At 42.6% G+C, this 72,089-nt stretch overlaps 2 protein-coding genes across 3 annotated transcripts; both read left to right on the plus strand.

The window, feature by feature from the left end:
• Positions 1 to 4,908: 4,908 nt before the first annotated feature.
• On the plus strand, positions 4,909 to 35,865 carry LOC106577049 (serine protease HTRA1A). The gene is made up of 9 exons (XM_014154743.3): positions 4,909 to 5,595; positions 13,066 to 13,165; positions 13,804 to 14,008; positions 30,125 to 30,319; positions 30,412 to 30,444; positions 30,673 to 30,787; positions 31,041 to 31,098; positions 31,361 to 31,456; positions 35,226 to 35,865. The coding sequence occupies exons 1-9, from the start codon at positions 5,136 to 5,138 to the stop codon at positions 35,392 to 35,394; spliced, it is 1,431 nt and encodes a 476-aa protein (XP_014010218.2). The 5' UTR covers positions 4,909 to 5,135; the 3' UTR covers positions 35,395 to 35,865.
• A 2,400-nt stretch (positions 35,866 to 38,265) lies between these two features.
• LOC106577050 (wings apart-like protein homolog) lies at positions 38,266 to 62,819 on the plus strand. Of its 2 annotated transcripts, XM_082964795.1 has the most exons (21): positions 38,266 to 38,454; positions 38,643 to 38,705; positions 39,469 to 39,854; positions 40,429 to 41,149; positions 42,648 to 42,952; positions 43,949 to 44,070; positions 50,379 to 50,474; positions 50,792 to 50,956; positions 51,609 to 51,745; positions 54,320 to 54,431; positions 54,684 to 54,917; positions 54,999 to 55,110; positions 55,501 to 55,598; positions 55,773 to 55,849; positions 55,995 to 56,167; positions 56,370 to 56,485; positions 56,763 to 57,404; positions 59,060 to 59,273; positions 59,364 to 59,452; positions 60,675 to 60,770; positions 60,876 to 62,819. In XM_082964795.1, exons 3-21 carry the CDS (start codon positions 39,491 to 39,493, stop codon positions 60,939 to 60,941), a joined length of 3,939 nt encoding a protein of 1,312 aa, XP_082820921.1. In that variant the 5' UTR covers positions 38,266 to 38,454; positions 38,643 to 38,705; positions 39,469 to 39,490; the 3' UTR covers positions 60,942 to 62,819. The 2 variants fall into 2 exon arrangements, with proteins under 2 accessions (XP_082820921.1, XP_082820922.1); XM_082964796.1 differs by lacking the exons at positions 38,266 to 38,454; positions 38,643 to 38,705 and adding an exon at positions 38,732 to 39,379.
• Positions 62,820 to 72,089: the final 9,270 nt, after the last annotated feature.

Genomic DNA, 72,089 nt, shown 5'->3' on the forward strand with positions numbered 1-72,089 from the left:
ATGTCACAGGAAGGCCACAAAGATTATCAAGGACATCAACCACCCGAGCCACGGCCTGTTCACCCCGCTATCATCCAAAAGGTGAGGTCAGTACAAGTGCATCAAAGCGGGTCCTGAGTGACTGAAAAACAGCTTCTATCTCAAGGCCATCAGACTATTAAATAACCATCACTAGCCGGCTACCACCCGGTTACGTAACCCTGCACTTTAGAGGCTGCTGCTCTATATACATAGACATGGAATCACTGGCCACTTTAATAATGGAACACTAGTCACTTTAATAATGTTTACACACTGCTTTACTCATCTCATATGTATACACTATTCTATTCTACTGTATTTTAGTCAATTCCCCTCCGACATTGTTCGTCCTAATATTTATATATTTATATTAATTTTAGATTATAACATCTGCTAAATATGTGCATGTGACCAATAAAATTTGATTTGACTAATATAGTGGCAGTTTGGCCCTGGAGAGACCTCTGCATTTGCTCATTCGGAATCATACAGATCACATCAACAATGGGTCCAAGTTAACAAGACAAATCTCGTCTTCTTTAACTTATTAGGGTGTAACCTAAAGCAGGTTGTTTTCATCTGAATATGTTTTAATGGGTTGATGTTGACCTTAAAGGTTGCCATGTCATTTTCCCAACATGCCATTGTCCTCCAAAGCTTTACATTCAAATGGGAAGAGTGTTTACAACACCAAACCTCATGAACTCCAGTGTCACTTTTGTTCCACATACCCTCACCCTTTCAATGCAAGACAAAGTGAAAACCATTATGAAAATAGGACCCTCTCCATCCCTGTGCTTTCCTCACTAAGTACCCCTTTGGTTATGGGAGGAGCATGTTAGACAAACCCCATAGCACCACAAGGGACCTCAGACAACCTCCATCTCAATGCCTGGACCCTGAGTATTGGTCCAACCAACTCATTAAACCATAGTCATTAAAATATCCCTGGCCCATAACCAATCATAGTTTATGGCAGTGATTCATTGGTCCACTGTTTACTGGATCTTTTACAGCCCACCACAGGCATCCAACTTGACAGAGATTTGTTGTTCGCTACACTACAGTATATAAGCCACTAGCTATAACATTGGAATTCATGCTTTTCATGCTAGAAATTGGCCTATATTTCGTCTAATAAGAGCAATATGTTTAGTCTTTAATTTGTACAACTTCAGAAACCAGCTTAAGCTTTCTGTTAGAATACCACAAAAAGCAGTTTGCTAATGATCTTATGAACAATGTTGGTTGAATGAAAAAGCTTTGAATGTTAGCTTTGCTTACAAAATTGGTAATGATTCATCCTCACCCAAGTTCCCCTCAAATATTGGTTTCTTTTGATTTAGTTTCTGACCGCACATTAAATTATTCATGAATGGGCAAATTGTGTACTTTTTTAAATAAGATTGAGTTAACTAATTATTTTATAAATGGCTTATAACCCACAGCAATCCTAGAACGCCTCACACCCTCCCTCTCTGTTGTTTTTGTTGCCCGATTATATGAGTTGAGTAAGTTGCCAAGAGTGACTAAGTCATATAGGGAACAGTAAAAAACAGCATGTTTAGGGCTGAAAATCCAGAATCCAGAATTATTCATGCTTCATGACCGCCTGTGATTTGTTCTGCTGTAGGCGGTCTATATGTATAGCTTCCTATTTGTTGGGGAATTATCATATTAGTTCATCCTGAGCAATGTTATGATGGCACACACATACGTGAATGGATTATCTAAACAGCTACATTTAAATGTTTAGAGAGATAGTATAAAGGCAAACATGTTTTAGGGACCACATTTGTAGTTGTTCTTTTTTGTTGTGGGGGGGGGGGTTTACAGGTACATTATCCACTTCAAATGACACGTTTATAAAATATGGACCCGTAGGCTGCCACTTTAAAATTTAAATAAAAACATTTAAGAAATATATACGAGTTTAACAGGTGACATCAATAAGGGATCATAGCCTTCACCTGGATTCACCTGGTGAGTCTATGCCATGGAAAGAGCAGGTGTTCATAATGTTTTGTACACTCAGTGTATACTTTATATGTTTTGTATGTAATGTATGTGTTGGGCTTTAGCTGAGATTATTCTTTACAGAGTCAAGTATATTTGTCCAGGCCTCAATTGTTCCTTGACTAGCACAATTCATTCTTGCTGTTGATAATTCTAACGTTATAACTTCTAACAGTACCTGTATTCACTGGCGAATTGGGAGAGAGTGAGGTGATTTCCATCTAAGAGCCAACATCATTTTTGTGGCTGTGCTGCCTGCCAGCAGTAATCATCTCTGATTGTTTGAGATATTTAAAGTGTTACAGTATCATTGTTAAGTAAATAATAGATGCAAAGCATTGAATATTTACTTTGTAATTTTCCCCAGGAGCATTTAAATGCAGGGCACTCCCGCATCATATGGAGGAATGTGCCTACCTGATTTAGGAGACACTGTGAATAGTTGGAAGTTGGGGCCAATTTCATCGTAAAGCGTTTCCTTCGTATAAATACAGTCTGTGAACAAACTTTAAATGTTTATGTTGATGGTTCGGACTACGGGATGCCAAGGTCATATTATTCCATATTCTGTTCAATACTTTTTTCATGGCTTGCTCAGAATATCAGCTTTCCAAAAGTATAAACGCAACATGTAACATGTGGAGGCCCTGGACTGGTGTGGTTACATGTTGTCTGTGGTTGTAATGCCAACTGGACGTATTGCCAAATTCTCTAAAACAACATTGGAGGCGGCTTATGGTAGAGAAATTAACATTCAATTATCTGGCAACAGCTCTGGTGGACATTCCTGCAGTCAGTATGCCAATGGCACACTCCCTCAAAACTTGAGACATCTGTGGAATTGTGTTGTGTGACAAAACTTAACATTTTAGAGTGGCCTTTATTTGTCACCAGCACAGGGTGCATCTGTGTCATGATCATGCTGTTTAATCAGCTTCTTGATATGCCACACCTGTCAGGTGCATAGATTATCTTGGTAAAGGATGAATGCTCACTAACAGGGATGTAAACAAATGTGTGCACAAAATATGATAAGAAAAATAAGCCTTTGTGCATATGGAACATTTCTGGGATATTTTATTTCAGCTCATGAAACATGGGACCAACACTTTAAATGTTGTGTTTATATTTTTGTTCGGTGTATTATAGAGATCAGTCCTTTCGGGAGCACAGATCATTTATTTCTAAATCTCATCATTGGATGGTTCGGTAGTTGGATTTCCCAAGGTGCTCCATAGGCCAGCATAGCTGACCTAAGTTGTAAATAAGTGTAAGTGTCTTTCAAATCTTGGATAGTTCTGAAACCATTACTGTCCATAATATTGGCAAGAGAAAGATTCAACATTTCGACCATTGGGTTGATGCAAAAGGTCGCCCCCAGATCGCAACGCGTTATAGTGACATTTTGGAGTATGGGCATGCCATTTTGATTCCCAGTTACCTGTACATTGCTTTTAAATTTTGAGCCAAATAGAAATTGTGTGAGCAATAATAGGACCAAAGTGTAGTTTACATTGTTTAAGGTATATCAGTGAAGACCACCTCTTCCAGGGCAATAGGAGACACCATATGTATCTCTATACTCAGCCAGGGGGCGGACTAAATCCTAGTGCCTAGAAATACAATTTTTTGTTTGGTATGAATAGTCCTATGTCTTGCCCTCTTTGCAAGTTTGTTAATTTTATCTGGAATAACTTACTTTGCCATATCCATTTTGAAACTGCACTATGGTTTTTATCCCAATAGCCAGAAGGGGGAGACAAGGGAAGCATTGAGCTACAGAAATTCAGCCGTGGCAGTATATTCATTTTTACAATAGATATTCTGCCAGTTAAAGCAACTGGGATATTGAATTGATTTCAGTGTTCTGTTAAAGTTTCTGCCAATGGTTTTAGGAAGGAAGGAAATACTGTATATCTATTCCCAGATATTTAAAATGGGAAACGATTGGGATTTCATTAGTAGAGATGGAGTCCTCATCGGGGTCTTGAGAGGCAGTAGGGCAGATTTGGTTAGATTTATTTTATAACTTGAGATGGAGCTGAATTTGTACATGATCTTTAAAGCTTTAAGGAGGGATTGCAGTACATTGTCTAGATAAAGTAAGATATTGTCGGTGTATAATAAGTTGACGTGATCCGTAGAATTGAGAGATATTGGTCTAATTTCTTTTGATTTGTCTATGCCAGGGGCTCCATAGACAACAAAAGTAGCGAAGGTGAGATGAGATCACGTTACCTGCTACTTAGAATGATTCTCAAAGGAACAGAGCAGGTATTGCCTGTTATTACTATGGCGAGGTATTGGCATATAGTATTTTAATAATGTGAATGAAATTGGAGTCAAGTCCCATACGTCCCATAGGTTGCAAATTCGAATCTAATTCGTAAACATATAATACGAAATGGGTGATGGACATCCTCAAATTAATGCATATCATACGAAACGTAACATATCATACTAAATGGAGGGTCTCGGATTTACGTACAGAATAATACGAAATGCTTTCAGACTAGGTTGAAAAGAGTAGTCACTACCTGGTCTGAAGAAAGTGTTTGCTTTTTGTGTCATTAACAACTTTTTCAATTCAGATATCTTTTTTAATTGTGATTTATTCAGCTCAAATGCAAAAGGCAGTTGCATTGTTTTTAATAAAGCATGTAATGGCTTCCCATAAAATCACATTTTGATCCATGATAGGTCTATTCCAAATGTGTAGCATATTCTAAATTTCGTATATTTCAAAATATAATTCATTCAAATAGGCCCAATGAAAAAATGTATGAATACGTACCAAAGCGCTTCCCTTTAGCACGTGACACACACACCAACCATATAAATGGGTATTGTTATTGCCTAGAAAGTGTGCCGGGTCATGTGGAATTGAGTAGGCTTTTATATAAATGCAGTGCCAGCTAAAAAACGCAGTTGCTTATTGGTGCACAGTGGAAGTGGAGCTTCTCTTAATCCCTTACATCAACTGCTCTGCTCTACACTCCTCAGCTCACATGTACCAAAGTACTGCAAGTTTAGAGAAGCCCGGACACTTTTTGTTTACTTTCCCATATTTTGACAACTGTGTTTCACAGTAAACCACCATGTTTTGGTCAATATTGTGCGTAACCGTTTGCTTGGCATCCCTACTTGCTGAAGCACAGATCTCCAATAGGTACGTTATCAGCTGTCCCAGTCGTTGTCACAAGGCGATGTGTCCCCGTATGCCAGCGGAGTGCTTAGCAGGACAAGTCCTGGACCACTGCAACTGCTGCCCCGTGTGTGCCTCTGGAGAGGGTGAGGCGTGCGGCGGCAATGGAAAGCTTGGAGACCCGGTGTGCGGAGAGGGGTTGGAGTGTTCGGTGTCCGGCGGAGTGGGGTACTCTGCCACCGTCAGAAGAAGAGGGAAGAGCGGCGTTTGCGCCTGCAAAACTACGGACCCTGTATGTGGTAGCGACGGTGTATCCTACCGTAACATCTGCGAGCTCAAGAGAGTCAGCAACCGGGCACTGAAACTTCAGCAGCCACCTGTTATGTTCATTCAACGGGGAGCTTGTGGGAAAGGTAAAGGCTTTGAAGAATATTATACATACAATTCCCATTTCACCGTCTTGAATGTGCCTTTTGTGTGTATTTCATATTCATTATTTCTGGTGGCTTCCTAACTTTAAATCAGTGAGCATAACTCGATTACGCATCATTTTTCCATTCAATGGAAGCTTTACGCGAAAATCCAATCTATATCAAATAAGATTCAGCCTTGCTGATACTTAGAGTCATGAATTCTCACCAGAAAGGAATCAGTGTGTGACAGTCTGGTGGGCAACAACATCCAGATGTGGCAGCTGGTTATGTATCCCACGGGCACAAACATCAAGTGTCCTTTGACAGTAAAACAAAGGCTACCATTGAAATGTGCTGGTTTTTGTTTTTGTTCATTCACTCATGAAAAGCAGTAATCCTTGCTTAGTTTTGCTTGTTTGAACTAAGTCACTAATTCTATTAACTTGTTATTAACGGTATGGATTAGCTCTGGTATGCGTACAGTCACATGGGAATAACCCTCCAAATTAATTTATCTAAAGTAGCATAATTAATGCAATAGGTCATTGTTGCTGACTTCACCATGGATAATGTATTATTTATTTCTTTGGACTCCACTCTGAGACCTCGGTTTCAGCCAGTGCAGCTGGCCTGCAAACTGAGACACTTGTTATCAGAGTCAGTGGGACACAACATAAACCAGACCATCTATCCATCCCAGACATTTTTTCCGTTATGAATTATCATAACATTAATAGATTTGTGGCAGTCTTTTAAGCGGTTTCTATTTCCCTCAACTTTCTAATTGCAAGTGCATTGTGTCATAGCATAGTGAATTCTGTTCTGAAATGTGAATGACGCTGAGGATGGTACAAAGACAGCCTTCACACTCACAAAGAGTAGAGAGATGAGCCAGTGATCTTTAACTGTGTTTGTGTGTTTGATGTGCTCCAAGGGCCCGATTCCGACCCGAAATGGAATGGAATTCCCTTTATAGTGTGCTATTCACCTGCTATTCATTGTGGGTAGAGATACTTTTATATATTTAATGTATGTGGACACCTCTTCAAATTAGTGGATTCGGCTATTTCAGCCACACCCATTGCTGACAGGTGTATAAAATCGAACACACAGCCATGCAATCTCCATAGACAAACATTGACAGAAGAATGGCCTTACTGAAGAACTCAGTGATTTTCAAATTTGCACAGTCATAGGATACCACCTTTCCAACAAGTCAGTTCGTCAAATTTCTGGCCTTCTAGAACTGCCCCGGTCAACTGTAAGTGCTGTTATTGTAAAGTGAAAACATCTAGGAGCATCAACAGCTCAGCTGCGAAGTGACAGGCCACACAAGCTCACAGAACGGGACAGCCGAGTGCTGAAGCGTGTGGCGTGAAAAAAATTGTCTGTCCTCGGTTGCAACACTCACTAACGAGTTCCAAACTGTCTCTGGAAGCAACATCGGCACAAGAACTGTTCGTCAGGACCTTCATGAAATGGGTTTCCGTGGCCAAGCAGCCGCACACACACCTAAGATCACCATGCGTATTGCCGAGTGTCGGCTGGAGTGGTGTAAAGCTCACCGCCATTGGATTCTAGAGCAGTGGAAACGTGTTCTCTGGAGTGATGCGTCACACTTCACTATCTGGCAGTGCAACAGACAAATCTAGGTTTGGCGGATGCAAGGTGAACGTTACCTGCCCCAATGTATAGTGCCAACTGTAAAGTTTGGTGGAGGAGGAATAATGGTCTGGGGCTGTTTTTCATGGTTCGGGCTAGGCTCCTTAGTGCCAGTGAAGGGAAATCTTAATGCTACATCATACAATGACATTCTAGACGATGCTGTGCTTCCAACTTTGTGGCAACAGTTTTTGGAAGGGCCTTTCCTGTTTCAACATGACAATGCCCCCGTGCCGGAAGCGAGGTCCATACAGAAATGGTTTGTCAAGATCGGTGTGGAAGAACTTGACTTGCCTGCACAGAGCCCTGACCTCAACCCCATAGAACACCTTTGGTATGAATTGGAACACCAACCACGAGCCAGCCCTAATCATGCCTAACCTCACTAATGTTCTTTTGGCTGAATGGAAGCAAGTCCCTGCAGCAATGTTCCAACATCTAGTGGAAGGCCTTCCCAGAAGAGGAAGGCTGTTATAGCAGCAAAGGGGGGGACCAACTCCATATTAATGCCCATGATTTTGGAATGAGATGTTTGACAAGCAGGTGTCCACATACTTTTGGTCATGTGGTTTAGACTAAATGAAGGTGAGGCGGAGGTATGTCTACAAATATGCTGTATTCTGACCTTGACTTAATTCCACCACCTTTAAACTCGAGGAAACCATGAATAAGGTCTCGCGAACCTACCGGTTCCAAGTGAAAAAAGCATCTACTTTCTTTTTTTCCCTGATAGAAGTAATAACATTCTCCATGCAACTTGATAAGAGCTATTGATAAGAGCTAGGTCAATGACTAATCTGATTGACACTTGTTTCAGATAAATTTGACCTTTTTTATGAAATGCTGTGCCATTATGCAGAATTTAAATTGTACAACCTTTTAACTTGCAGGGATGGGCACTCTCAAATCTTTTAATTATGAGTTACTCCGACTTTCTCTATTTCCTATTTCTATCATGTTAAATATTAGCCACTATCAGTATCGTCCATCAGTAGGCAACACATATTCAACTGCCAATGTACTTTTAGTTCCCTTCAGTTGGTATAGCTTACATTATCATTCCATATAATTCCATTGTTTAGTTTACCTTAATTTGCTTCCTCTGTGCAGTATTCTCCCTATTATAATTCTATGTACTGTCACGCCCTGACCTTAGAGATCCTTTTTATTCTCTATTTGGTTAGGTCAGGGTGTGACTAGGGGGGGGGCAATCTATGTTTTATTTTTCTTTGTTGGCCAGGTATGGTTCCCAATCAGAGGCAGCTGTCTATCATTGTCTCTGATTGGGGATCATACTTAGGCAGCTTTTTCCTACCTGTAGTTTGTGGGATCTTGTTTTGGTGCTGTTTAGCCCTACTATACGTTACATTTGTATTTTTTTTTCAGTGTTCATTTAATAAAGTAAGATGTACGCCTACCACGCTGCACCTTGGTCCACTCCTTCAAACAACGATCGTTACATGTACACCAATCTTCCAACACTACCGTGGGTTAAAGAACTGAATGTGGCAATTTTCAGAATGGATCAAAACACAGTTTTTTTCTTTCATGCTAAAGGCTCTCCAAACCTGTTTTTTTTTATGATTCATAAATACTTTCCTAACCCTAAATAATCTACAAGATCAGAGTATTTTTAAAGCTACCAATTGGTGATGAAACAAAGACTCATGCATATACTGTAGATGGCTTTATTTCATTGATTGCTAATATTCTGAACCTGTTCTCTCGATATATTCTATTAAATCTGTCAACGAAATTCTAATTAAAAGGTACACTGTATTTAAAGGGATGGCTTAAGATAAATGTACTGAAAACCGTATTGAATGAAAATCTGTTGTCCAGCGAGTGGGAGGGTTTTCAGTGGTTGAATTACATTTATTCAGCGCACAGAATGGAATCACGCCTGCAAAGCCCTTTACACACCTTCATGTTAGTCTGAATTCCAACTACTGAGAAGTGAGTAGGAAAGGAGTGCGTAGGAAAGGCGTAATTTCCTAAGTCAGAATCAGGGCCCATGTGTTTAGTTCTTAGTTGGACCACAAGGGTTCAAAAGGGTTCTTCGGCTGTCCCCATAGGAGAACCCTTTTTGGTTCCAAGTAGAACCCTCTGTGGAAAAGGTTCTACTCGGAACCCAAATAGGGTTATTCAAAGGGTTCTCCTATAGGGACAGCTGAAGAACCCTTTTGGGTTCTAGATGATTCATTGTCAGACAGTTAATGTACGTGTGCAGGCACATAATGTACAGTATGTGTATGACAGTAGACGATCTATTTTTAATGTCTCCATATGTTTACCTTTTCCAACACAAGGACGCACAAGGCATGCCAAAGTTATATCAGAGAGTGTCTCCTCAGTGATTTTGCAAACATTTGGGATGCAAACACTTGATCCAGCTCCTCTCCAGCTCCAGACAGCCTAAGAAAACAGAGTGCAGCTCTGTGCCAAGCTACATGAAGCCCCCTGGCCAAGTAAAGAGAGGCTCCGGACAACTGGCCTCAATGGCCTCTCTTAAAGCAAACACATTAAATCACATTGGTACATGATGTCATTTGAATCTGTTTTCTGAAGTTGTCGATTATGCAAGTTGTTTGAGCTGGCACACGATTTAGGTCAAATGTTGCTGTCCCGTGTGCCCGTTGTTTGTTTTCTTAAATAACTCATTTAGTCACAGAATGGCATATATGGCCTGCAGAAACACGTTTGAGATGTATTGATATTTTACAAGAGGTAAGAGAATAAACATGTTGACTTTAGGATGTTGAGAACAACCTTTTCATGCATTTAATTTCAATTCACACCCAAAGGAACAGCAACATAATGCATAGCTCTAGTGAGTGATTGGGGCTTGCTAGCTTTACATTGGCAAGCTGTGTTGGTGTACAGTTAGAGAATGAAAATTGTCTGTGATTATGCTTGGTGGATCATGTACAGTATGCTGATCGTACACATATTTTCTCCCAGCCTTCTCGTCTCTGCCTCCCTCTTGCCACTCTTCCTTTCAGCGCTCTGTTTTCTTTCTTTCCTTCTTTCTTTCTTTCTCTCTCCCTCTCCCCTCACACTTTCTCTCTTGGCAATTTAAGTTCATCAGCAGGGTTATCACGAAACAATGGACTAGGGATTGAATTGGGATTGTGCTTTTCCGTGTATGTTCACACAGCTCAGGGAATATGTTTCATGTGACTTAGGGACCCTTTCAAAGACTTAGTGAGTGTGTATTCAGTGGAGCCAATGCATTTGCTGCACCACAGCCTTGCAGCAAGGGACCTGGACTACAGTGATACCGCAGAGGGAATACAACCCCACTGACACTGCAACCCAATCCCTCTGCCCGTAGGATGGGGGAAAGGAAGAGCAGCTTCCTTATGGAAAAACTCATAAAGCAGCAACAGTGTGGACAGGCAGACAGGTGTGTGTTGGGGAGTGCTTGATACAAGAATCAGGTTTCTTTTCTTGGAGAGGTCAGTGAGTTTGTATAGCAGACATATGGGAATTATAGGGAGATGGACACAGTGTGTCTAATAGAGGGATGAAATCCCAGGGGTGGAATGTCTCTTTGACAGGAGGTTACTGAGCTGGCCCATGGACAGCATGATAAGCTAAACAAGTGCATTGTTTCATTATATTTTTACATTTGAGTCATTTATCAGACACTCTTATCCAGAGTGACATACAGGAGCAATTAGGGTTAAGTGCCTTGCTCAAGGGCACATTGACATATTTTTCACCTAGTCAGCTCAGGGAGTCGACCCAGTGACCTTACGGTTAGCCTACAGTCCCAAAGCTCTTAACCGCTGAGCTACCTGCCACATGAGTTTATGAGTGGTTTTGTGTGTTGCTACATGTTGCATAGACGTAACGAGACAAGACGAGAGAAAGTGTGGCACTACAGAACCATTTGGGATAACTATACTACCCCCATTCTCCTCCACTCTTTCGTCTGGTTCCCCCACCTCTGAGGAGGTGAAGTTGAGGGCTACAGGAGCACAGCCAGACAGCCAGACAGCCAGGCCAGAGGAAGGTAACTGATAGGACAACAAGGACTACCTTTCAGGGAGCCACAATAGACAGGCTCCATCTACACCCTGAGAGGATAGGCTTTGCTTTGCCTATGTAGAATTGAAGTTTTGATTTATTTCATCAATATGACATTGTTCAATTAAAAATGAGACCTGAAGCCTGATGCTTGAATACTCTAAACCTATGTATAGCTTGTATAGCTGTTTAAGAGCGTCTCCCCTGGTTCCCCTCTCTCTCCTCTCTCTCAGTCTGTAGTGAAGCATGCCTGCCTGGGGTCAGAACACTTCAATCAAAAAGCCATTATCTCGGTTTAACTGTGTGTGTGTGCGTGTGCGCGCGTGCGTGCGTGCGTGCGTGCGTAGGGTATCTTTAAGTATTTTTTATTTTACTCTGTCAATTTCTGGCAGACAGTAAATGTGGGTCGACTCAACATACTGTATGTATATAATTCTGTAAGGCTTATGCATATGTCCTCCATCATTTCAGAACAATAAAAACTGATAGTTATTAAAACTCCTTTTCAAAGGCATTCCAATGATATTCAGGATTTTGGAGGGAGTTGAGGTTCAAGTAGATGCTCTCATCCTTGGTCCATATGCTTTTCTATTTGTCTAGCGGTCGACTTCATTCCAGCAGTCGTTGACCTGATCTGAGCCCCAGCTCCTCAGACAGAGTGTCTCATTAAGAAATATCCTGTCACGGTCTACAGACGAGGCAACACTGGCAACAGTAACCTGCACTGCTATGGAAGGAGCACACACTTGACTACATCTGGTTTGTGATTTTCCCAAATCATCAAGAAAGGTTTCGTCATCAACTGGCCAAAACCCATTCTCCTTCATTTCCAATGCAATGATGTGTCTGTGGAAACAAATCAGTCTGTCTGTGTCAAGAGGACGGGCCAAGTATCATCATAACATTGAACAATGAAGAGGTCAAATGGTAAAGATGACCTCTTTAGATACTTCAGATTGATCTCAGGTCTAGATACCGGAGCAGGCCCGCGGACTGATGCACTCATATCTTAAACATTTGAACCAGGGACATATGCCATCATACTATCCCCATATCTTGGGGCAAATTACAGCTATCCTGAGGATATGGATGCCATCATGGAATTTCCCTTCTTACACAGGAAAGAAATGGGGAATTCTCAACATATAATTAAGTAGGATATAGTACGCCAAGACTGTGCACATTCTACTCTTGTGTTGGTTTAACTGTGCCTCAAGCAGGAAGTATTTTTTCACAACCCATCTTCTAGGCTTATGGACGCCTCTTTGCCACGTAATATTATTGAACTAAACAACCTTTACAAACTACAGCAAGCTTTAGGATTGTATGACAAAACCTCTATGTGCTTTCTTTATTTTAAACATAATTACTTGAGGGGTGTGGAAAGATAAAGGAGATGAAACATGATTATCTTGTCTTTAAAAAGCAAAACGTCTATGATAATCTTCAGAGAAGACTTACAGTAATTCACAGCCTGGAAAAATACTTGTATGCCTTCTCAGTATGATGTAATTACGTGGTCAGTCATCAACATTTTCTGACTTATCTTCTTATGGAAGAATCAAAAGCACTTACAGACAGAGACAGAAGCACGGGGAAGACTCCGTCTATGCCACAAACGGACTGTCATCTTTTTTCCATTTCTCTTTGAGACCAGTTTCATATACTGGGCTTATTCTTGCATTGCTGTTGCATCATTTCGTTGTATTTGTGTTTGTGGTTGTTTTTGAGTTAATTTTTTATCCCAACGTCCTGTCTCTGTTGATGTATTTCTAGCCCAGGACAACCCAAACAGTCTGAGACACAAATACAACTTTATCGCTGACGTGGTGGAGAGGATCGCCCCGGCCGTGGTTCACATTGAACTCTACCGCAAGTAAGAGTGGCACGTGTGTGTACGTGTGTGTGTACGTGTGTGTGTACGTGTGTGTGTGTGTGTGTGTGTGTGTGTGTGTGTGTGTGTGTGTGTGTGTGTGTGTGTGTGTACTTGTATTCCTACATAATCAGGACCCCAATGTCCTAACACTTCACCTTAATATCCTGAAAAGGTAGGAAAACAATAACTTTTTTCAGGCCCGGAATATGTTCAAATGCTATTTTAAATTTAAAGGTTAAAGGTTTTGGGGTTAGGGTTAGGTTTAGGGAAAATATCATTTTTAATGGTGAAACATTTTACACTCCAAAAAGTCCAGAAATTTCACGAAAACACAGCTATGTGTGTGTGTATGTGTTCGTCCTTGAATATCTGTAGACATACCAGAGTTTACTTTACAGCCCACCTGGATGTGAGACCACACTAGTTGGTAAAACATTTAAGTTAAAACCCTCCCTTTTAACGTACTTATCTTTCTCCTTCTGCCTTGCATCCTCTTTCCCTGTCTTCATCTCTCCATCCCCCTTCTCCTCCCTATTTCTATTAATCACTCCCTTTCTCTCTATAAATGTATCTCTCTCTTTCTCTCCTTTTCTGCACATCTATCTCTTTCTCTCCCTCTCTCCCTCCCTCTCTCTCAGAATGACCTATTCTAAGCGGGAGGTGGCAGTGTCCAGTGGCTCAGGGTTCATGGTGTCAGAGGATGGACAGATTGTGACCAACGCCCATGTTGTGGCCAATAAACATCGAGTAAAGGTGGAGCTGAAGAGTGGCGCCACCTACGACGCCAATATCAAAGACATGGACGAGAAGTCCGACATAGCACTCCTCAAGATCGACTCACCGGTAAGAGGGGACACCAGAGGTCACAGACAGCTCAACAGTTCAGAATCTAGTACAAATGACTTTATTCGAACAACTTAATCCATTAATAACTGACATAGGAGACAAATGGACACATAGGGAAGAAGTTTACACTTAGAAACAGTTGCAAAATTGTGGTAGTTCGCTTGTGTTGTGTGCTACCCATTCCATCACAAAGATCAAGTTTCAGGTTTTGTTATCACGTTCAAGTACAATGTCTTTCTTGCAAGCTCTTTCCCAACAATGCAGTAATCAAATCAGTAGTACTATTAAAGAAAGTAAAGCAGGACAAAAAGACACAATAAATAAAACAAGATAAATAGACATAAGAAAGTAAGTAAGCTATGTACAGGGCTAGTTCCAGGGTCAAATCAAATCCAAATCAAACTTTATTTGCCACATGCGCCGAATACAGTGTAGACTTAAAGTGTAGACTTTACCGTGAAATGCTTACTTACAAGCCCTTAACCAACAGTGAAGTTCAAGAAGAAGAAAATATTTACCAGGTAGGCCAAAATAAAAAGTAATAATAAAAAGTAACACAATAAGAATAAGAATAACGAGGTACCGAGTCAGTATGCAGGGGTACAGGCTAGTTGAGGTAATCTGTACATGTAGGTGGGGACGAAATGACTATGCATAGGTAACAAACAAACAGCGAGTAGCAGCAATGTAAATTGTCCGGTGGCAATTTTTATGAATTGTTCAGCAGTCTAATGGCTTGGGGGTAGAAGCTGTTGTGGAATCTTTTGGTCCTAGACTTATTGTGTGCTTACCGTGCGGTAGCAGAGAAAACAGTCTATAACTTGGGTGACTGGAGAGTCTGACAATTTTATGGGCTTTCCTCTGACACCGCCTATTATGTAGGTCCTGGATGGCAGGAAGCTTGGCCCCAGTGATGTACTGGGCCGTTCGCACTACTCTTTGTAGTGCCTTACGGTCAGATGCCGAGCTGTTGCCATACCAGACGGTGATGAAACCGGTCAGGATGCTCTCGATGGTGCAGCTGTAGAACATTTTGAAGATCTGGGGGCCCATGCCAAATATTTTCAGTCTCCTGAGGGGGAAAGGATTTTGTCGTGCCCTCTTCACGACTGTCTTGGTATGTTTGAACCATGATAGTTCGTTGGTGATGTAGACACCAAGGAACTTGAAACTCTCGACCCGCTCCACTACAGCCCCATCGATGTTAATGGGGGCATGTTTGGCCCTCCTTTTTGGCTCACATTGATGGAGAGGTTGTTGTCCTGGCACCACACTGCCAGTTCTCTGACCTCCTCACTATAGGCGTCTCATCGTTGCCGGTGATCAGGCCTACCATTGTTGTGTCATCAGCAAACTTAATGATTGTGTTGGAGTCGTGTTTGGCCACGCAGTCGTGGGTGAACAGGGAATACAGGAGGGGACTAAGTACACACGTGGCAGACGGGTTGTTGCCTAATCTTACCACCTGGGGGCGACCCGTCAGGAAGTCCAGGATCCAGTTGCAGAGGGAGGTGTTTAGTCCTAGAGTCCTTAGCTTAGTGATGAGCTTTGTGGGCACTATGGTGTTGAACGCTGAGCTGTAGTCGATGAACAGCATTCTCACATAGGTGTTCCTTTTGTCCAGGTGAGAAAGGGCGGTGTGGAGTGCGATTGAGATTACGTCATCTGTGGATCTGTTGGGGCGGTATGCGAATTGGAGTGGGTCTTGGGTGTCCAGGAGGATGCTGTTGATGTGAGCCATGACCAGCCTTTCAAAGCACTTCATGGCTACTGATGTGTGTTACCTTCGCTTCCTAGGGCACAGGGACTATGGTGGTCTGCTTGAAACATGTAGGTATTACAGACTCGGTCAGGGAGAGGTTGATAATGTCAGTGAAGACACTTGACAGTTGGTCTGCGCATGCTTTGAGTACACGTCCTGGTAATCCGTCTGGCCCAGCGGCTTTGTGACTGTTGACTTGTTTGAAGGATTTGTTCACATTGGCTACCGAGAGCGTTATCACACAGTCATCCAGAACAGCTGGTGCTCTCGTGCATGCTACAGTGTTGCTTTCCTCGAAGCGAGCATAAAAGGCATTTAGCTCGTCTGGTAAACTCACGTCACTGGGCAGCTCGCGTCTGGGTTTCCCTTTGTAGTCAGTAATAGTTTTCACGCCCTGCCACATCTGACAAGTGTCAGAGCCGGTGTAGGAGATTCAATCTTAATCCTGTATTGACGCTTTGCTTGTTTGATGGTTCATCTGAGGGCACAGGGGGATTTCTTAAAATCGTCTGGATTAGTGTCACCTCTCCTTGAAAGTGGCAGCTCTAGCCTTTAGCTCGATGTGGATGTTGCCTGTAATCCATAGCTTCTGGTTGGGATATGTACGTACAGTCACTGTGGGGACGACGTCATCGATGCACTTATTGATGAAGCCGATAACTGAGGTGGTGTATTCCTCAATTGTATTTTTTATTTAAAAAAATATTATTTCACCTTTATTTAACCAGGTAGGCCAGTTCCAGTGGGTCAGATGTTTACATACACTAAGTTGACTGTGCCGTTAAACAGCTTGGAAAATTCCAGAAAATTATGTCATGGCTTTAGAAGCTTCTGATAGGCTAATTGACATAATTTGAGTCAATTGGAGGTGTACCTGTGGATGTGTTTCGTTTTACTAGTATTTAAGAGCAGTTGGAGGCCACGGAAAGAGTGTTGTATGGCGTTGAAGCTCGTTTGGAGGTTTGTTAACACAGTGTCCAAAGAAGGGCCAGATGTATACAGAACGATGTCGTCTACGTAGAGGTGGATCAAAGAATCACCCGTACCAAGAGCGACATCATTGAAAAATACAGAGAAAAGAGTTGGCCCGAGAAATGAGCTCTGTGGCACCCCCATAGAGACTGCCAGAGGTCCGGACAACAGGCCCTCCGTTTTGACACATTGAACTCTATCTGAGAAGTAGTTAGTGAACCAGGCGAGGCAGTCATTAGAGAAACCAAGGCTATTGAGTCTGCTGATAAGAATACGGTGATTGACAGAGTCGAAAGCCTTGCCAGGTCAATAAAGATGGCTGCACAGTACTGTCTTTTATCGATGGCAGTTATGATATCGTTTAGGACCTTGAGCGTGGCGGAGGTGCACCCGTGACCTGCTCGGAAACCAGATTGCATAGCGGAGAAGGTAAGGTGGGATTCAAAATGGTCAGTGATCTGTTTATTAACTTGGCTTTCGAAGACTTTAGAAAGGCAGGGCAGGATGGATATAGGTCTTTAACAGTTTGGGTCTAGAGTGTCTCCCCCTTTGAAGAGGGGGATGACCGCGGCCGCTTTCCAATCTTTAGGAATCTCAGACGATACAAAAGAGAGGTTGAATAGACTAGTGATAGGGGTTGCAAAAATGGCGGCGGATTATTTTAGGAAGAGAGGGTCCAGATTGTCTAGCCCAGCTGATTTGTAGGGATCCAGATTTTGCAGCTTTTTCAGAACATCAGCTGTCTGGATTTGGGTGAAGGAGAAGCGGGGGGGTGAGCTTGGGCCAGTTGCTGTGGGGTGTGCAGAGCTGTTGGCCGGGGTTGAGGTAGCCAGGTGGAAAGCATGGCCAGCCGTAGAGAAATGATTATTGAAATTTTCAATTATTGTGGATTTATCAGTGGTGACAGTGTTTCCCAGTCTAAGTGCAGTGGGCAGCTGGGAGGAGGTACTATTATTCTCCATGGACTTTACAGTGTCCCAAAACATTTGGAAATTAGTGCTGCAGGATGCAAATTTCTGTCTGAAAAAGCTAACCTTTGCTTTCCTAACTGACTGTGTGTATTGGTTCCTGATTTCCCTGAAAAGTTGCATATCGCGGGGACTATTCAAAGCTAGTGCAGTACGCTACAGGGTGTACTACACTAGCTTCTAATAGTCCCCACGATATGCAACTTTTCAGGGAAATCAGGAATATGCAACTACAATGCCATTGGATGAATCCCGGAACATATTCCAGTCTGTGCTTACAAAAATCCTGTAGTGTAGCATCCGTGTCATCTGACCACTTCCGTATTGAGCGAGTCACTGGTACTTCCTGCTTTAGTTTTTGCTTGTAAGCAGGAATCAGTAGGATAGAATTTTGGTCAGATTTGCCAAATAGAGGGCGGGGAAGAGCTTTGTATGCATCTCTGTGTGTGGAGTAAAGGTTGTCTAGGATTTTTTCCCCCCTGGTTGCACATGTGACATGCTGGTAAAAAATTGGTAAAACTGATTTAAGTTTGTCTGCATTAAGGTCCCCGGCGCTAGGAGCGCCACTTCTGGGTGAGCATTTTCTTCTTTGCTTATGGCCTTATAGAGTTGGTTGAGAGCGGTCTTAGTGCCAGCTCTGCTTTGTGGTGGTAAATAGACGGCTACGAATAATACAGATGAGAACTCTCTTGGTAGATAGTGTGTTCAACAGCTTATCATAAGGTACTCTACCTCAGGCGAGCAATACCTCGAGACTTCTTTAATATTAGACATCGCGCACCAGCTGTTATTGACAAAAAGACACACACCCCCACCCCTCGTCTTACCAGAGGTAGTGTCTCTGTTCTGCCGGTGCATGGAAAATCCAGCCAGCTCTGTTTCTTTGTTCAGCCACGACTTGGTGAAACATAAGATGTTACAGTTTTTAATGTCCCGTTGGTAGGATAATCTTAATAGTAGGTCATCAGTTTTATTTTCTAACGATTGCACATTAGCAAGGAGAATGGAAGGCATTGGGAGTTTACTCGCTCGCCTCCGGCTTCTCAGAAGGATCCCCGATCTGCGTCCCCTTTTCGGGCGTCTTTTCTTCACGCAAATGTTGTGGATCTGGGCCTGTTCCAGTGAAAGCATATATACAGCAGTCATGCTAACAGCTGAAAAATCTCTCAGAAGGCAGAAGGGTCAGCATTTGACCATCGGGTATTCCAAGATGGGTGAACAATGGGTCGAAACTTCAGCATAACATTTGCTGTTGATGAAGAGGCTTAACCCTCTCCCTCTCGATTTCCCTGAATTCATTGTCCTGTCCGCTCGGTGAATGGAGAATCTATTGAGTTGGATAGCCATGGGGGGAATCTTGCCCGAACGCCATGTTTCAGAAAAGCAGAGAATATTGCAGTTACGAGATTCACATTGATAGCAAAATCGCAATCGGAGGTCATCCATCTTATTACCAAGTCATTGGCCAATAGAATCGAGAGAAGAAGTGGCCGCTTTTCCCTTTGTCTTAACCTCGCCTGGACTCCCCCTCTCCTGCCTGTTTTGTTGCCGGCGTTTTCTCATGGGCAGCCCTGAATTGAAGAAAGAGCCCAGGGCAGATGAGTCAAAGTTAAAGCCGGAATTGAGGTTAGTAACTGCCAATCTTCACAATATTCCTTCAAATTGAAACTTTATGGAATATTATAAGTGGCATAAATAAGAGGATTTGAGGAGTGTGACTTTACACAGTAGCTCCCATGCTATTTAATCCCTGCCTATGAGCGTGAGTGGGAATGACATTGAGAGTTTCAACTCCCAGGAGGCAGATTGGATTTTAAGTACAGCTTTCCAGGCCAACAGCAGCCATCTTGGTGCAGTACTTTCCTATATCTTACAACTGCAAATCTAGACACCACTAGCAAATGTGAGCAACAATTGAACAATAACAATTACTTAATATTATTCCCTATTAAACATCAGCGGAGACAGAATTACAAGATGAAGCAAGAGGTTATTGGTAGAAAGTTGATGTTCAGCTTGATAACACAGCTGATTGTTTGAGAGGTGCAACATGTGCAACCAAGTGGTCCTTGTAAACACTGGCATTCAACACATAGTTAATGTTGGCAATGGCATTCAGTTAAAAATACTTCAGAGACAACAGTCGTTAGGAAACGATTCTCGAAATAAACTTGGAATACATTCTGCAAAGACTCATTACCAGCAGATGAAAACCCATGTCATGCTCCAATGAGCAAATAGTTTTGATAGCAAAGGTTTTGCTCATAAATGGCATGGAGGTAGGCCATGTAAGGTTTTTGCTGAGGGAGCATACAGTAACATAGAGAGATTGTTGCTTTGTGGACTAGTGGGATACACATCCCACATGAATCATATTCGACAGCCATATGAAGGAATGTCTGGCACCCATTCAAAGCCACAGGCTAGGAGTAACTGCACCGCAGAATGCCTCGCAGAGCATTCCCTCGCTTCAATGCACAGCTGAAAAGACACTCACGACAAGGACAGGGCTGCACACAGCATCGGCCAATACGCCAAGACAAGCACAAGGTTATGTTTTCTTTTATGCGGCCTACAGTGGTTCCCCAAACTGGCCCTGGAAGACCACTGTGCTATACACTCTGGTCTACATTCATTACACATACTAGACAACTGGAAGGTGATATCAGACCCAAAGCAGTGATCCATGAACGTCTGAAGAAAAGATTATGGATGGAAAATACAGCATCATTACTTCTCATAAACCAGTTTCAAGACACTGAAAAGTCTAATGATTTGTGCCCTGTGGTAAAGACTACCATCCAACTACTGGTTGACCATGACAGCCCAGTACCTGACTGTGGATTGACCATATACCCTGTGCCCCACTCTGGCTACATAGCTAAGACAGCTGTTGAAATCTTTGCCCCAGTTTTCTCTTCTGTGTGAGAAGGTGTCTACCCAGTCTGCCCAGGGGGCACAGTCCCAGTTCCATGACTAACCCCCACAGTGGAACAGGACAGAGGCTATGGGAGAGGGGAGGGGGTCTGACTCATGACACCCCAGCTAATGAGACAGTGGGTACGGGCAGGGGAGGGGAGGGTGGATGGATGTGAGGGAAAGAGTCGACTAGAGATGGAAAGTGTCAGTGAGAGAGAAATTAGAGGATGAGAGAGAGAGGGAGATAATTAGAGGCCAAAATAAAGGAAAAGTTGGAATTTCCTAATTTGTATGAAAAATTCAGTAAGTTGTCACAGTTCTGTCCTCAGGGCTTCAGGTCTGTACACTTTTAAGTATGTATTTATTTCCCTCTTTTCCTCACTTTCCCTCCATCTGTCCCTCTCTTGCCTCAAGTGTGCGTCATGAGTATGGGTGACTTTTGTCAAACTTTGTATTTCATATCAGCACACTGATAGAGAATCGATCACACATGTTTATGACTGTGAGCTTTGAAAGTTGACTCTTTGAATGTAGAATACCCTCTCTTCCCACTCGGTGCTTCATGAGAAGCAGAGTTGATTGGCGGCTGGGTCGGTCCGTTCTTGTGTGGTGTACCCTCGTCTCTGGGGAAGACATTACACATCTGCAGCTACATTAGTCTGTCTGCAGAAGTTGGCACTTCAGAGGATGGGAAGGAGAAAGGGAAAAAGTGCTACATTTGTTTCTGACAGAGAGAGAATGGGATGGAGAGGCAGGCAAAGACCGAGGGGATGTGGCCTGGAAAACGGATCCATATGTCTGCAAAGCTAAGTGATCTAATAGGCTAATGAGATGGTTGTGTGATGTGACGCTGGGAAGATTAATCTAAAAGTCATCATGCGGGGGAAAAAGCAGCTTGTTAACCCTATCCACTCCCTCACTCACTTCCTCAACTGTTTGTGGTGCAAAGTAGCGCACTGTCGGTGTCCTCAGTTTAGAATATTTGAGATGATTTTGTTCATGGAAGTCATGTCAACAGACTGAGGGCAGTTAAACACACCCAAACAAATGAGGACACCACATCCTCATCAATAAATACAGTGAGTATATGTGTCACAGTACTCAACCACAATGTTAGTCTGTATGCTCCCCAGGTCGTCCACCTCCTAAAGGGTGGTAGGATGACTGGCGCTGGCTAGACCGACCAGGGCTCTTATTGGTCCCCGTTCAGGAGACATCCAGGACATGCTCTGTTTCTCAGTGGAAAGAGTGGCGTCCTTCAGAAAGAAGCAGAGGGAAAATGAATCACATCCTCGTCTCATCCTCCATTTCACTCACTCTCCCACAGTCGCTCCCATCCTTGCGGAAGCAGCGTGTCGGGACGAGGGCCAAGGGAAGCAGACTGGCCTTGCTCTTCTTTTCGATGCTCCAGACAAGGCCTAGTTTGTAGGTGGTTGTTTCCCAGGCCAGCGATGCAGTGGAAGAGAGACCCATACATACATCCCAACCGCATCTCATCAGATCTGCATGGCCCACAGATTAAAGGCGTGTGGTGTCTAGCCGCCCGTTGGTGAGATGCCATCCAGTCTTCCAGGGTGTCTGTAAATCATGCTGGAAACAGAGGGAGCTTTCGACCATGTGTTTGCTGTTGTGTTGGCTGTGGCATTTACAACAACATGTGCACCATATTGATCCCCAGAGCTGATGGTTCTGCAGGTATTATCATGTTGGATCAAGCTCCTCTTTATCCACTGAGGCACAACCCTTGGGACAAAGTTCATGTGTAGCCATAGTAGAGTTCACCCACACACGGTTACACCATTTGCTAGTGGCCCCATGATATGTATGCATGGTAGCATAGGACTAAAAAGTTAACATAATACTTACAGATGCGCTGTCTTAATTTGACCCTGCTTCTCACAGCAGGGAAATAATCCTGCAGTAACAGGAAATGTGAATTATTATGTGGATTATAATACATTTTGTAGGGGTTGATACATTATTAGATAAATGTTTTGTTACCGCAAATCAAGTCTGACATTTTTAAGCGGAAATGAGTAACTTTAGAAGCATTTTTTTAAACCTTGAATACACTACAATTTGCATATTGCCTTGAAGTCCCCTACAAGAAAAGCACAGTAGTGACCACAGCAAAGACTCTAGTAGTGGTCATAGATTTAATCACCAAACAGAGGGTGTGTGTGTTTCACTGGCATGCCTCTGTGCTGTTTACAGTTGTTTTTTGTTCGGGTTGATGTAAAATTAACCCTTTTTCTCAGGTTTGCATACGCCTTCGAAACTATTAGCGACAGTCCATCACAGCGTGAGGCTTGACAAAAACCAAGTTTGCACCTGGGATCAAGTCTTAAAAGTTAATGTAATGGGTTTTTAAGGGATTCCAAACAGCCAAAGCTGTAATTTGAATCAAAGACTTGTCTATGGCAACAAAGGAGGCATTTTCTTCGTTGGTCCTTCCACCATCTCCTATGGCAGACACTCTAGATGTACAGTACAATTTTAGTTGAGATGATAGGATAAAGCCTGAATGTCTGAAATGCTTACCACCACTTCTAAGTGCCTCTGACATGCAACTGTTTTTCTGGATGGCTGCTAGTAAATACTGGTGCTTTCTGTTGAAGTTTATCTGTCACTATCTCAGCCTCTATTAAAATGATATTGTGCCATTCTCAGTTATCTTCTGTATGAGCCAGTGGAGAGCTTGGGAAATAGGTCTTTTTTATTAATAGAAAGGTTGAAATTTCAACTGAAAGTTTTAAGTTAAGATCTAGAACAAGGCAGTAGTGCATTTAACTGAAAGCATCTCACATGATGTTAGGGACGGCCAATGCAGGAGAGGGTTGCCTGTTCCTCTTCTTGTCCCTCTAACCACCTCTCCTTAATGAGGTCAATGTCATGGGTTGACAGGGTTCGATACTGTGACCAAAGCAGTCGCTTTTGCGACCTTTTGACTGGGCAGTGCGACACACATTTTTAATTGGTCGCAAGAGTGCCAGTGAAACTAATTTATCTGGTCACGTACATTTTTGGTTCACGGGTTGCTTTTTTTTTATCATCATGATTTATTCAAACTGTAATGTGCAACTGACAAAAAATAAACCAACTTTCTAAAGAGGCAACAATGGCACAGGAATGCCCCTGTCTGTGTGTGCCAGGGCTCGACATGCAGGGGAGGTTTTGGACACCCTCCAGACCAGTCAATCATCCCTGTTGTGGCCAGCTTGGGCTAGTGAAAAGATTAGACCATTATAATAATGCTATTTTTAATCTTGGCTATGTAAATGATTAAAAAGATGGATTCACGAAGCTGTTTGTTTTTGTGTCGAGAACATGCTGTCTATTTAGTCAGGCAATTCCTACATTATTCTGACATACACTGAGTGTACAAAACATTAAGGACACTTTCCTAATATTGAGTTGCCCCCCCACCCCTTGCCCACAGAACAGCCTCAATTCGTGGGAGGATGGACTCTACAAGGTGTCGAAAGCGTTCCACACGGATGCTGGCCCATGTTGACTCCAGTGCTTCTCACAGGTGCGCCTGCCACCTACTGCTATACCCCTTTCAAAGGCACATTAATATTTTGTCTTGCCCATTCACCCTCTGAATGGCACACACACACACAATCCATGTCTCAATTGTCTCAAGGCAAAAAAATCATTCTTTAACCTGTCTCCTCCCCTTCATCTACACTGATTTAAGTGGATTTAACAAGTGACATCAATAAGGGATCATAGCTTTCACCTGGATTTACCTGGTCAGTCTATGTCATGTAAAGGGCAGGTGTCCTTATTGTTTTGTACACTCAGTGTATTTTAGAATTAAATTATGTGATTGTCAATGCTTAATGCCATTGGGTAGGCTTATTAAAAAAGGCATTATTCTTAAAGTGGTAATGCATACTTACTTTACATACATTTTTTTTTCTTTTTCTATAGGCTTTTTTTTTGTATGAAAGATCAAATGACCTGCTATTGAAATTATGCACGCATCATTCAGTTTCCTGTCAAGTCTTGACCTGGTCCAGTATTTTTGTTCCTTTGAGCCAGTAGCTTTCAGTTGCAGGGCACTGGCCCTTTGTACTACTGGCAAATTTAACTGAATGTCGAGCCCTGCTGTGTGCAGTGCGTGTAGCCATGTGGCCTATATGTCTACCACTGTTTGTAGCCATTAGCGATGCTAATGATAGCCTAATTGTTTTTGGATAGATGGAAATGTAATTAAAAGTTAACTACAAAGTAGCCTATGCCTACCTGACAGAATCATGATTATTCGCACCAATCAAGTGGCCATTTGTTTTGAAAACTCCATCACAAGTATGCTACAAAAACACTGCTAGCCAAATACAACTGTATGGCTGGTGTGCACCTGAATTAAAGGTGTACTACACTGAAAAATCTAAATTTCTCAGATTTTATCCAGACCTCAAAAAATGGTTCCCTATTTTGGTTTAAGCATTGTTGTTGACACATAACATCCAATTTGGTTGTTTTTCTATTAAAACAGGTGCTTTTGAGAGCAAAGAAATGTGGGAAATGATAGTCCATCTCTCTATTTTATTGATCTTGTATCGTTTTGGTATCAAGTATACTTTTTTCATATTCTACCCTCTGGAAGGTTGTGTAGAAAATAAGACATGGCACTTTGAAATTTGCAATAAATGCATTTTGCACTTTATTTTAACAGTCTCTTTTCTTTGCTGTTAGAGTTAATCTACCCAACTCAAGGAACACAAGCTAATTTGAAAGATGGCTAGTCATTATTAGCCTGGTTTTGTTTGGAATGCAGGAACATTATGGTACACAGGCCAGGTCAATTATCATTGTTTGTAATAAAAAAACAATTGTGTGACCAAATCATGTACTGGTGCCACCAACTGAAAAAGTTTGGTGCAACAGTGCCACCAGTGGAAAAAGTAAGTATAGAACCCTGGATGAGTGTTAATGCATTAAGGCCAGCCCATGGTCCAAAATAACCTGGTGAGTCACTTATGGTCAAGAGAAAGTCAGAACCACTGAAATTACATATACAGTATTCGACTCGGTATCCACAAGGACAAAAAGTAGCTGAGTACAAGTGGTCAGTAGGTGATAGCTAGACTAACAGTCCTCACACATGAATAGTCATGCCATTTGATGTTTGCTTTATTCCTATTCACACCTAGACACTCCCACCCTCAAGGGCTCATATCAGCTAGCCTTGGCATCCACAGTGTATGAGTTAATGTGTGTACGCATGACTGTACCGCCCACAAGTCAGTGGCAGCATTGTGTGTAAGCAGATGGATATGTGCAGGTGTGTGTCAAGTTGTGTTTTTCATTATTCACTGGGCTGAGACATTTCAATAAGCGACAGGACGATTTTATAATGATCACGCTGTTATTACCAGTATCACCACAGCAAGCGGTTGGTAGACCGTCTCAGTGTTAGGGATTCAGATCGGGCTGACTTCTCTCACTTCCCCCCTCCATCTGCTTATCCCTTTAACTCGGTGGGGTCAAGGTACGGGGTGGTGTGTGTGTGTGAGGGTGTGTGTGTGAGGGTGGAGAGTCACAGACTGGATAGCAGTTCACAGACAGCTATTCCGGTATCAAGTCTGGATGAAAGAAATTAGAGGGAGGGGTGGTGGGGTTACGCACTCTCATCTTCTAACTGTCATCTTCTATTAATACCTAGGCTACACCTCAGGGGTCTAGTTCGCACTGAGTTCCCGCAACCCAAAAAGCTAAAATGGCGTCTTATAGTGTTAGATGGATTTACTACTGTATAAAGACCTATTCAGCTATTGTTGGCAATGGTCAGCAGTCAAAAGTGGCCCTTAAGTTGTGTCATCACTCCGCAGAGATGACAATCACCGTGTAATAACCTAGTGTGTACACTCTATTGGAAAGGAAAATGTAGTGTTATCATATTTTATGATGGCACTGCACTATGAATATCCCTGGGTAGTTGATTACAGGACGTGTTTCTGTGTTTGGATACAGAGACTTTTGTCTGTGTGTATCTTTGGCTTGTTGGCCAGTCAGTCTCAGTTACCTTAGCTTCCACACTGTGACTCTATTTATAACCCAGGGTAAACAAAATGGATACAGGGGAACAACCAGGAAGGTCTCTCAAGATTGTGCTGTTGTCAGGGAGTTTGTTGGGTGGTGTGTTGGGATCCACACACTCAACGTGATGTGGCGACGCGTGGGCTATGACCATACACTCATTGGCTATGACTGGACAGAAGGGAGATGATTTCATGCAGACAGGGAAACTGTGGATGGATAAATATACCCTCTGTCTGTCTGTCTGTCTGTCTGTCTGTCTGTCTGTCTAGGCACTGTTTCTGGCTTATGGTTTCCTTACCATGGAGTTTTTCAAGAGTTTAACATAAGTGAATTTGTACTGTTTTATGAGGTACTGGCCAGTGGCCTCTAATAAAAGAGATGCACTGTGATAGGAGAAAAATTAGGGTGGATAAAAAACATTGTAGTTACTCCACAATACTAACCAAATTGACAGAATGAAAATAAGGACGCCTGTACATAATAAAAATATTCAAAAGCATGCATCCCATCCTGTTTACAAGGCACGAAAGTAATACTGTATAAAATGTGGCAAAGCAACTAACTTTTTATCATTTTTTTCCCCCCAAAGTGTTATGTTTGGGGCAAATCCAATAAAACACGTTACTGAGTACAGCACTATATTTTCAAGCATAGTGGTGGCTGCATCATGTTATGGGTATGCTAGTAATTATTAACAACTGGGGAGTTTTTCAGGATAAAAAATAAACGGAAAGGAGTTGAGCTCAGCACAAATCCTAGAGGAAAACCTGGTTCAGTCTGCTTTCCACCAGACAATGGGAGATTAATTCACCTTTCAGCAGGACAACAACATAAAACACAAGGCCAACTCTACACTGGAGTTGCTTCCCAAGAAGACAGTGATTGTTCCTGAGTGGCCGAGTTACAAGTTTGACTTGGATATGTGGTGGTGTGATAGTGTTAAATGATATACTGTTCTATCTTTTGTTTTATGTGTAATTTAAGTGCCTTAATGTGTTTGGACCTTAGGAAGAGTAGCTCCTGCCTTGGGAATGGGGATCCATAATAAATACAAATACTTAAATCTGCTTGAAAATCTATGGCAAGACCTGAAAATGGTTCTCTAGCAATGACCAACAGCCAATTTGACAGAGCTTGAAGAATTTTGAAAAGAATAATGGCCAAATGTTGCACAATTCAGGTGTGTAAAGCTCTTAGAGACTTACCCAGAAAGACTTACAGCTGTAATCGCTGCCAAAGGTGATTCTAACATGTGTTTACTCAGGGTGTTTTATTTATTTATTTATTTATTTATTACAAATGTTCACATTTCGACATCACAGAGTATTTTGGGTAGATCGTTGATAAAACATGCCAATTTAATCCATTTTAATCCCACAAAATGTGGAAAAAGATAAGGGTTGTGAATACTTTCTGAAGGCGTCCTTATATCACTGGCGGTCAGTGCTGTTTATTTTTTATGCGCATGGCCTTATTTCTATTACAGCATGTTGGATGATTGTCATTCATATTCCATTCACCCAATTCAATGTAACAACGATAGGTTTAGGCTACTACATGATATTCAAATTTCTCCTATATCCATCATGAGGTTGCTACAACCTAGCCTATGAGTGAACGTTTACAATGTAGGTGCACACAGGTCGAGAGAAAAATTTGAGATGACGGACAGTGACACATGGACAGACAGTGACACATTCAATACCGCCTTGCACACTCTTGCCTGCATCTAGCTTATCTAGGATCATTAGTCAAACAGTTGCAAACAAGAGTTTCTATTGGACAAATTCAGGTATTTTTATCCCTGTTTCATTTTCAACAGAATCGGCAGAATGAATACACCCCTGATCACGCATAAACACAGTTCACTTTCATAGCAGTCACATTGTATTCCTTCTCACATCTTGCCTCGACTTCTGGTGAAGTCGATGCCCCTCCTTGTTCGGGCGGTGCTCGGCGGTCGACGTCACCGGTCTCCTAGCCATCATTGATCCATTTTTCATTTTCCATTGGTTTTGTCTTGTCTTCCTACGCACCTGGTTCCAATCCCATTCATTACATGTTGTGTATTTAACCCTCTGTTTCCCCTCGTCCTTGTCAGAGATTGTTTGTTGTTATGGGCTCGTGTTGTTGGATTGGTGCGCGACGGGTTATTGTACCCATGTTTATTTTATTATGTACTTTGGTTTTGGAGTTACAGGGGGCAGGCTTTCTCACAAAGCCTCTGATAAATGTCAATCATGTTTTTAACATTATTAAACTACCCCAGTTACACCAAGTTTGTTTCTCCTGTGCCTGACTTCCCTGCCACCTACACACACGACGTGACACATCTATGCACTCTCCTCCTCTCACCCTTTCCCTTCGTTTGTGGACTTCAATGAACAACACATCAGCTGTATGTGACCAGGCAAAAAAAAACGTTCCAAGCCAAACCATTTCATAACCGCTACACACACAGCCTTCATCGTTGTCACCATATTAGCTAAAGTAACGTCCTAGTCAACATAGCCAATGGAACTAATGCTTTAGTAAACCCACTACATACAGTTTTTGTTGAAAACTGTTCAACTATTTTCTATCTCTCTCTCTTTGAGTCAACTACTCACAACATGTTATGCACTGCAGTGCTAGCTAGCTGTAGCTTATTCTTTCAGTACTAGATTCATTCTCTGATCCTTTGATTGTCAGTTCATGCTGCAAGACCCCTGATAGGTTGGAGGACATCCTCTGGAAGTTGTCATAATAATGACTGTGTAAGTCTATGGAAGGGGGTGAGAACCAAGATCCTCCTAGGTTTTGTATTGAAGTCAATGTACTAAGAGGAGGACGGAAACTAGCTGTCCTCCGGCTATACCATGGTGCTACCCTATAATAGAGTGCTTGTCACGTATACTACCTCTCCGGCCTCTAGGTCATCAGGCTGCTGATTATTCCGTACACCTGTCACCATCGTCAAGTGCACCAGCGCCTCATGACACTCAGCTGGACTCCATCACCTCCTTGATTATCTTCCCTATATCTGTCACTCCCCTTGGTTCTTTCCTCAGGTGTTATTGACTCTGTTTCATGTCGGTGCGTTGTTTGTGTTTCGTGTTTACTGTTTTGTTTATTTATTACAACACTCACTCCCTGTACTTGCTTCCTGACTCTCAGCGCACTCGTTACAGTGCTATTGAGGCTATTGTAGACTATTTGGTGAAATGTATATATTTAGTATAGTTTTATCTAAAAAGGATAACTTTTTCAATGTTTTACAATTTTTATTTTTATGAAATTCACTGAGGATGGTCCTCCCTTTCCTCCTCTAAGGAGCCTCCAATGGTATGTATGTGGAGAAGGATAGTTTTACGGCCCACAGTTTCTAGTGCTGATGCTTATCAATGTTACTGAGGGATGTGTACCTATTAAATATCTCCCCCTAACCTGTCCCCCCTACAGATCAAGCTTCCTGTGCTGATGTTGGGGCGTTCGTCAGACCTGAGGCCTGGGGAGTTTGTGGTGGCCATCGGAAGCCCCTTCTCCCTCCAGAACACAGTTACCACAGGGATAGTCAGCACAACCCAACGAGGGGGCAAGGAGCTGGGCCTACACAACTCTGAAATGGAATACATTCAGACAGACGCTATTATCAACGTGAGTCTGTGAACACATGCACGCATATACACGCACATACACACACATCACAAAAGATTGTGAACTGAAGTAATGTTCTTTTCTGTTTACAGTATGGTAATTCAGGAGGCCCTCTGGTGAATCTGGTGAGAATACTGTTTGTTTATTGACAGCTATACAGTTTTTGTACATGTCTAATAAACAGCAGATAATGTGTCTGAATGATGGCACATAATATTTTCAGACTGTATGCAACTATGTGATTGCGTGTAGGAGTGTTACAGTGTTATTAGTGTGTCACTTTGTTTGATTATGAGTGATTCTGGTTGTCAGACACTTCATAAATGACTTTATTATTGATTGTGTTATTGAAGGATGGTGAGGTGATCGGGATCAACACTCTGAAAGTGACGGCTGGTATCTCATTCGCCATCCCCTCCGACAAGATCCAAGAGTTCCTGACTGAATCCTACGACAGACAGTCCCGAGGTAGGACGTTAAATCCCTATAGTCATCCTGTGTGTAACATCTAAATATGTCCCATTAGTGTAAGGTCCTGTCTACACTCTTATCCACATGCTTTGAGGATAACCATAAAGACTTACAGACATTTTGATTCAAGCCCCTTTATAACTAATCTTAACCCATGGCCTAGCTTCAGAATCACTCAAATATCCTCCAAGTCAAAAGGTTATACCCCATGGCAAACCTGATGGTTTTTCTTCTTATTGTGTTTCCTTAGGAAGAGCTGTGACAAAGAAGAGATACATTGGTGTGAGGATGATGACACTCACCCCAGCGTAAGTAGATCCTTAGTCACTGGTTATACTTGTAATGAAAAGGATAACGATGGTACTTTTCTTCTCTAGGACCGTCAACTCTCGATAAATGCAAAGAAAGATTTGAGACTGTGAATGTGTACACTAAACTGGAAAATGCAGTTATTCAAAGCTGTCAAAAAGAATCTATTTGAACTGGACCTGGTGAACTGCATTTCAGTTTGATACGGAAAACAGAGGACTTCTTCTTAAAACGGAGCACCTCTTCCCCTTCACCCTGTAGGTTAACCAAGGAGCTGAAGGTGCGACACAAAGACTTCCCTGATGTCACCTCTGGAGCATACGTCATGGAGGTGATATCTAAAACGCCGGCCGCGGCGTAAGTACAAACTAACAGGGATAGTAGAAACTCACTCCATCTCACCAACAGTGGGGGTTTCTTATGAGTGTGAGGACAAGTTGTCTGACTTTTTCTGTGCTAAGGGATATTGCCTTTGGCTCCTTCCACTGGCTGTACACATGTTTCAAATTTATATAGACCCTCAACGCCCAACTCTCCCCACACAAACTCACTCACATTCACACACACATACACACACAACCCCCCCCTTACTAAAACATTGCTGAGACTCACTTTAAAATTCTTGTTCACCCACTCAAGAATCCCCTCCTGACCACAGTTCTACCAGAGAGGGGTTGGGGGACACCGAGGTCAGCCATCCCCTTCCTCCCTCAAGCAGCAAGGGATATGCTGTGGTTTTACTGGGCCCACTCACCCAACCCTATTACACTCTCTGTGTTTCATTGGAGGTATAAGTGTTAGTCGTGTTTTCCTAAGTAGTATGAGGGGAATGTGGAAGTGTGGCTGTATTATAAGTGGTGGTGGCGGCCACTGTTCACATGTGTGATTAGAGAGTAGTTGTGTGCAAATTGGAGGCCTTGATATCACTTCTGGTAACCGCTCCAGTCTTTGTGCAATTTCGTTTTAACTAGATTTCTATTCTGGGTGTGTTTGGTCTATGGGAGTGTGTTGCACAAAGCAGTCTCCACCTGACTTACTGTAATTATTGTGGTCTTGATGAAGGATAAGTGAAAGGGGTCAATTTGTTTTCATTTCAGTTCATTGTAGCACTATAAAGTAAGGCATCATAGAATGTGTGAAAGGCAACAAGGCCATTGGAATCCATTCTTAGCTGATTGTCAGTGCAATAAAGACCAATATTGAGTCTATACCTTATAATGACTATCTTATAGCTAGGACTGGGCGGTATATTGTATTTTACTATATATAGGGTGTCCACCAACTCTGCCTTGAGTGGTTGAATATGTGCTTTGGTGATGACATTTTCCTTCCTTATGTTACAAAATACATTTTACCAAGACAAATATGTTTGGAATCGTTCAGTGGGGTCTTCCTCTAACATACATTACGATTATATCCAAAAGGTCGGATTTCATAACCTAATACATCCCATAATAAGCACCTAGCTCTGTTGACAGAGCGACACAGCTTTCTTGCCGAAACAACATTTGAGGATTTTACATTTTGTGGTCGCCATCTTCCAAGTTGTTTCCGCAGGTCGAAAATAGCAAGCTGAACTAAATGTAAAAGGCTTTGAAAATAAAAAGCTTACGGTACGCTCAGTGCTCCGTTTACATTTCACAGAGATGTGCTTGTTTTGTGAGTCTTTGATAAAGAACAGGAACTTCAAATGAATATGAACAGTGTATACTAAAATATGAGAATACTTCATGTCTCAAATTCGACATCTATCTTACCCATATTGTTTTAATGGTGCTTTCAAGACAACTGGGAACTCAGAAAAGAATGAGGTCAAATCATGACATGGTCTTCAAGTCAGAAAGTCGGAGTTGGATGACAGTTCAAACTATTTTTCCCCTTCAGAGCTAGTTTGTCCAGTTGTTCCCCGTTATCTTGAAAGCACTGAAGTCAGAGATTTCTGAGTTCTCTGTTGTCCCCAGTTGTTTTGAACGTGGCATATGTCCTCTGGATTTGAGAAGAAATATGACGAGTTCAATGGTAAACCTGTCAGGTAGCCTTATGCCACGTTCAATACAACTGGGAACTCAGAAATAAACAAGCTCCGACTGGGAAAAATAGTTTTGAACGGTCATCCAGTTCGGATTTCCAAGTTGGAAACTCTGGCTCAGACTTTCCGATCTGAAGATCACTGACATCATGATTTCAGCTAGTTCCTAGTTGTCTTAAAAGCACCATATATTCTCACACAGCATCTAGCCTAGCTGACGCGATGCTAGTTTCCTGATTAAAAAAAATAAAATTTATTATTTTACTACTTTTTTTCTCTGACTATCATTTAGTCACCCTAATTTTGACAATCCTACAAGGGTAAAAAAAAGCCAAGAAATGTTGAACTCATTATGATAGAGACATGAGGTTTGGACCATTGGTTTTCTTAAAGGATTATCCACAATTAACATATTATTTTCCAATTGGTCAAAAGATCCGATTTTGATTGGACAGCCTACTATATACTGGTATTGATGCATGGACCAGTTTGGGTTTTTACTTAACCTTCTATAACAGTATTTACATGTTTAGTTTGTGCCCCCTGTCACTCAAGGAGAGAGCAGTTGCTCAACCATGGAGTCACGAGCACTTCTTGCTGTTCACTCTGCAGTCTGCATGGTCAGATAGATGCCACAAGATGTTGGTGACATGCTGCTTTCTACAAGCATTCTATAATTACACTATTATTTTATGTATCTTACTGTCTACAAACTAGTTTGTCTTTTCTTAGCAAGTTGTGGCTGAAATAAAGCTTGTTAGCCGCTAATGCCAATTGCTAGTTTGCTGGCTAGCTAGGTTGCTATATGTACAGTACTAAGGGCAGTGTTGTAGTGAATGGTGTACGCAGGTATACACCTTATACCCGTACACTCACTTCTTAATTACCACGATGCGTATCAACGTAGTGTAGTAGAGGTATACGCCATATGAATTAATAAGTCTGATGGAACATATCAGAATGTTTAGCTTAAAATGTTGATAAACTATTATTTCTACACATTTTCACTGCAGCAAGGTTCACAGTGGTAGGCCGATCCGCGAATGTTCCAAAATACAAATAGCAGGAAAACAGTGTTCTAAAATGCACACTGCACATGCAAGTGGTTTCATAGACAGAGATGTAAATATGATATCCATTAGAACTATCATGGGTTGCTAATATGACTAGAATAATGCCTTTGGCTGCTAGACAATGAAAGAAAGATGAAAGAAAACCAATAGAACAGGAGAACGCATATAAGTCATATAAAATAATTGCCTCCACGTTTCTATGGTGCGATTTTTGTCTATAGGCTAACGTTACTTTGAAGCAAGGTAAGACATTCCTCATAATTTGAAGTTAAACATCCAGATTTCAAACAATGAAATAACAGGAAAAATATAGCAGTGCTAATGATAGACCTAACCGTCTTCTGGTAGATGGAAAGGCTTTCCCCAAAACCTTATTAAATGTTAACTAGCTACATAGTAGCCTATCCCAACCAGACAGAATGATACCATGATTATTTGCACCACTCCAGTAGCCATTTGTTTCGCAAACTCCATCTCATGTGCTACAGACACACTGAACCAAATAACAGTGCTAGGTACCTGCACACTTGAATTAAAGGGTAACTACACTCTAAAATCGAACACGTTTCTCATGTTTTTTTCCAACTTTGTAAGTGGTCTGCTGATGGGGTTTAAACATTGTTGTCGACTTAGAACATTACATTTAGTTGTTTATCTATTAAAAAAAAGTGTTGCACAGTGTGGAAATGATGACAAAAGTGCAAGAAATGGATTAAACTGCTGAAAATATTTTTGGGGTTTGATGTTGGATTGAACAGTATGAAACAATTAGAAAGGAGAAAGCCTCAATGAAATCACGTATAATTTATGTGTTGCCACTCTTGGGTCTTGGGTAATGAACTACTCATAAAGCATATTTAGAACTTTTATTATTCAAAAACATAAAAAACTGTCATTCTGTAAAAAAAATTACAAAATATTGTGATTTGATATTTTGTCTATATTGCCCAGCACTATACCTAACCGTTCCATCCAGCATGTTTGTTTCTGTAGTTCTCATTCTGATGTGTCCTTCTCATCTTAGTGGTGGTCTGAAAGAGCATGATGTGATCATCTCCATCAACGGCCAGCAGATCACCTCTGCAACCGACGTCAGCACCATCATCAAGAAGGACACCACACTGCAGGTGGTGGTTCGCCGTGGTAACGAGGACACCATCATCACCATCACTCCCATGGAGATCGACCCCTGACCCCCCCAGCCCCACCAATGAGTTGGTGCTCATTACCATCACCAATAGAACTTATATGGACGTGTGTTTTTAATCACGCCCCATGGAGTATCTGTGGCCTTTAGGGTTTTGTGGCGCCATGCGTCCGGCCAGGTTAAGACCGCCTTGGAAAGGAACAGTTGTACAGAGCATCTCAGCAGAGTTGTAATTCCTCATCCATGTGTATTATTACACTTTAATTATTATACGCTTCTACTACTGTTTACTGTTAAACACAAGCCAGTTGACCTGTTGTGATCTGCTTGTTTTGTTGTTTTATACTGACTGATTGTTCAGATGGAGGCCCACGATGGCAATCTAAAACAATGTGGAGAGCAGCTCTGGGCGAGTTGTGCAATTATTGTTTTCTAAATTCCTTACCTAAGTACTGTAGTTTTATGGTTTGTTTGTCGATGACATTTACGAAGAAGAGAATAAAGACTTGTAACAGCGTTTTATGATTGTAATTTTAATGTTGGAAATGTAAGGATCAACATGCAGTGCTCGCGTCTCTCACTCACAATCTTTTTCAAGCACTCTCTCTCTTTTCTCCGTATCTCTCTCTTACATACACACACACACACACACACACACACCTGTGATGGAATGCATCCTGACTGAGATTAGGTTTACAATATTTTATTTGAGTGAGTATGAGCTTTGCCATGACATACACAGTCACGAGGAAGACAATGTTGATGTGGGGCTGTTTTTTTATTTAGTCGTACTGCCTCCATAAGGGTTTGATACTGACCTGGTGTGGCAGTTGGGCCAGGGGCCCTGGCTGTAGGCTGACCTCACAGGGAGGAGAATGGTCAACAAATGTGATCCAGATGAGGTCCTACGGATGATGAGACACTCACATGAAGGCACTCTACCCACGTCCTTTCCCAATACATCACGATGCAGTTATACTATTAAAACTCCCTGCCATCACTTCATAGGCATAGCCTACAGGCATAACATAATCATGTAAGAGGACTGGTACACATTCTAGACACCATGGCAAGCAGGTTATGGACAGGACATGATCACAGTAAACTGGCCACTGTATGCACTTGTGTGTGTGTTATCATAAATACAATAATATTTTGGGTATAGGAAACATGTTATATTATCCCAAAAAATTATGGTTTTCAGTTGATGTAGGCCTAGATTATACCTGATTTCAGTGGATGAATAGCATAAAAGGATGTATCCTTGGGCATAAATGACAGACCACTTGAGCCAACCTAGTGCAGTACATATGTTATGGCTCAGGATTGTAATCTTCCCAATGCAGTATTCACATTTTACTCTGATGTGTAACATGTATAGGAGAGCAGATCTACCATGATACGTTAGATGTGTATCAAGAAACAGTGTGGTAGCGCATTTCAATAACAGTAAAAAGGAAATGCAAGTTAAGCAACTGCTGCCATCTAATGGGTCTATGAAGCACTACATCCTTGTACACAATGAAAACACTTAATGGAGGATTCAACTTGACTTTTTCTGTCTCCATCACACAGATGTTTGAAAGTGTTCCATTGATAGCCTTCACATCACTCTGCAAAAACATTGTTCCAGTGGGGTTGCTAACTGACTCAGAGACAGTGAAAACATCAAGCACATGTGACTCCATAAGTGTAGTGGTGTATTCAGCTGTGAAGGGCAGGGAGTGCCTATGTATGAAGCCAGGGTTTATGTCCAAACATTCAGTCATAAGGGCCATGACGGCATTAGCTCATGCCTCTTGTGTATTAGCCCTGCTGTGTCAATATGTGTTAATTGGCTTAGATTGGTTACATGTGGAATCAAACTCAGAGATGGATCTAGATAGAAACATTTGGCTAGACCTTCTAGTGTAAAATGTTGTATTTTAAATGTATCTACCTAGACTAAGCATTGTCCATGTCTAACCCATAAATCATTTTAGTTTGATCATATAGTCCTCAGACTTCTTAGCCTGATGTAGTATCCATAGGTCAGAGGAACTTATGCAAATACTTTTCTTTGGAATCTGAAATCACTTTCTTTCAACCATCGCCATGTGATGTCATGCACATAGCTGAGCTAAACTGACTTCTAGGGGTTATGATACCTGTGTTTTAGATTAGTCCCCTGGGAATCTCTACCAGTCACAACGAGTCATGTTCTACACACAGGTGGCTGGTGTCACCTTAATTGGGGAGGTAGTAATGCCTGGAATGGCATAATGGAATGGTATCGAACACATTAAACACGTGGTTTCCATGTGGTTGATACCATTCCATTTACTCCATTCCAGGAATTATTAAGAGCCATCCTCCCCTCAGCAGCCTCCTGTGGTTCTACATGAGCTTTCCTCTTCTGTTTCTGTGATTGTACACCAATCATTACAAAAAAAAGCTGTCTTCTCCTTGCTCAGACGTAGGCCTACAGGCCATACAATTGTTCCATGTACTTCAAGTCTGAGTAATAGCCCGTGATTTCAGCGTTGACCACTTGCCACAGAGCTGTTTATGAAGCAGTGTTCATTTAAATACATCTTGATCCCAGTTCAGTGCCAACGCTTATTTGTATTTTAAAATGCTTTTACACATGCTACAACTTTGTTTTGAATTTTTACTTAGTGCACAACTATTGGGTAGGTTATAGGCTAATAGTGGAATAGTGGAGGCACGCACCGCTTCTGCTTGTCAACCAGCTCACCAAGCTTGACCAAGCTGGTCAACCAGCTAAATTGGATTTTCCATTTTATCGTCAAGGAAGGACGTTATGATTTACAAACACTGATCTCAAATATCAGATTTTATGACGTTACAGTAGTTATGTGCTCATTCCACACTGGGGGCAGTATACTTCTGCAGAACTATGCAGAAATGTATTCGCACACCCTCTCTTTGCGCTCCATCGAAAACACTTTTCTTAAAGTTTTTATCCAATCACACACACGTTTACTGACACAACTCGTCAAAGTCGCTTAGGTACTACAAAACATTATATTCGATGATTGGTCAACAGGCTATCTAGTGGAGAAGTGACGCAATTTTCTTGGCCGCATCCGAAGGCAGAGGGAGGGTAAATTTTAATGGCAGTCACTGGCGCTGTAAAATAAATTAAGTCCGGAATCTGGGAAGAATTCATAACAATTTCGGTTATCAATGTAGCTCTTTAAAAGTGATTTTTTTCTGGTACATCTGCGTCGTATTTGTAAACTGTAGCTATCGTTGTTGCACAAAGTTAAGGCTTGTTTTGTGCGATTACAGTACGCCGGAGTCAGACTAGGCCCAGCCGGGTGCAGAAGAAGCGGTCCCACTGAGTTGAGAGAGGTGTGTTTTCGGTGTTTTAAAGCGCATTTCGGACCATATCTTGTTTTAATATATAACTAGCTAGCTAATTTTGAGAGATGCATTTCGACACCTTTTTGTTACAGTAAATAACATATTTAACGTTGCATTTGCTGGCTAGCAAACGTTAACGCGTTAGAAATGTAAACATAGCTAGCTACAGTTAGCAGTAACGTTAGCTAACTACTATAAATGGCTAATGCTGGTTCTTAGCAGATGTCCGGCCTTTTTCTTACATTGGCCCAGTCAGCCGTGTCATGACTTGAGCGTTACTAGTTGGCCAGTGAGCTGGCAACGCAACGTCGCGTTTTAACTAGTTAGCTGGTTAGCTAACTGTTAACATTACTAGTGCTGAGAATATCATCATAGATTGAGATCAGTGTTGAAAGGTAAACGTTCGCTAACTAGAGCTGGATAGCTAACTAGCCGACTAAACTAAAATTGATTGAGCTTAGTCGGCTAATTAGATGCTGTAGGTAGCTAAGGTGGTTTTAGTGAATCCATCATTGCAATGACCCCCATCACACCTAATGTATTAGCAACGTAATCTCGAACCTCAGCGGCAGAGCTAAAGCTGATAGCTAGTCGTTTGATTTAATCAGCTACTCCATTATAAACTGTATTCAGGGAAAAACGACATCCAATCTATTTTGCAGGTAGGCCTTCACACCATCCACCAGCTTTGGATGAGATAAATGTTCTTCTAGTTAACTAAAGTTATTGTTTTCTCGTGTTACACCCACAGAGAATATGTAACATACATCAACATGACATCCAGATTTGGTAAAACCTACAGCCGTAAGGGAGGGGAGGCCAACTCCAAATTTGACGAGGTCTTCTCCAACAAGAAGGCCACACTGAGCACCAAATGGGGAGAAACCACTTACAAGGCCCAACTGGGCTCCAAGCGGCCCCTTCAGAAGCCTGAGGTAGTCAAGTTACTCAAGAGGCCCCGCATTGAGGATGACGACAGCTCAGAGGATCCTTTTGGTTTTGACAGCGACGATGAGTCCAATCCTGTCACCTCCCACAGTATGCCCCAGTCTGAACCAGCTGAAGGTGAGGCCAGTAATATGCCGCCTGCTACAACCACAGTCCCAGTGGATAACAGTAGGAACAGCACAGCTACAGGTAAGAACTGGATGCCAGAAAACTGATGACTTACTGTTGGCTTTAAACATGTTGGACATGTTTTCATGGGAGGAGGCGCTCGAAAGTCTAGCATGAGCCTGTGTCTGTTTTAAAGTGGTAGTGTTTTGTAGGTGCTTGTAGAATAATTGCAAGTATACAGTAGCTAAAGAACACCATGCATGTCTCTTGCATTTTTTGTTGTTGCATTTTTTATTATGGAAAGACAACTGCTTCACATGATCCTTGTGATAATGGTTATGATGAGAGTGGTGGTGTGTGGATATTTCTGGAGCAGATAAAGTGAAGGGCCCCCTTGTGAGCTTGCTACACTCTTCTAGCAGCTTCTGTGTCAGCTTATCTCGTCTTTGTCTGTCCCTGATAGCTCTCTAAAGAGAGATCAGGCTTTACTGTAACACTATCGTCTCAGCAGGTCTGTACCCATTTAATTTAGAATAATTGATTTAGAAATTATACAAGCCAAACAACCGCCTTGAACAAAATCTGAAACGGTATTATTTTACAATATAATGCTTCCTTCTGTTAACTTGCTCTTTCATCTGCTTTGTGCTCACAGGCAAGCAAACATTGTCCAATGAGGGTGCAGAAAAGAGTAGCCAGTCCTTGTACAGAAATAAGTCGGACAGTAACCAGAAGCCTATTGCTCAGTCCTCTGTTACAAAGACTGTGCCCAAGGACCCCTATGTGGAATGGAGCTTAATAGGGACCCAGAGGTCTTCTACCTCCTCCACTAGCATGGACCCTCTCCAGGAAAAAGACTCAGCTGAGGCACCAGGGTTTAGCAGAGACTCCCAGTCCTCTTCTTCCCAGGATGGGCTCTCAGGTGGGATGAAAAGTGCTCAACAGGAGGCCCCAGCCGAGCCTGTTGTTGACAACCTTCCCCCCTCCCCGTTCCTCCTCAGGCCCTCCAACACTAGGAAATACATCCGTCCCAAACCCAACAAGGCCTCTGACGTTCCAGATGCTTCTGCTGCTTGCGACGTCAAACTGCCTGTAGCCGCCAGCGTTCCAGTTGCACTGAAGCCCAACAGTGTGTCCGCTGCCAGCGGTAGCGGCGGTGCTAATGCTAGCACGACGACGGCCAAACCTGCTGGCAGGGGTCGGGTACGGGACTATACGGTGCTGCATCCATCCTGCCTGTCGGTGTGTAACGTCACCATCCAGGACTCCATAGAGCGCAGCATGGACGAGCTCATCACCAGCACATCTCCTACTGACCTGGGGGAGGTGGGACGGCTGAGGAAGAAGGCAGACGTACCTCCAGCCAAACCCAACAGGTAAACGACTCCACTGGCTGTGGCCCAGAGAGTACACTCTAACTCCTCTCTCCCACTGGTCCTTCATGACATGCTTGATACTACTTGCTTGATATTGTACAAATGTACACTAACGTTCAAAAGTTTAGGGTCACTTAGAAATGTCCATATTTTTGAAAGAAAAGCATTTTATTTTTTGTCCATTAAAATAACATCAAATTGATCAGAAATACAGTGTAGACATTGTTAATGTTGTAAGTTACTATTGTAACTGGAAACGGCAGATTAATTTATTTTTATTTTTAAATGGCACGTTCCAATGGCACGTTGTGTCAGCTAATCCAACATTTTGAAAGGCTAATTGATCATTAGAAAACCCTTTTGCAATTATGTTAGCACAGCTGAAAACTGTTGTTGATTTTAAAAGAAGCAATAAAACTGGCCTTCTTTAGACTAGTTGAGTATCTGGAGCATCAGCATTTGCGGGTTCGATTACAGGCTCAAAATGACCAGAAGCAAAGAACTTTCTTCTGAAACTCGTCAGTCTATTGTTCTGAGAAATTAAGGCTATTCCATGCGAGAAATTTGCCAAGAAACTAAAGATCTCGTACAACGCTGTGTACTGCTCCCTTCACAGAACAGCGCAAACTGGCTCTAACCAGAATAGAAAGAGTGGGAGGCCCCGGTGCACAACTGAGCAAGAGGACAAGTACATTAGTGTCTAGTTTGAGAAACATACACCTCGCAAGTCATCAACATGCAGCTTCATTAAATAGTACCCGCAAAACACCAGTCTCAACGTCAACAGTGAAGAGGCGACTCCGGGATGCTGGCTGCTTCCTCTGTTCAGTGTCTGTTCTTTTTCCCATCTTAATCTTTGATTGGCCAGTCTGAGATATGGCTTTTTCTTTGCAACTCTGCCTAGAAGGCCAGCATCTCGGAGTCGCCTTCTTCTTTAAATCAGCACAACAGCTTTCAGCTGTGCTAAAATAATTGCAAAAGGGTTTTCTAATGATCAATTAGCCTTTCAAAATGATAAACTTGGATTAGCAAACACAACGTGCCATTGGAACACAGGAGTGATGGTTGCTGATAATGGGCCTACGTAGATATTCCATAAAAAATCAGCCGTTTCCAGCTACAATATTCATTTACAGCATTAACAATGTCTAAACTATATTACTGATCAAGTTGATGTTATTTTAATGGACAAAAAATGTGCTTTTCTTTAAAGAACCAGGGCATTTAAGTGACCCCAAACTTTTGAATGGTAGTATACATTTACCGTTGAGCACGTAATGTCTCTTCTTATACCAACTTACTTTAGCTTGCCTCTATAATTGTTTTCTATATGTGCTTTACTAAATGTTTCTACTACACTGAGACCTAGGTGATTCAGTTCTCTCGATTTTGCACCTCTTTTGTTTTTAGAAGACATTTGAATCCTTTGACTATGTTTTTGTGTGTTCCATGTCAGCTGCTGATTTGAAATGAAATGATTCCCCTCTTGTAACATCAGGTTCCGCACCACCCAGAGTAAATCCAAGAAGGAGACCAAGCTGGAGTTCTTTGGCTTTGAGGACAAGGGTGACCAGGAGGGGGAGGATGGTGCGGACCCCACGGCCGGCGGCAGCAGCTACAAGATCAAGTACTTTGGCTTTGACGACCTCAGCGAGAGCGACAGTGACGAAGAGGATGGCACCCTTGTCAAAGGGAAGCGGAAGGCCAAGAAGGCTGCAGCAGCGGCGGTAGCAGCCATGGCTGTTAGTGTGGATAGTCCTCAGCCCAGCGACTCTCAGGACAGCCAGAGCAGCAGCAATACAGGTGATATATACTGTTGATGTTTGTGTTCGTCTATAGGTAGTAAAGAGGCTTTAGCTGTATGAAAAACAGGTGAGAGAGGCTATGTCATACTGTCAAAATGTCAAATATTTGTTGCATGCTTCATAAACAACGGGTGTAGACTAACAGTGAAATGTTTACTTACGGCCCTTCCCAACGCAAAGAGAAAAAAAGAGAAATAATAAAAAAAATTATAACACAAGGAATAGCTGCATAATGAGTAACGATAACTTGGCTATATACACAGGGTACCAGTACAGAGTCTATGTGCAGGGGTACGAGGTAGATATGTACATATAAGTAGGAATAAAGTGACTAGGCAGCAGGATAGATAATAAACAGTAACTGCAGCGTATGTGATGAGTTAAATGTTTGTGCAAAGATGGTCAATGCAGATAGTTAACCAATAGCTACCTGGACTAATAATTTAGCAGGCTTGTGGGTAGAAGATGTTCAGGGTCCTGTTGGTTCCAGACTTGTTACATTGGCACCACCTGCTGTGCGGTAGCAGAGAGAGCAGTCTATAACTTTGGTGGCTGGAGTCTTTGACCATTTTTAGGGCCTTCCTCTGACACCGCCTGGTATAGAGGTCCTGGATGGCAGGGAGCTCGGCCCCATTGATGTACTGGGCCATACGCACTACCCTCTGTAGCGCCTTGCTGTCGGATGCCAAGCAGTTACCATACCAAGTGGTGACGCAGCAAGTCAAGATGCTATCAATGGTGCAGCTTTAGAACCTCTGAGTATCTGAGTGCCTATGCCAAATCTTTTCAGCCTCCTAAGGTTGAAGAGGCATTATCGTGCCCTCTTCATGACTGTGTTGTTGTGTGTGTGTGTGAACAATGATAATTTGTTAGGCTCATGCTTTGCTTACTGTCAGTTTGCCTTCACCATGTAACTGGATTTATATTGTAGATGTATTTCCATCATGTTGATTCCACTGTTAACCTTATCATTGTGCTGTTCCCCCACTCTCAGATATTCTGGAGTTTTCTGATGACTCTAACCTTGGGGGGTCTGAAGAGCAGAAGGGTCGTTCAGGAAAACAAGGGGACACATCCAAGGAAATTGGCAGGAAGATCTTTAGTGGACCCAAAAAGGTGAGGGAGTAGGGATGCACATTTCTGTCCATTTTGCTGCCAGCTAATCTAACCTTATTAACCGGTCAACAAACAGTTCCATTTTTCCCAAACAGTAAAATTAGGTGACCAACAGAAAATAGCCTACTATGCATGCATACAAGGAACGGACAATAGCAATCCTATCGTCTTAGTCAAAAGGCCATAGCCTATTATTGAACATGCAACTCTTGTAATGAAACGGCTAATAAAACGCCATTAAATATTTGCCCAAATGCAATTAGCTGGAAAACACAGTTCTAAACAGTGCAGCTAATGCGAGCGTTAGAAACGTAGAAAGATGGGGAATCTAATAGGATGGGTTGCTAATATGACTAGGATGGTGCTTCTGGACTAATGAAAGTTGAAATGAAAACCAATAGAACAGGAGAGAAATTATGTCTTTATTAAAATAATAATAATTGCCTCCACGTTCCTCTAGTTGGATTTCACTAGGCTACTTTGAAGCAAGATAAGAAAGACATTATTTGAAGTAAAATAAACCATTCGGGTTTCAAAGAATTATACTGCCTCAAGCTCACGCTGCAAAGTGGTTGGTGACTCGCTGATCGTCTGCCTACCATTGACTATAGCCTATGCACTCGAATGAGAGGTGCGCTTGAATTACGTTGGGATGAGAAATAAATATAGCTATTTTTAATCGTGGCCATCTGTTTTAAACACTTGCATTTAGAATTGTTGGTATTGGCACATTGCGCAATGACTGGTGCTTATAAAAGCATGTTTTACTCCAGTGGCAGCTTTTTAAGGAGGTGCTCTGGCGCTGTCTGACAGGTGCTGTGCTGTTCCTCTCCTCAAACTCGGCTCTGTATGCTGTGCACGTGTGATAACTAAGATACATGGCAACTAATGAAAATACACACGCACTGATTTTAATACACTTAATTATGCAAATTAACCTATACACCGATAACCTGTCAAATGCATCTTTGGCGGCTAACCGATTTTTAACGGTTAACCATTAACATCCCTGTGAGGAAGTTAGGAAGTCTGATGTTTCTGTGTGTGGATTGTATATGTGTGTGAGATGGAGATTGTGTATGGAAAGAGTTTTGTTTGTGTGTGTAGCTGTGCTCATGAGGTAACACTGACACGAGCTACAATTGCTGTCACTAAGGGGAGTAGATGTTCAATATGTTTCAAGCAGTCATGGGTGAGTGAGCAGCCAGAGAACATTCTCTTTTGAAGGGATAATTGTGCTGGAATCGATGACAGGATCACGTCTGCTTTGCTTCACTTGATATATAAAAGTGTTTTTTTGCAAGGCAGATGAATGGGACGGGCCTAATTACATGACTCTTCAGAAACATCACAAGAACCTCTCTCCTCCACTCAAACATTTTACCAAATCAAGTGGTAAGTCGCCACATTTTCATAATTGACATGCCTAGATTGACCATCAAAATTAGTGATAAAGCCAGTTAAGAGGACCAACAGATTGTTTTAATTCCAATAATAAGTAGTAACTGCACCAGCCACAGTAGCTGAGTCATATGCAACAGTTCAACAACAGTCAATTCAGCAACAGTTCCTCAACAGTACTCTGCACTGTAAGAATGTCACTGTACCGTTTACACCTGCTGTATCCAGTGCATGTCAAATCAAATATTATTTGTCTTATGCGCCGAATACAACAGGTCTTACAGTGAAATGCCTACTTACAAGCCCTTAACCAAAACTGCAGTTTTAAGAAAAAATGAAGAAAAGAAGAAAAACAGTTACAAAGAATTAAAGAGCAACAGTAAAATAACAATAGCCAGGCTATATACAAGGGGTACCGGTACAGAGTCAATGTGCGGGGGCACCGGTTAGTCGAGGTAATATGTACACTACCGTTCAAAAGTCTGGGGTCACTTCGAAATGTCCTTGTTTTTGAAAGAAAAGCACTTATTATTATTTTTGGTCCATTTTAAAATAACATCAAATTGATCAGATAGTGGAGACATTTTATCTGGATGCGGCTGATTTTTATTTTTGAATATTTTTTAAATATATCTACATAGGCGTACAGAGGCCCATTATCAGCAACCATCACTCCTGTGTTCCAATGGTACGTTGTGTTAGCTAATCCAAGTTTATCATTTTAAAAGGCTAATTGATCATTAGAAAACCCTTTTGCAATTATGTCAGCACAGCTGAAAACTGTTGTGCTGATTTAAAGAAGCGATAAAACGGGCCTTCTTTAGACTAGTTGAGTATCGAGCATCAGCATTTGTGGGTTCGATTACAGGCTCAAAATGGCCAGAAATAAAGAACTTTCTTCTGAAACTCGTCAGTCTATTCTTGTTCTGAGAAATGAAGGCTATTCCATGCAAGAAACTGAAGATCTGGTACTACTCCCTTCAATGAACAGTGCAAACTGGCTCTAACCAGAATAGAGTGGGAGGCCCCGGTGCACAACTGAGCAAGAGGACAAGTACATTAGTCTCTAGTTTGAGAAACAGACACCTCACAAGTCATCAACTGGCAGCTTCATTATATAGTACCCTCAAAACACCCGTCTCAACGTCAACAGTGAAGAGGCGACTCCGGGAGAGTTCCTCTGTCCAGTGTATGTGTTATTTTGCCCATCTTAATCTTTTATTTTTATTGGCCAGTCTGAGATATGGCTTTTTCTTTGCAATGCTGCCTAGAAGGCCAGCATCCCGGAGTCGCCTCTTCACTGTTGAGACTGGTGTTTTGCGAGTACTATTTAATGAAGCTGCCAGTTGAGGACTTATGAGGCGTCTATTTCTGAAACTACACACTCTAATCAAGCCATTCATTTGATGTTCTGTAGTTTTGGCCTTTAAACTCTTTCTAAAACACAGACATCAATCCCTCTACCTCTCCCCCTCTGCGGGAGTGAGAGAGATCTCTGTAGAACTGTGATCCACAGTAACTTGATCCTCACAGGCCAGTCATGACAGCAGTGTGATGGCGATTGCATCGTCTGTACCTATTGGGGCCTATCAGTTCTCTCCAGAAATGTTCGATCGGGTTCAAGTCCAGGCTCTGACTGGGCCACTCAAGGACATTCAGAGACATGACCTCAAAGCCACTCCTGCGTTGTCTTGGCTGTGTGCTTGGAGTCGTTGTCCTGTTGGAAGGTGAACCTTCGCCCCATTGTGAGGTCCTGAGTGCTCTGGAGCAGGTTTTCATCAAGGATCTCTCTGTACTTTGCTCCGTTCATCTTTCCCGCAATCCTGACTAGTGTCCCAGTCCCTGCCGCTGAAAAACATGCCCACAGCATGATGCTGCCACTACATGCTTCACCGTAGGGATGGTGCCAGGTCTCCTCCAGACGTGACATTTGGCATTCAGGCCAAAGAGTTCCTTCTTGGTTTCATCAGACCAGAGAATCTTGTTTCTCATGGTCTGAGAGTCTTTAGGTGCCTTTGGCAAACTCCAAGCAGGCTGACGTGCATTTTACTGAGGAGTGGCTTCCGTCTGGCCACTACCTTAAAGGCCTGATTGGTGGAGTGCTGCAGAAATTGTCCTTCTGGAATGTTCTCTCATCCTCACAGAGGAACTCTGAAGCTCTGTCAGAGTGACATCGTGTTCTTGGTCACCTCCTTGAAGGTCACCTCCAAGGCCCCCTGATTGCTCAGTTTGGTCGGGCGGCCAGCTGTAGGCAGTCTTGGTGGTTCCAACCTTCTTCCATTTAAGAATGATGGAGGTCACTGTTCTTAGGAACCTTCAATGCTGCTGTCATTTTCTGGTACCCTTCCCCAGATCTCTGCCTCGACACAATCCTGTCTCGGAGCTCTACGGACAATTCCTTAAACCTCATGGCTTGTTTTTTGCTCTGACTTGCACTGTCAACTGTGGGACTGTATATAGACAGGTGTGTGCCTTTCCAAATCATATCCAATCAATTTAATTTACCACAAGTTTGTCATTATGGGGTATTGTTTGTAGATTTCTCAGGATTTAATTTTTTTAAATAAATGTATTTATTTATTTATTAATATTTATTTTATTAATTATTATTAAGGCTATAACGTAACAAAGTTAAAGTCAAGGGGTCTGAGTAATTTACCTAGACATTAGTTATTCTATCAACAATTGCATAATAAATTGTTTCTGCTGCCATTTGTCACATGATCTATTTCACAGATGACAAATTGTCCACCCGTATCTAGCGTATTTTGTTTTGTCGACATTTGAAAGGTTTACAGAGATTTGCTCTTTCCATCAGCTCCGTCATTCTTTTTTTTGTTGGTCTAACATACTTTACTCACATACTTGTTGGATGGAACATGCAAAAATATAAACAGCTCATTGTAGCTCTGCCACAAATGGAAGAGGCAATTACTCAAAAGAGAAAGGAATTAATTATGTTGTCTGCCGCCAATCAAAAACCATGCATGGCTTAAAATTACTAGTGTGAATCATAAAATATATCAGTTTCACTTCAGGTTGAGAGGTTTGACAACATACAGCTTAAAATTCAAGACAGTTGGAACAGATTTGATGTCATACAAAATATTTGACTCGTCAATCCATTCTTTTCAATTTAAACTAAAATTCTCGCTACACACAAATAATGTGCAATGTATGGTGCATTGAACAGTCAGCTCTGTGAAAAGACTGCAATGAAGAAACAGAATCAATAGATCATCTCTTTTGGTACTGTCCTTCGGTGGCTCGCATTTGCAGTCAGGTCTAGCAGTGGTTGTTAATGTCTGTGTTCAGATGGACCTACAAACAGTACTGTTAGAAGATCTGAAAAACCACAATCTATTCATGGAAAATGATTATACTCTTAGGTAAAATATTTATTTGATTGGCAATATCTGTAGAAATGGTACAAATAGTGTTTTCAAGACCCTTGTAACATCAGTGTCATGTCTGTGGACTTGAGGGATTGGTTGATTTGCCGATTCACTTGGAGTCCAGTACAAGTAGGAGAACTTTACACTGCGTGTACAAAACATTATGAACACCTGCTCTTTCCATGACATACTGACCAGGTGCAACTCAATATTAGGAGGGCTCTTAATATTTTATAGTGTGTGTTATATATATCACACACAGTACCAGTCAAAAGTTTGGATGCGAACTCATTCAAGAATATCTCTTTATTTTGACTATTTTCTAGAATAATAGGGTTAATACAAACTATGAAACATATTTTGTTTTTTTTTACAACGTGATTCCATATATTTATTTCATAGTTGTGATCACTATTATTTTATAATGTAGAAAATTGTAAAAATAAAGAAACCCTTGAATGAGTAGGTGTGTCCGAACTGTGTTGACAGGGACTGTGTGTTTCCACCAGGTCCTCCAACCATGGGGGGGTGGTGGTGAGGGCAAGGGGGGGGGGAAAGCAGAATCAGAAATGATGCAAGTAATGTTTGATACCAATCGGTCTGCTGGTTTCATAGCTAAAAAAAACATGGTTTGTGTTAATCACAACATCCTCTCAATGTAGGCCAGTTGTATTCAGGACATGCACCAGACCAGGGTTTCCCAAACTTGGCCCTGGGGCCCACCTGGGTCCATGTTTTTTTTTATTTGCCCCAGCACTACAAAGCTGACTCAAAGAATCAAAGCTTGATGATGAGTTGGTTATTTGAATCAGCTGTGTAGTGCTAGGGAAAAACCCAAAACATGCACCTGGGGGGGACCCCAGGACCGAGTTTGCTAAACCCTGCACTAGACGACTTCAAAAATGGATAGTTTTCCATTAGAATGCAGTGTCTGAACATACCCATTTCCTAGGTAGACCTATTCAGTATCATTAAAACATAAAGCATGTCTGATGTTTGTATTCCTTCCATCACAAACTCACCACTTTTATAGCAGATCTAATAGTTTAATAATGACCTTTTTTTTTCAAATGGATAGAATTTTTATTGAAGTGAGCTTCCTGAGTCGTGGAGATGATAGGATAATAGTATAAGATGAACTAAAATGTCCCCAAGGTGCGATTTAGGGGACTAATGTATTTATTTCGGAAGTTGGTTTTGGTCAAAGTTAAAAAAGTGACCGTTTTTGTTCTTCAGAAAGCAACTTGATGAAACGAGCCATGTAGCTTCATAAGTCTAGACTTTATGAAGTTGTTTATTGTACAATTCTCCACCATTAGCTCCTATGTTATTGTGATTATGAGACTAATAATAAGTCAGGTTTATCTAGTACCTACTGTTCCCAAAACTGAGGAAGTCGAGGTTTGTTTTGCTAGTTCATCATGAATTCTTTCTACTACTACTGAAAGCTGTACTGTAATCATTCCCACTGCTACTGTACTTACCCTGGACCTGTGGTTGTGTGTTGTGCAGTCCCCTGCTAAAGCTGTGTACAATGCTCGCCACTGGAACCATCCTGAGCCTGAGGAGATTCCCCTGCCACCACTTGCCTGCGCACACACTGCTCCGGTGAGAACTACTCTAGGACACTGCCAGGGCTCTGCCTTACACTGGTCACACAGATGCACGCACCCACACCGTGTATTGAAATTGCGATCTCTAGTAAGCCGATAACAATGCATTGTCCTAGAAATAATGCATTGACCAAATGGCAGCCTCACCTACTTGAGATTTCAGAGGGGGATATTTAAATATTAGCTGTGTTCTGCTTAGTCAAGACTTTGAAATTGTCCCAATAGGAGACATTTTAGATTGTCCAAGTGCACCTGGAACTAGATTTTGTTTGTCTCGTCTAACTTTGCTTTTTGATTTATTCCCCTCTCCAGGCCAGCATATCGAGCGGAAGCAGCAAGGACACCAATTCTCACAAAGACGACGGTCTGTTCAAAGCGCCTCCCCCACCGCCCAAAGTCATCAAGTCTGTGACCATCCCCACTCAGCCTTACCAGGACATCGTCACGGCTCTCAAATGCAGGAAGGAACACAAGGAGGTGAGCCAGGCATGCTGGGTGCCGCGTCACTCCCTCAAGACAGTCGGCATGATCTTTGCACTGTTAACATCACCCTTACGCTTATCTGCCATTTTCACAATTTGCGTTTGCGTGCTTGTATAGATTTTTTTTTTTTCTCCTGCAGGCCGCTGTCGTTATTCATTTCAAACACAGTTTAGACTGTTGATGTCCATTTAGAGCGCAGTGTAAAGCTTGTTTTTGTTCATTTAAAACACAATATGGGCAGGCGGGTCCCTGAGGAGCATGCTATTTCATTAAGGTCTAGCCACAGCTAGCAGATTTGCCTTCATGCTCTTGACCAGACAGTTGGTTGCACATCCCTCTTACCAAGAGGGACTGAACCGAATCTATCTCGTTGGGCATTGTCTTCGCCTTAGATAACCTCTGATGGCCTGCGTACACACACATAGTTATTGATAAGGGAGTATTATCCCAGTCAGCTAATGGAACTAATCAAGTGGAGCTGCTTTGCATGCTGTGTGGGGGGGGAGGAACACTTTTTTTGTCTTTGGACAGATACACATGCACACAGACACTTGCATTAGATAACAATTTTAAATTGTTTATTTTGCTCAATATTCAGTGCCATTTTCTTGTGTAAATGTCAGTCATTATCTCTTCCCCCTTGCAGCTGTACACGGTTGTGCATAATGTGAAGCACTTCAACGATGTGGTAGAGTTTGGTGAAAACCAGGAGTTCACTGATGACTTTGAGTACCTGGAGACAGGCCTAAAGAGCAGCCAGCCACTCAACACACGATGCCTTAGGTAAGAGAAACCCACTCAACATTGTCCACCTTGGCAAAAAGAACTCTTTTTATTTAACATTTCCCACACACACACACACACACACACACACACACACACACACACACACACACACAGAGTGCCTTTGGAAAGAATTCTGACCCCTTGACTTTTTCCAAATGTTATTGTGTTACAGCCTTATTCTAAAACACATTGATGAGGAAGTTTCTTCATTTAGTCTGCACACAATACCCCAGTATCACAAAGTGAAAACAGGTTTTTAGAATTTTTTTGTAAATGTATTAAATGGAAGAAGTTTGGAACCACCAAGACTCTAACTAGAGCTGGCCGCCCAGCCAAACTGAGCTATCGTGGGAGAAGGGTCTTGGTAAGAGAGGTGACCACAAACCCGACAGGGAAACAACCCTAAGCACACAGCCAAGACAACGCAGGAGTGGTTTCAGGACAAGTGTAAGAATGTACTTCAGTGGCCCAACCAGAGCCCGGACTTGAACCCGATCGAACATCTCTGGAGCTACCTGAAAATAGCTGTGCAGCAACGCTCCCCATCCAACCTGACTGATCTGTAGAGCAGAATGGGAGACATTTCCCAAATACAGGTGTGCCAAGCCTGTGGCGTCATACCCAAGAAGACTCAAGGCTGTAGTCGCTGCCAAAGGTGCTTCAACAAAGTCCTGACTAAAGGGTCTGAATACTTACGTAAATGTGAAGTCGGAAGTTTACATACACTTAGTTTGGAGTCATTTTCTCGTTTTTCAACCACTCCACAAATTTCTTGTTAACAAACTATAGTTTTGGCAAGTCGGTTAGGACATCTACTTTGTGTATGACACAAGTAATTTTTCCAACAATTGTTTACAGACATATTATTTCACTTATCATTCACTATATCACAATTCCAGTGGGTCAGAAGTTTACATACACTAAGTTGACTGTGCCTTTTAAACAGCTTGGAAAATTCCATAAAATGTCATGGGTTTAGAAGCTTCTGATAGGCTAATTGACATCATTTCAGTCAATTGGAGGTGTACTTGTATTTCAAGGCCTACCTTAAAACTCAGTGCCTCTTTGCTTGACGTCATGGGAAAATCAAAAGAAATCAGTCAAGACCTCAGAAAAAAGATTGTAGACCTCCACAAGCATGGTTCATCCTTGGGAGCAATTTCCAAACACCTGAAGGTACCACGTTCATCTGTACAAACAATAGTACGCAAGTATAAACACCATGGGACCACGCAGCCGTCATACTGCTCAGGAAGGAGACGCGTTCTGTCTCCTAGAGATGAACGTACTTTGGTGCGAAAAGTGCAAATCAATCCCAGAACAACAGCAAAGGACCTTGTGAAGATGCTGGAGAAAACAGGTACAAAAGTATCTATATCCACAGTAAAACAAGTCCTATATCGACACAACCTGAAAGGCCGCTCATCAAGGAAGAAGCCACTGCTCCAAAACCGCCATAAAAAAGCCAGACTACGGTTTGCAGCTGCACATGGGGACAAAGATCGTACTTTTTGGAGAAATGTGTGATGAGACAAAAATAGAATTGTTTGGCCATAATGACCATCGTTATGTTTGAAGGAAAAAGGGGGAGGCTTGCAAGCCAAAGAACACCATTGCAACCGTGAAACACGGGGGTGGCAGCATCATGTTGTGGGGGTGCTTTGCTGCAGGAGGGACTGGTGCACTTCACAAAATAGATGACATCATGAGGCATGAAAATTATGTGGATATATTGAAGCAACATCTCAAGACATCAGTCAGGAAGTTAAAGCTTTGTCTCAAATGGGTCTTCCAAATGGACAATGACCCCAAGCATACTTCCAAAGTTGTGGCAAAATGGCTTAAGGACAACAAAGTCAAGGTATTGGAGTGGCCATCACAAAGTCCTGACCTTAATCCTATAGAGAATTTGTGGGCAGAACTGAAAAAGCATGTGTGAGCAAGGGGCCTACAAACCTGACTCAGTAACACCAGTTCTGTTAGAAGGAATGGGCCAAAATTCATCCAACTTATTGTGGGAAGCTTGTGGAAGACTACCCGAAAGATTTGACCCAAGTTAAACAATTTAAAGGCAATGCTACCAAATACTAATTGAGTGCATGTAAACTTCTGACCCACTGGGAATGTGATGAAAGAAATAATATCTGAAATAATTCATTCTCTCTACTATTATTCTGCCATTTCACATTCTTAAAATAAAGTGGTGATCCTAACTGACTTAAGACAGGGAATTTTTACTAGGATTGAATTGTGAGAAACTGAGTTTAAATGTATTTGGCTAAGGTGTATGTAAACTTCCGACTTCAACTGTATATATTTTTAAACCAGTTTTTGCTTTGTCATTATGGGGTATTGTGTGTAGATTGAGAAGGGGGGGGTTAATACATTTTAGAATAAGGCTGTAATGTAACAAAATGTGGAAAAGGTCAAGGGGTCTGAATACTTTCCGAAGGAACTGTGTGCTCAATCCAAGAGGACAACATGGAGCGATTTTATTTTTTGTTTATTTTTTTAAGTATCTTTAATTATTTTTACTTGTCCACTATCCCCCTCTCTTGCGCCTCTCTCTAGTATAATCAGTTTAGCCGCAAGGTGTGCAATGCCCAGTTTCCGGATGCACCTACGGGCCAGAGGGAAGGTGGCTCAGGTCTTCAAGATGTTGAATGATGCCCCGCTGCATCCGGTAGGAATCTGACGTCTACAACCACAATTGACTCAAACTGTAGTAACTGACCCAAACTAATGGTACAAAACCAGTGGGTTTCAATAAATCTACCTCAGCTTATTTGTGGCGATGACCTATTTGTCCTCTAGATACTTCACATTTTGCTATTGAATTTGAATAAACAAGGACAATATTTAAGGTCTTCCCCTGCAACCAAATGCTTTTGAACTGATTGTTGCCCCTCCCCACTCTCCCTTCACTCTTCTCCAGAACCTGGCCCTATGTACTGCCTCTCTGATGTACATCCTAAGCAGAGACAGGTTAAACATGGACCTGGACCGGGCCAGTCTGGAGCTGATGATCAGACTGTTGGAGCTGGAGCACGACCACTCAGGCCACCACCAGGACCAGCTCACTGCCAAGGAGATGACCAAGGTCAAGGAGAAGATCCGCAAGCTGTGTGAAACCGTCCACAACAAGCACCTGGACCTGGAGAACATCACGGTACGCGGGGTCAATCAGAATAATGATCTTTATATTGATGATGGTGAGTTGGATTTCTATAGCACTTTGTTTGTTTTGCAGTCGTGTCACCTGGCCATGGAGACCCTGTTGTCTCTGACCTCGAAGAGGGCCGGGGACTGGTTCAAAGAGGAGCTGCGCTTACTGGGAGGCCTGGACCACATTGTAGATAAAGGTGTGTTGTAATAGTTTTGACTTGAGGTTATTCTTTTGTTAGGGGTGCCAGGTAGGTTGTGAAATGTTTGATTTGTCCTTTTTACTTTGAGTTGGTCTCATCTGGCAGTCAAGTCTACAGCAATACAAAGGACTCATATAAAAGTCAGTACTGGGAAATACGCTTTTCATAAACTGTTAAACATCAAAATAACTGCAACTATTTGAATATTTTGCATTTGTTGTATTATTCAACAAATGATCATACAAATACAAGTCACTACGCAATAATAATAGTAATAATAATATGTTCACTTATTAAGATGCAACTTATCTGAGACTTCCTATCTAGGACATCTTAATTTGTTAGCACATAGTCATTGGCATACATGTGAATTATTGTCTTCTGCAGTGAAAGAATGTGTTCAGAACCTGAGCCAAGAGGATGACAAGGAGAAGCTGGTGTCATCGCTATGGGGGGCAGAGAGGTGTCTAAGAGTACTGGACAGCGTAAGTACAACATCGAGGAGTGTTGGCAGGCTCAGATGTTTGAAATCCATTCATTGAATACAAGAGGGGAAAGTACATTGACTCTGCACTCTTCGCCTCATCTGACCAGCTTTGATTTGACAAGTGAAAAGGCATTTCAATATCAGTCTAGTGTGTCTTTGTCCTTCGTTGCAGGTGACTGTCCAGAACCCAGAGAACCAGGGCTACCTGATCGCCTACAAGGACTCTCAGCTCATAGTGTCCTCTGCCAGGTGAGAGAGACTGAAACGCATGCTAATCTTTTGACACCCACGCTCGCTTGCTCCATCGCTCGCTCGCTCCATCTTGCGTTCTCTCTATCGCTCGTGCCGTCTCGCTCTCTCGCTTCATTTCTCTCTCTTGCTTCATCTCTCTCAGAGGTTTGCGGTACTGTGAGGACATGATTCAGCGCTACAGCCGGGAGGTGAACAGCTCTCTGTGTTCGTCAGGCACGGTGCTGCCCCACTGCAGCTTCAGCAACGTGGGCAAGGCCGTTGAGGACTGCATGAGGGCAGTCATAGGTGTGCTACTCAATCTCACCCACGACAATGGTAATATCACTGCATCAACATGACCTCTACATCGAGCAACATTGTAGCTAGCGCAATGCGTTCCCAATCCTAGTGCCTTGTTTCTCTGCTCCTCGTCTCTTTTGATCGCATCCCAGCTGTGCTAGAGTTCTCATAACACACCACAGCTAGCTGCAGGGTGGCGGCAGAGTGGTAACTCTGGACTGTTCTGTGTTTTTTTTAGAGTGGGGAAGCACTAAGACTGGAGAGCAGGACCGGCTCATCATCACAGCACTCAACTGTGTCCTACGGGTCCCACGCTACATACCTCAGGAACAACGCTTTGACATCAGAGTCCTGGTGAGAGGCCCTGTGTGTTGTAGGCCTGCATGGAAATGATTGCACAAATCCAGTTACTTGTACCCATCTTTGAAACATGTGGGTCCTGTGTACCCCCCTCATTGAAATGCCACTTAATGAATGCATAGGTAGTATTAAAACTGACGCTTCAATGTAGTAATTGCAGGTTGTTTGTGCTCAATGTTTTATTATGGGACTAATGAAGTGTATGTCCTTGAGCCTTTTTAACAGCATCGCTCCTCTCCTCCTCTCTGTGTGTGTGTGCACGCTGGTACAGGGCTTGGGGCTGCTGATTAACTTGGTGGAGTACAGTGCCAGAAACCGCCACTGTCTGGTGGACATGGAGTTCACCAGTTCAACCAGCCCTGAAGGCAGCCAGGGAGAGGCAGGGGGAGAAGAGACCCAGACCCCTGAAGGGAGGCAGGGAGAGGCAGGGGGAGAAGAGACCCAGACCCCTGAAGGCATCCAGGGAGAGGCAGGGGGAGAAGAGACCCAGACCCCTGAAGGGAGGCAGGGAGAGGCAGGGGGAGAAGAGACCCAGACCCCTGAAGGCAGCCAGGGAGAGGCAGGGGGAGAAGAGACCCAGACCCCTGAAGGCAGCCAGGGAGAGGCAGGGGGAGAAGAGACCCAGACCCCTGAAGGGAGGCGGGGAGAGGCAGGGGGAGAAGAGACCCAGACCCCTGAAGGCAGCCAGGGAGAGGCAGGGGGAGAAGAGACCCAGACCCCTGAAGGGAGGCAGGGAGAGGCAGGGGGAGAAGAGACCCCTGAAGGGAGGCAGGGAGAGGCAGGGGGAGAAGAGACTCAGAACCCTGAACAATTCCTAGCCTCCACAGATCCAGCTACCGCAGCCCTTACAGAAGGTGAGGCTGAGAAGAAGACCAAGGGCTCCTCTTCAAGTGCCCTGGCTGCTCTGGTGCAGGTAATAGTTCTGTTATCACCACTTCAGAATCATTTTGAAGGGAATTTGTAGTAAGAAGATAGAAAAACACAGGTAATTGAGTTACTCTTGTGCATTTGTCTGCATCTTCAACAAGTACATAGAGTAGCCCCCGGCTGAATTCCTTTTTGCCGAATGAGCTCTATTTTGGTGTCCTCTGGTACATTCTAATGCCTTGATTCCATCAGAAATACACAGTGACATTATTGACTTTACCTCCCAGATTGGAGACTGTGTCGTGAATTGTCGAAAGACATTACTTTTTACAATTTAAATTACTGAAAAATGTATGAATTCCGTGTGTTGTAAGTTATTTTGGATATCGTCTAGGCCTATATGATCAGGAATATTTAGTAAAGTGTTATATCGTTCTGATTTTATGTAGCCTAAATTCATTTCAAAAGATCATTAGGTAGGGCCCTATAAAATCCGTTTATTTGTTGCCTGATCTCGTTTAGTTTTGTCAATTTAGTTTTTCCAGGTTCCCATTTTTCTAGATTTTGTCAGGTTTTTGCTCTCAGATCACTTTTTATTTTTTTATAGATCATCCGATTTAGTTGGTTTTCTAAGTCCACAACAATGCTTAAGCCACATGAGACCACTTTTGAGGTCTGGAAAAAATCAGAGAAATTTCGATTTTTTTTTTACTGTCAAAATCATCGCTAACGGCTACACAAAGTGGTAGACGTGTGCACAACACACACACACACAGATTGCAGGAAATGCGAATCACGGATGCATTCTGTTCATGTCTTATGATTATCTTGGGAAAATAATCCCTTTTCAATACATTTAGTTTATTCCCTACTGAGGTCAATACATTTTTGAATATTGTTGAATTCTGTCTCAATGCCTGGATTCCATGAGGGCCTAATGATCATATTTGGACCAGAATGAGGCTCTCCTCTACCTATTGTTCCTGCAGTGATGATTCACCATCTTCATTGAATGTTTTCATAATTTATCTGCAGATAATCACCAAAAAGCCTAGGCACATCAGGAGCCTATGCAAAGTAGTGAGCCAAATAAACGTCTCTCTCGCCGACGTGATCGTTAGGCCACACTGACTGACCTGACTAGACGAGCCTAGGAAATCCTTTGGTTTACTTGCCCCAATGCAATAATGTGGACATATAACTACGTTGCATGATTTAACAATGGTAAAGGGATATAGGAGATCGACTTTATTCAGTCAGTTGGACAACTTTTTATAAACTAGTCAACACTTGCTGTTCAGTTGTCAAAGTACAGTAAATAGACTGTGAAACACTCTAAAGGAAATAAATGAATGTGCCAGAAAACAATAATTAGGCTGTCGTGGATTTCAACAAATTGTTACCACTGACATGCAGATTCACGAGCATCATGTTCTCTTCCTCTGTAAAGACATTTGACTGCAACCAAGCACACACATTGTACTGGGAGGCAGAATGTGTTTCCCTGTCATCGCTTGCTTTGTGACTGACAGGAGCCTATCCTATCAATAGATTGCTAGAAAGATTCATATTGTTCATCGTAGTTAATATGAAGTGGAAAAGGTAGCCGGCTGAAAATGAGTCTGTAACCGGATGATTAGCCGACGGCCAGAGCTAATGTCTGTCTGGCAGGAGTTTGACTGTCTTTTCCTCCGTTCACAGTTCTTCCTGGAGCGGGAGCGAGCAGCCATATTGGCTGAGGCGCAGACTGATGACCTCATCAGCGAACCGCCCAAGCCCCAGGACCAGAGTGGGGAGTGGCAGGAGACGTCGGGCGAGATCCAGTGGGTCGCTGCAGAAACCAACGACAGCGAGAATGACAAGGAGAAGGACACAAAGAAAGACGAGGAAGATGAGGAGCTAGATCTCAACAAAGGTAAAGATGTGGGTCTGTGTAAAATAATAATTTTTGTAACAGTTTCACTACTCCATGTTGAGTGTTGTTCTCCCTCTCTCTCTGGTGTAGCTCTGCAGCATGCTGGGAAGCACATGGAGGACAGCATCGTGGCTTCCTACACAGCTCTGCTCCTGGGTTGTCTGTGTCAGGGCAGTCAGGTAAGCTTCCGGCAAACTAGCGACAACCCTGTTCCTCAATCCTCGCACTGGGGGTGCAGGCTTTTGTTCCATCTCAGCACTAACACACCTGATTCAACTAATCAATAAAGGGCTTGATTAAGTTTGCAGGTTTGAAGTACAGATGTAGGATCTTAATTTGAACCAGTTTGCTACAGCAGGAAAATAATCCTGCACCAACAGGAAATGTGGATTATACTTGGACATTAGTGGTTGATTTGATTTTCCATTACAGAAAATATCTTGAATTCCAAAGTGGAAATTATAAACTTCAGAAGCCTTTTTAAACCTCAAATAGCCTACGATTTTTAAATTACATGAATGTTGTCCTGCAACGGGCTGATCAAATTAAGATCCTACATCTGTATAGGCTACTGCAAACCAGTGCAATTCTTCTGTCTTGATGGTAGGTCTCTTAGAGTGGCATTTTCCTTAGAGCCTTTTGCTAATAGTGTTATCTGTGCAGTGCTAGTTTTTTCCTCGTACAAAATATCAGGAAGAGAAGTTGAATCTTGTCAAAGACAATGGCAATAATATATGTATACTTATTAACATGTAAGTGAAAAATAAAGGCAACTGCAGTGCTCTACTTTGTCCATGGTGAATAGAAGAACCCGATCGTGGCCTATGGTGGTCTAAGCCACTGCCTCTAGAACTCCTATACCACTGCAGCATGCGATTGAATCCTGAACACTTATTCAGCAACTCTCTCTTTCCCCTTTACCTCTGTTCTAGCTGATAAACAAATAACAATATGAGAGGAAGCAGAAAAAAGAACCTGATCGCTGATTCCAGTTCAGTTGCATAATGCTGCATCAGAATTCACTTGTGAGAGCTTGAGTCTGTCAGAAAGTAGGCTATTAAACGTAACATGACACAATACAATTGCAGAATACATAAAAGCACAAAGGCTATTTTTGGATAAATATAAAGAATAGGTAACATAAAAGCCTTGTTCAAAGCTTATGAGTACCGTTGTATCCCATCGATAAATGGAAAGCTAGTAGCCTTCTCCCCTAAACACCTCATGAGTCATTTTCTGCTCAACCTACATCGGTGCAGAGTTGACCAAGATCTGTGCAGATGCACCGAAAGGTGAGCTGAAAATAACTTGTCATTGCTTAGTTATTTTAGCTGGTTGCGTATTTTTGCGAGAGGGAAATTTTGCCCCTTAATGTGTGTTTGCTTCATTCCCTCTCCTCAGGTTAATGTGACTACTGTGCGGGAAAACCTTCCCAAGGGAGATTTCTCAATCATGACGGAAATGCTGAAGAAGTTCTTAAATTTCATGAACCTTACTGTAAGTAGGCAACGTCTTTTGATAATGACCTAGCATCTCTTTCTCCTTTTACATACGAGCACAATACAAGCTAACTTACTTTCTCTCCGATCTCTTTTTCAACAGTGTGCATTTGGCACCACAGGGCATAAGTCCATCTCTCGTGTCATAGACTACCTGGACCACTGTTAGTGAACCCTTCTTTGCACTCTGAGTGCAGATAAGGGCACATCTTTTCAGATCTGGCAACCCAACAAGGCTCCCACCAGATCTGGCAACCTTAGCAAGGTTATGTCAGATGTGGCATCCCCAGCAGGACGGGCTGTACAGAGAATCCACCAGAGATCATCAGTGTCCCCCAGCATTGCTTCAACATGCGTTCTCATTCTGAAGAACAAGACACACACCACACACACAATGGCCTGTGATGGTTGTAGAAAAGGGAAGGTAACTGTAGAAAGCCCCTCTCTAAATTTCAGTTCTGATTATGCCCATTCGCATAAGCTCGCGGTCAAGTTGAAATCTTCTGGAGTTTTCTTCAGTGCATCATGCTTGTTTAAGTTCTTCTCACAAGGTCATGTAATGTAACATCATTCTACATTTAAGAAATCATCAGTTCAGGATGACTGATGTTATTTAAATCTTTGTTTTTAAATAATGGCACTTGAATGCTTTTTAAAAAATTGTTTTACTCATTGCCCTTCCAAATTTGACTTTACAGTAAAGAAACTGAGTTTTGTGTTTGTTTTAAATTTGCAATTGGTCGTTTTTTATGCTGTGTGAGATGTTTCAAGTCTCTACAGTTCCTTACCTTTTCATGTTCCACCTAACACATCACTTGAAGTGGCTGGATATAATAACTGCTGTATGTACGGTTTTCCTTACACTCCCAGAGACCCTGGTAAACCGGACTGACATTAATAATAACCAAACCTCGGGCAACTGGCATAATCCTCATTGAACATAATTGTTGTTTGCCCATACTGTGGGCGTCAGTGGTGGCTGGTGGCACTTTAAATGAGGAAGACGGTCTCATAGTAATGGTTGGAATGGCAACATGTTTGATACCATTCCATTCACTCCATCCATTACTACGAGCCGTTCTCCCCTCACCAGCCTCCTCTGGTGGGCATTGTATCTTACCACTTCAAGTAGCGCTGATCCAGAACCAAGTCCAGGGTTCACCACCTGGTCCTGGACAGCTGCAGGGGGTGCAGGTTGCATCCAGCCCTGCAGTAATTATAAAAAGCCTGCACACCTAGTACCCTGCGTTGGTGATCCCGGTCCGAACCCCAACCCCCTAGGCACCCCCAGGTCTGTGAGCACTGGATAGTAAAATGTTGACAATTCTACCTAGTCTATTGGAGGGAAAAGTGAAGTAACTACCATACTGCTTATACCTATCCTTTCCTATCTGCTTGTGGTGGTAGCCTCTGGACAGGGCTGCAATGTTTCTTTACTGCCCCTTGTGTCTTAAGTCGTCATGTTGGGCATGACCTTCCTACTCTGAGCGGGGAACCAGAACCCGTAAACCTCCTTTCAGCTACTCTATAACTAGTCCTGTGCTCCAGTAAGATACTGATTGAATGACTGCCATACAGATTTCATTTCCCTCTGATTTGTAGAGCTGCAATTGAACAGACATGTTACCTGCAAGTTGAGTTACAAATCTGGGATGTATTCATTATGACGATTCTGTTGCAAAACGTTCTGTCTGTTGCAAAACGTTTTTACAAACAAAACAAGGGTTTCTATTGGACAAACTCAGATAGGTTCGTTCCGTTTTTCTGTTTGCTTCCGTTTGGTTGTTAAACGGTTTCTGTAATGAAAGGAATTTCAGAATGTAAACACCTGTAAATAGTGGTTAGTGGATGTTAGAATGCTAGACTACTTTTCTGAAGCTGATATTTTTATTTTATACAATATTTCTGAGTTGTCATTTTGAAGTAAAAACAAAAAAATACAAAGACAGCTGCAGGACGAAAAAAGTTTGTACCGGTTTTGAGGACGTTGTCTTTGATTACATGTAAATAATTGTAACTCAAATAAAAAGTTGCTACTTTCGCTACACCACTGTATCTTTCTCACGTCTGGTATTGTGTGAGAAATACTTGTGTTCATTCTGCTATTAACATACTGACTGGCTTAGCCTCAGGAGGCAAACATTTATACATTGAACTTGAGGTATTCGTGTAAAGAGACTGTATGCATGACTGTATTCTGTTTATCCCCTATGAGGCATGAGTGCTTTCTGGGAGTGTGTGTTGCTTCTCCCTCTCCCCACACCCCCTTTCTTTGTTTGTTCATTCACCCTGACAGACTCAGACTGAGTGAGTTGCACAATAGAAACAAGCATTTTATACTTAAAGTACCACATTGACAATTTAGACAGCTGTTCCTGCTTGACAGACAGCTGTTTTAATAGAGACATATGTGTGTTAATACCCCAGCCTCTTAAACCAACAAAACACTTTGTAGAATTGTTTGAATATCTGGCAACCTGACATTTATGACAGTGGTGTCAATAGATGGGAGACATACAGTACACATGATTATGTCTGAACCTGACAAGACATGTCAACATAAGCTGTGAAAATGTATGGTTGCAGTGCAATGTCAAGATACACAGTATGTCTATGGAAGGGATTGTCCAGAGTTCCAAGTGTTATTTCTTTTCATAGCTCATTATAAATATGTTTGAATTTAAGGTAGACATGAGTGAGCTCTACTCTGAATTTTGATGTGACTATCAGAAGCGATGGCTGCTGGTTACTTTAAGTGTATAAAATGTGAATAAATCTGGAGTAAAGGGGGCGGGGGGTGTATTTCCCAGAGGCTAATTGGATTGTTAATTCCCCCAATGAACATGGAGATCCTACTGGGAGAAAGAAGGATGGAGCGAATAAAGGAATATAATCCTCCCTCTCAGGTCGGTCTAAATGTAATTCTCGCTGTAATTTCTCTATACTATGGATCAGTCTCCCAATCTGCCTGTCATTCTGTGTTCATGTCTCTGCCACCTCTCTCTGTGGTTTTCATTTGGCCAGAATGACCACCAGGTGGCATGAGCACTGAAGTACTGACCATCTGTGCCTCAATATAGTGGAGAACAGGTGGAGACACTCCATTGTTGACACTGGAATAATTGCTCAGTGTATTTCTCGTACGCGCCTGTGCACATGCATGCAGGAGTCTCCTCGTCAGTGGTGCTGCCTGCCATTTCTCCCACAGGCTCTTATAATGCTATGCTAGCTTTGGAGTGATTAAAACCACTCCCGAAATGCCAACTTTGGAGTGATTAAAACCACCCCACTCCCGAAACGCCAAATTAAGAAGATATACACCTGCACAGAAGTATACACTCTGGGAACCAGTGAAAAATATACTGTTTCATCACCACCATCACCACACACACACTTGGGGCTCCTCTTTACTCTTGCACCTTAAATCATTGACTGGCACAGCAGAAAGAGCCACTAGCCCATCTGTATTCCTAAGTGTGTGTGACCTGCATTGTAATGGGTGGCTTTCATGTCTTCAGACCAGCTAGATGACTATTAGAGGGCTAGGTAGCTATCTGAGCCAGGCTGGGGTTGTTTCATGTCTTCAGACCAGCTAGATGACTAATAGAGGGCTAGGTAGCTATCTGAGCCAGGCTGGGGTTGTTTCATGTCTTCAGACCAGCTAGATGACTAATAGAGGGCTAGGTAGCTATCTGAGCCAGGCTGGGGTTGTTTCATGTCTTCAGACCAGCTAGATGACTAATAGAGGGCTAGGTAGCTATCTGAGCCAGGCTGGGGTTGTTTCATGTCTTCAGACCAGCCAGATGACTAATAGAGGGCTAGGTAGCTATCTGAGCCAGGCTGGGTTTGTTTCATGTCTTCAGACCAGCCAGATGACTAATAGAGGGCTAGGTAGCTATCTGAGCCAGGCTGGGGTTGTTTCATGTCTTCAGACCAGCCAGATGACTAATAGAGGGCTAGGTAGCTATCTGAGCCAGGCTGGGGTTGTTTCATGTCTTCAGACCAGCCAGATGACTAATTGAGGACTAGGTAGCTATCTGAGCCAGGCTGGGTTTGTTTCATGTCTTCAGACCAGCCAGATGACTAATAGAGGGCTAGGTAGCTATCTGAGCCAGGCTGGGGTTGTTTCATGTCTTCAGACCAGCCAGATGACTAATAGAGGGCTAGGTAGCTATCTGAGCCAGGCTGGGGTTGTTTCATGTCTTCAGACCAGCCAGATGACTAATAGAGGGCTAGGTAGCTATCTGAGCCAGGCTGGGGTTGTTTCATGTCTTCAGACCAGCCAGATGACTAATAGAGGGCTAGGTAGCTATCTGAGCCAGGCTGGGGTTGTTTCATGTCTTCAGACCAGCCAGATGACTAATAGAGGGCTAGGTAGCTATCTGAGCCAGGCTGGGGTTGTTTCATGTCTTCAGACCAGCCAGATGACTAATAGAGGGCTAGGTAGCTATCTGAGCCAGGCTGGGGTTGTTTCATGTCTTCAGACCAGCCAGATGACTAATAGAGGGCTAGGTAGCTATCTGAGCCAGGCTGGGGTTGTTTCATGTCTTCAGACCAGCCAGATGACTAATAGAGGGCTAGGTAGCTATCTGAGCCAGGCTGGGTTTGTTTCATGTCTTCAGACCAGCCAGATGACTAATAGAGGGCTAGGTAGCTATCTGAGCCAGGCTGGGGTTGTTTCATGTCTTCAGACCAGCCAGATGACTAATAGAGGGCTAGGTAGCTATCTGAGCCAGGCTGGGGTTGTTTCATGTCTTCAGACCAGCCAGATGACTAATAGAGGGCTAGGTAGCTATCTGAGCCAGGCTGGGGTTGTTTCATGTCTTCAGACCAGCCAGATGACTAATAGAGGGCTAGGTAGCTATCTGAGCCAGGCTGGGTTTGTTTCATGTCTTCAGACCAGCCAGATGACTATTAGAGGGCTAGGTAGCTATCTGAGCCAGGCTGGGGTTGTTTCATGTCTTCAGACCAGCCAGATGACTAATAGAGGGCTAGGTAGCTATCTGAGCCAGGCTGGGGTTGTTTCATGTCTTCAGACCAGCCAGATGACTAATAGAGGGCTAGGTAGCTATCTGAGCCAGGCTGGGGTTGTTTCATGTCTTCAGACCAGCCAGATGACTAATAGAGGGCTAGGTAGCTATCTGAGCCAGGCTGGGGTTTTTTCTATTTTTCTATGTCCCACCTCGGAGGTAAGTCTGTCTTAATTCAGTGGAGAAGAAGAGGGATGTTAGGGTGTGTGTGCGCTCGAGCGTACGCGCGCATGATAGTGTTGATGTGAGATGGACGACCCATGCTCTGTCACCCATGCTCTAACTGATCCCAATGGAGTGTCTTGGTTCAGCCACAGCAGATTACCTGTGGGATTGAAAACACGTACAGTTTCAATGCATAGTAAAACAGGGAATGCTCACAAACTTGTAGTAGTCACAGACTACTACATACAGACTTTATATTCAGTACGGTGGATCAACCTAAATCCTATTCCTCTCTGATATAATCCCAGTAGGATTGTAAATGTTTTTACACAGTTGACCCTGACGCTAAGGGTGTGGATAGGGACTTAAAGGGAGAGGTGAGAGACTTTGTCATTTTTAAAGTTAGAGTGTAAGGTGTGAACATGAACGCAATCCCCTAGATGTAACTTCAGGGCGAGTTCATGTACTGAACAATAACACACAGGACCAGAGAGTGCACACTGCAATCTAAGTAGTCTCACTCTTGCTCTCCCTCTCTCTGAGTATTATTTTCCTCTTCTTTGCTTATGAAATTTGTTTCCCTCCATCTCCATTTCTCAATCAATGTCTGTCTCTCTGTAAGCGTTCTCTCTCTTGATCCCTTCTCAAGGGGTCTCTCTTCTCTCTTCTCCATGTTCCGCTGTCTGTTTAATTTACCCTGCCATGTTCTGGAGTATTTTCTGATTGACTGCCAGCAGACCACATCTGAAGACCCAGTTACTAGCTTGACAATATAAAATAGCTGCGGTTTTATTGACTTCAGAGAGGCTGACAGTCAGAAACATACCTTGGGGCACTCTTGAGTGTCAGAAGTTTCTGTGATACCCAGGGAACTGGACTGATCTGATCAGGACATTCAGTGGGACGCGTCTTGATGATGACAGCGCTGGAATGTTTGATATTGAGCTTGGTTAGAAGCCAGAGCCAGATATTATGTCACGACTTCAGCCGAAGTCGGTTCTCTCCTTGTTCGGGCGGCACTCGGCGTCGCCGGTCTACTAGCCATCGCTGATCCACTTTTCATTTTCCATTTGTTTTGTCTTTGTTTCTACACACCTGTTTTTCATTCCCCTAATTATTGTTCATGTATTTAACCCTCTGTTTCCCCCATGGTGACTGGTTATTTCGACGGGTGCGGTTTCTTGCCCGTGCGTAAAGTTGATGTTCGTGTGTTTGTGTTTGGGCAAGTGTATTGTTTTACCTTGCACCATTCATTATTCTGAGTAAAGTGACGTTGCTCCCAATTCTATGCTCTCCTGCGCCTGACTGCAAACACCAGCTACACCCACCATTCTGACATATTAGTTGTATTATTTTGCATTAGCACTGGTAATACCCCTAAGATGCTAGCCCACCTTTGGTGAGTGTCGTGTCATTGACTATCATTAAATGTGAAGACTGTATCTTATCAAATCAATTCTCTATGTGTAATTTAATTACGTGATTAAACTAATCATGTAACTTTAATTAACTAGGAAGTCGGGGCACCACGGGAATATGTTGTTTATAGAGTTTCAATTTCCGAATATAACGCTTCAGATATTTTCATATCTTATCGAGTACACTCTTGTATTAATGTATTATTATTACCTCATCAATGATATTCTTGAACGTCGCAAACCCTTGGATATCTGCACGAATCAGCGATATACAATTAGTTATACATTGGGTGCTACATGATACAAAGAAAAAGTCCCTAGCGGACGAAACCGATATGACGGCTTGGTAGACAAAGGAAAGGGGGTGGGGACCGCTCAAGAGCAGGAAACTCATAGCTGATAACTACACTCATAGAAATTGCTAATACTTTGAATATGAACAACCGCTGATTTGAAAAGAAATTACAATTTACATATTTACGAGCATATGTCTTGTTGTCTCTCTCTGTGGTCGCCGGTCCATCTGCTGGAGAGAGTCGTCAGAAAAGTCTCTGGTTGCATTCCCCATAAGTCAGAGTCTGTCGTAGTTAGAATGGATACTTCAGAGTACCATTCAGTATTGTTCTTAGAATCGGATGCATTTACCAGACTAAAGTATTTAAACAGCTGCTGTCTGAATAATTATTCTTTAGTTTGTAGATTTCTTTGCCATTTCAATGTGGGAATGATCTCCACGTTCTCTGGTCAGGTCCTTTGGTAGAATTGTAGTTCTTAATCATTTCAACATGTAGCGTCAGCTCCATATTTTCTGGTCTTAACCATTCGAGACGTCCAGCTTACTGCGGGTCTCTTTGGCATCGAGTAGTACTTCTTTTTTGTTGAAAGGTTTAGAGTTCCAGCCATTTCAACGTGGGAACTCCCTATCTTGACTAAATGTAAATGTTGTCACGAGTCCTTTTATTCTGGAGTAGAAAAGGGCAGTTCCATGATGCCTGATGGCTGATGTCTGGCTCACGGGGGTGTGGCCACTGACTAGTTAAACTTTATATGAAATTCCATACTGTCATTTAGAAGGCTAACATCACATTTAATCTTTTCACAAATAGTTTCATATGTAATCACATACGTTTCACAACATTTAGATGTAAACCTGACAATTGAGATGTGTACACAAATATAGATACAGTAATGTGGATTTCCTGTCCTTCATGAGATCACCAAATGAAACACACTTGACATGACTGTCCCTTCAGTGTCCACGGACCACTCCCACATTCTCAAAAGTATAAATATTGTTCAATTATTCAAAGTTTTGATGTCCAAGTGTCTCTCTGTGTTCCACAGTTTACATTCCAATCTCAAACACCACAGAGCATCGAGGCAGCGTATTTTACGACCGCCATAAAACAGCCGACTTCCCGCTCTCCCCCTCTATGAGAGAGAGCACGCTGTAGAGCGGACCCACTGTAACCTGATCCTTCAGATCGTTACAGGAGAGTTATGACAGTCCCCCTCTGGTGGGTTCAATCTTGTGTTTATCCTGCAAGTTGCAAACCAACATAAAAATAATGACCACGTGATGTCCTGGTTGTGGATCATTGTTGCGGTCCCCCTCTGGTGGTGGACCTTGGTAGGCTCTCTGAGAGCGGAGCGGTCCACCACAAGGATGGGCAGTGGATGTCTGGTTGGTGATTGCCGTTGCAGTTCCCCTCTGGTGGTCAACCCGGGTAGGATTTCTGCAAATGGAGCAGGCCGCCACAAGGATGGGCTGTGGATATCCGGATTGGGATTGCCTTTCTGGACCCGTCGTCCAGGCTGGTTGATCTAGGCAGTAACTTAGGCAGATGTTAACAACGCACACATACTCATGAAATACATAATTACATTTCTTCCCAAATGAGCGGCGTTGTGGCACTAAGTGATGGTTGTATGGGGAACTTTTTTATGGCTCTATCACTTCCTAAGTGTCAAAGGAAATGAAACGAAAAGGAATGAAAGCATAAACAAAACGTATACAGAATATAGTTATCACACCTTCATCTAATTGGACTGTATTCTATATACGTCCAAGTCTTGGCAAAATGGCCCTATCATGGCATTGTCTATTGCCATATCTAGGGCGTTCCTAATTTGTGGTGTGTTGCTTAGGGCACTATCCTAAGTTGATAACTACATTATAAGTCTACAGCTGTAAGGAACGAGCTTCGGGCAGTCTACAGGGATGACCTACGGATCTCTGTGGGGAAACTGGTGAGTACTGTAGCTGTAGAGTCAAAAGGGCTTAGAGTACATTTTCAACTTTACTAAGGCTGGTATTTTGTTCTGACCCTTAAGTGATCCGAGCAGAAATCCTCATTAAATGTTACATGTGTGTTTGTGCTTACACAAGCACACATACCAAGGGAAAGAAACCAAGTATCCGGGTAGGCTGCACCCTGTTCAGAATGAGTCTGACGTCATCAGATAATTTCCAGGTCAATGCCTGGAGGTCAGTAAGAATTGATGTCGACCTCAAGACGTGTAAAGGGGACCTGTAGTAATTTTACTACACGTCAATATGTCTTACACCATTGTAGTGGTGATAGGTATGAAGGAGTTAATTTCATAGCTATGTTATCCACGGAGGAGCTAACCTCACCAGTTGTACGCGGTGTGATCATGGTTCATGACTTCTGACAACTTACCTCCTGAATGGAGGGTTCTATTTATTAGTTGCATGTGTGTTAACTATCAGAAGAGTGTTCTGGAGATTCCCTTACATGTGTTGCCATCTGAGTGACTACTAACTCCTCTGTCGCTATTATCAATAGCAATTTGACTTGTGAGATCTCTAATCCTCTTACTGATTGTTGCTGGACTGACTATGCTGGCATTGATACTGGTACTCAAGGGGACCAGTTATCCTACCAATTTATTCTGAAATGTTATCCTACTGGAACACATGATTAGAACATTTTATTAGTTGCATTGTAGTTGAAACTACACATGACAAGGCATGATTATTTTTGCCATTTGTTTTGGAAGTGGATCATCTACTGGACTTATTTTACAACCAGTGTGGTACACCTCAGTAATATCTTAGATGTGTTCTAAGGTTATCCCGTTTAGGGGACTGTTTGCCCCCCCCCCCCCCCCCCCCCGTGTTGGTGTTGGTATCCAAGGCACAGACGACAATGTCGGGTCGGACCCCATGTACAAGTTGTCAGTGGCTGCGTTATGAGAATGGCCATAATCTTTCAACCAAATCTCATGGTATTTGTGCTTCAAAATGCTCAGTGGCTGTCGAGGCCTGTCAGTCACCACAGCGTCCACGTGTGGCAACCTCTTCAGTCCCTGCGAACTGAGACGAGGATATCTGTCTGTGATATTGCAAACCGTTTCACCAGTGGGAGTCATCTGGTCAGTTGCGGGACTGACGCCATTAGTGTCATTGTACAGGGTGACAGTCCCCCACAAAGCGGAAGATGTATCATCGGAAGCAGAGAACACTCTGCACGTCAATGTTTTACTTGCTGAGACGGCCACAGTGCTTGCGGAAGTGTCCGAAGGGCAACTACAGTATTGCACGACTTCAAGGAGGAGGGAAGTTGCTCATTCACAGAGACTACTGGCTCGAAATCATGAAAAGAATGGTCAATCAGGTTTGCTGATTGAATGTGTCGAGATATCGTAATATCTCCTTGGATCGGATTCAACACCAAGAGGTTTCGAAACGTATTTTTATCAAGGGGTGCTTTTGACAGATACCCCTCGTGGATGACTGCATTGCAGCTAGCGTTAAGGGAAGCCAGTGTGGTCAGTGGAGAAGGCACTGTATCTTGTGACCATACATGGTTGGTTTTTCAATCCATCAGTGTGAGTAACCAATCCATCAAGTCTGCTCCGAGTAACAGGGGTTCAGATTCGAGGCTGGTACCATACACAGGGTAAACAAGCGATATGTCCTGGAAGTGTAGTTTCAGCATGATTCTCAATGAGAGAGGCGAGGTAGTCTGAGTGAAACCTTGAAGTGTAGTATTGTATCATTCCACTTTTAACCAACGTTTAGTTGGCTTCAAAGCCCTTTTGAGATCATCAAACAATGTTTGAGAGATGAGCGATATTGTCGCGCCCGAATCAATTAGCGCATGACAAGTTAAGCAGTACTCCAGGACTGTTTCCAGGTATGGCCGTTTAGAGTCGCGTTTAGTGGACATATTCCCCGCAAAGTGGAGTGGTCGTTCGCAACTACGTGATGTGCCATTTCTGTTCAAGGTGAAAACAGATCGACTTTTCTGATTTTGAGTGGGCTTTGTTTTAGCGAAGCTTTTTACTTTTTTCTTCGCAACCTTTGTATCAGAGTCTATAGACAAAGCCTGTGGGCTTGTTTCATGATCGAGCGGGCCCTGGATAGGGTCTCGAGTGAGAGTGGGAGAATTTTGATTTTTAACTTCCTTGCTAAGGGTGTTAATTCCTGTGGACCTGGTGTCCGGCAAATCCCAATCTAGTCCTTGTGACTTATCTTTTACCCTTTCCTCAATTTTTTCTCACTTTAGTTCATCACGTAGTGGAACTTCTAGAGAACATTGGAACGTCTCAAAATCATTTGGCTGACCTGGAACGGGGTCAAAGATGGGTAAATTCTTGACGAGTTTGTCAAAGCGTTCCGCGCCGAGCGGGCGGAGAGGGTTGGCAGCATCCTGTGGGAAAATTGGGGCCGAAAGG

The sequence above is a fragment of the Salmo salar genome, chromosome 18, assembly GCF_965601325.2.
Source record: "Salmo salar chromosome 18, fSalSal1, whole genome shotgun sequence".
Classification (NCBI taxonomy): Eukaryota; Metazoa; Chordata; class Actinopteri; order Salmoniformes; family Salmonidae; genus Salmo; species Salmo salar.

What these genes read in the sequence shown, in the direction of transcription:
- LOC106577049 (XM_014154743.3), top strand. Translation starts at nt 5,136, where the DNA reads ATGTTTTGGTCAATATTGTGCGTAACCGTTTGCTTGGCATCCCTACTT. An exon ending in CACATTGAACTCTACCGCAA is followed by an intron (nt 13,166 to 13,803) that starts GTAAGAGTGGCA and finishes CCTCTCTCTCAG; the next exon opens with AATGACCTATTCTAAGCGGG. An exon ending in GAGGCCCTCTGGTGAATCTG is followed by an intron (nt 30,445 to 30,672) that starts GTGAGAATACTG and finishes GTGTTATTGAAG; the next exon opens with GATGGTGAGGTGATCGGGAT.
- LOC106577050 (XM_082964795.1), top strand. Translation starts at nt 39,491, where the DNA reads ATGACATCCAGATTTGGTAAAACCTACAGCCGTAAGGGAGGGGAGGCC. An exon ending in TGGACCTGGAGAACATCACG is followed by an intron (nt 54,918 to 54,998) that starts GTACGCGGGGTC and finishes TTTGTTTTGCAG; the next exon opens with TCGTGTCACCTGGCCATGGA. An exon ending in CAATCTCACCCACGACAATG is followed by an intron (nt 56,168 to 56,369) that starts GTAATATCACTG and finishes TGTTTTTTTTAG; the next exon opens with AGTGGGGAAGCACTAAGACT.